This window comes from Eschscholzia californica, unplaced genomic scaffold (assembly GCF_041429995.1).
Source record: "Eschscholzia californica isolate CP2 unplaced genomic scaffold, dmEscCali1.0.p SCAF_2, whole genome shotgun sequence".
Taxonomy (NCBI): Eukaryota; Viridiplantae; Streptophyta; class Magnoliopsida; order Ranunculales; family Papaveraceae; genus Eschscholzia; species Eschscholzia californica.
The window spans coordinates 40,341,034-40,412,822 of NW_028238309.1; the positions used below are offsets into that span (position 1 = coordinate 40,341,034).

A 71,789-nucleotide genomic window follows, 5' to 3' on the forward strand; every position below is an offset into this window, starting at 1 on the left:
GGGTATCGATCCCCGTACCTCTCACATGCTAAGCGAGCGCTCTACCATCTGAGCTACATCCCCATCGTTGTCCAAAGATAATATGACATATTTTTTATAGTGTGTAAAACAAAGATATAAAAAAGAAAAGAATAAAGCGCTAGAGGAAGGGGTCGAACCTCCGACCTTGTGGTTAACAGCCACACGCTCTAACCAACTGAGCTACTCCAGCTGTCACGATCAATTCAAGGAGATATAATTATTCAAAATTAATGATACTAAAGAGTGGGTTTCATCTTCATTCTTTTATTCTTCTTGTGTGCATCACACTCAACAAATAATCACTGAATGGTCCTTCATATTTTGGCGCACTAGATGTTACTTTCTTCTTGGATATTACTCCTAGGGATATACTAGTAACATTGTCCTATTACTCACCAAACAACCACTAAAGTGGACTAATATATCTAAATCTATTAGATAACCTTCCCTTCCCTACTCTATATTATTATTTGTTATCATTATTCTACGTTTTTGAATTCCATATTAGACATATGTTGATCGAGGGATGAAGAGCAATCTCACTAGATCTTACATATGTTGATCGAGTGATGAAGATCAATCTCACTAGATCTTGCAGTTGATAGTATAGCTAAATCAACCAGACCGAGAAATTTGACAAAAACTCCCTAAAAAGTTTAGACTTTGGTTAAAAATGATCAGTCAACTTTTTTTAGTCTTCGGCTCCTTGAGTACTTTTTTTAATTTGTAACACGACAGTTTCCTATTGCTCGTGCGGCACTTATGCTCGTGCGGAGTAAAATTCGACACAACATTGTCGCTTATTACTCGTGCGGCACTTATGCGCAAGAACGGCCTAAGTCAAGCACAAGTCAGCCTTTCCTCAAGTTTGCCAAGTAACCTTGACTATCGGCAAATAATCTCTTGGTGGTGGAATCACACAAGAGATCTAAGCTAGAAGTAGTTAAGAGAAATAGGAAGAAAGCTCTGCTGGACCACAAGCACTTTGGTGGAAGGAACCCTTCTATTAACTTAAGAAATCTGAAGTACAAGATTACAAGCACGTTTCCCAAGTCACTCACACTTTGGACTCACTCTCTTGGATCACTTCATTGGATGATTTACAAATGAGGGGGTTAAACCCTATTTATACTACTAGACCCTTACAATGGACGGTTAAGATTAAAACACGTGTTTAAGATCTAAGGATTTGGAAGTGTGTAAAGATTTCTATGAAAATCTCTAGAAACCTTGTAGAGTACTCCTTAATGCTCCATATATCTCTAGATAATTCCTCCCTTGGTTCCCATAAATGTGTCAAACATAGTCCAAGTCCACTTTTTAGGCCCAATATGATGTCTTGTTGAGTTCTATAACCAATTTTAAAGGCTCCTACCAAGGAAAGGGGTGTCACATAAGCCCGTAGACCGGCCCATTACTTAGCCAAATTTTTATAGAGCGCCTTGCAACACATTGCAACGTCTTTGTAAAAAATATTGAGTTTTTAACCGACGAAATACAAATATTTGAGTTTTTAACCAAAAAAAAAAAATAGATTTTACAAGAAAAAAAGTCCAACTTGTCTACTTAACTGAAAAAAAGTTTTAACTGAATCTAAGACTCCTTATCTCATTAAGAGACAAAATACTGATAATCACCATAAAACTCAATACCAATGGAGGGAACAAAAATGAGTGGAAGAGAAGGAATCTAAAGCTGCTAACAAAATTCTCTGTAAAGCCACCACTTAACATTTTTCCTGGCTTCAGTAGTCAATCAAATATTGTCTTGGAAGCTCAAACTATGTTGTTGAATAAACAAGAATCTATAGATAGATAAATTGTTTCAACAAAAAAAAAAAGAATCTATAGATAAACAAGAAATGTAGTGGGACATGTTTATCAAATCCCTAGAACAAAAGAAAAGCTAAGAGAAAGAGGAATAAATTTTTATAAATTTTTACATAATACAGAGATATTGAATTCTTCTCCTATTTTACATTAGCTTACTAAACCTCTATACATTTATATTTTCTAATATATATATATATATATATATATATATATATATATATATATATATATATATAAATGAGCAAGGACTTGGTTCCTCCTTGCTCAAATCTTTGACATCCTCATTTTGGGTCAACTTTTTCTTCTTCCTCTTACCTAAATCTGATAAAGAAATTTGAATAACAAATTTAAATTATGGCAACGAACTGTTACCAACTGAAAATCGATGTTAATTAAGCAACCATCTGCTCCTGTTCCATGTACAACTGATCCACAAATGGTGAAAACATATCAAGACCTCTGCTCTGAAGTTGATACTGTTTTTGCTGCTGCTGCTTCTCCAGGCTAAATCGCCTTTCGGGTAATACCTGATTTGGTGCATCTTTCACCAGAGATTGAACCCAAGATACATCAGGTTCATCTGCTGGAAAAGCAACATTCCTGGACTCTGAGGGGGAGGCCGAGGAAATGTTGCTATTTCTTAATCCGAAAGATGCAGATTTTCTTAACTTGTTCAGTTCTTCTCCTTGAAGACCCCAGTCCAATTTACCAGTTGGAGATCCCCAACCAGAAAGTGTACTAGTTGCATTGGCGGATGACCCCATGCGCCCAGGATGACGGCTCACTGGACCACGATCAGTAAAGCTCTGGCTCCTGTTCGCAAATGCAGCAGACCTTGACTTCATGGCAGCAGCAGCTGTCATTGCCCTAGGGGATTCGAGACCAAAAGATGACATCCTCATAGGGGAGGAAGAGAGGTTGCTAGGATAACTAGCACGAACCTGCTGCTGGTTCATGTTTTGAGAGAGTCCTCGTAGTTGAGATAATACACTAGGATCAAGAGACCCAAAAACATCATCCAAGTTGTTAGGTGTTAGCGCATTGAGTCGACTATCTGATGAGTTACTCCAATTTGTCTGGGAAGAAAGATTAGAAATTTCATCCATAAATTGCTGCTGCTGCTTCTGGTGATGATGAAGTTGATTTAATGCAATCAAATCCATATCTAATTTCATATCTCTCACATTCATTGCAGTCTTCAACCTGCTACCTGGGAGCTGCAAGTTAGGTGGAACGAGATTGGACTGGTTCCACAGTCCACCCCCCATGGGAGAAGAAGTAGCAGCTAAAGGTGACATGGGTGGTGGTGGTGAAACAGATTGCAACGAAACAGAGGGAGACCCAAGAGTCAGGGGGCTCATACTTGCCATCTCCAATGAGGAGATGTTAGCTGATAGCGATCTAGGAGAAGGTACAGCTGATCCTGTTGATGCGTAAAGTGGGCGAAGCTCTTCTGGTTTGTGAGCAAAAAAGCAAACCCTTCGATTGCATCCAGTCTCATCCTTACAGAGCCTAGTCCGATACTGAGCAGGGTGGAGCCAAGACTCAAAAACTCCATGTGCATACTCACAAGCATCTCCCTGCCTGCAAGTTCCCTTTCGAAATTCCGGGCAAGGCACACAGCTATAATGGTATTTCCGTGGGTCACGTCTCCTAGCATTCTCACCGGGGTGAACAAATGGACACTCAGTCCAGTCATGAGAGTAAGCCCTTGAACAAGGCTTCACTTTGAAAGTGTACATCCTAAATTCATCTGTCATATAGATACCATTATTTATATCAGGTAAAGTTAGATCAATTGGGTATTCCTTCTTGTCAGTTCCATCTCTAAGAGGTGTCTGCATCAGTTCTTGAAGTTCTTCCTGCTGATTAACCGACTTCTCGATGAAACTATGACTTCCACTGCCATTTAGCATCAGCTCGATAGTCTTCTTTCTCAATGCGCAAGAGGGTTTTAAACCTAAAGCAATTAGGTCAGCGGGTCTGTTCCCATTAGCGTCAACAGAGTTAGGATCGGCAGAGGAATCAAGCAAGATCTTGACAGTCTCCGGTGAAGCCAGTGAACCACCGGCAACAGCACAGTGAAGAGCAGTTGCTCCATCTGACCCACAAGCCTGGTTAACATCAACACAACCGGTAGAGAGGATATACTTCAGAACTTTGTTGCTGGCGAACAAGGCAGCAATCATGAGAGGGGTTCTCTCCTCGAGACCCATCCTTCTCGACCCAATAGTTCTTCCATACCAAAGGCTAGCTTCATTGACATCAGAACCATCTTCTTCCACAACTTTTCTAAAAGCGATCAGATCGTCTGATGCAGATAACTCGAGCAAACTCGAACAATTTTGGCAGGAACCCTCCTTTCGACTAAATAATTCGCCTCCCATGACAAAATCAGTTGGAAACAGTTTCTTCTTCGAAACTCTACACATGGAAGAAGTATACCTATATAACAAAAGATCAATCCCTCTCTGCAGTAATTTCAAAGGAATAAATCAGCCTCAGATTATCACAAAACAAATAGAAATTATAACAAAAATAAGATAGTATTTTAGCTAAATCTAGGTTATAGAAAACCAAAAGCTTAAGTAATATGAAGTTACTGGATGAATTAGTAAAACTATGGGAATAAAAGTTTCACCTTTTAAACATTAATTCTAAATTGGATTAAATTAGCAAACTTTTACCACAAATTTTCAGAAATTCCCCCAAGAAAACTACTATTAAGTCAAGTTAGAGTGAAACCCAGAAACAAAATCAGCCTGAATAATCAGAAATTAAGGTCAATCCAGTCAAATTGATAAAGAAAGTTTAAACCTTTTTTTAACATCAACCCTAACTTCCACTGAAGCTCCTAACATTAACTAAAAACCCATAAAAAAAATCTTCATAAATATAATGAAAAAAGAAACCAGAAGTAACATACCTAAATCGTTGGGAGTTTTTGAATGAAATCAGAAGTCTTTGGTGGGAGAAAAACAAAGGAAGAATTTATGAATGAAGAAATTCAGAGGTGAGGTGAGCTCCTTTTGAACTACTATACTACTACACGAGTGGGTTAGGTTTTTGTAGAGAGAGGAAAAGAGAAAGAGAGAGGAAAGGGAGGGTTTTCTTCCTCCACTCTTTCAATGGTCAAAAGAGAGGAAAAGACCCACTTAAACGAACGAAGCTCCCTCTCTGGTTCTCTTTCTCTCTCTACTTTTTCCCTCTAAAAATGAAACTCAAATGAGACCTAAATGCGAATTAATTTAGTAGGACCCGCCACTTACAATAAGAGAGAGGGGTTATTTCCTAAATAGCCCTCAACTTTGTGACCAGCTTCCTTCCTAACCCCCTACTTTATCAAAAATACCTAGATGACTCCCTTTTTGAGTTACCGTTATAACACCGTTAACTAATCGTCACTCTCTCTCCTCCATCTCATCACCTCTCTCTGCCACCTCATCTTCTCGCCACCTCATCATCTTAGCATCACCAGATCTGGCGAAGAACCAGACCTTCGAAGGTCTGGTTCGTTGGTTCACCAGACCTTCGAAGGTCTGGTTCGCTGGTTCACTAGACCTTCGGCGAAATCGCCGGAGGTCTAGAGAGAGAGAAAAGAGAGGAAAAGAGATAAAGAAGAAGAAAAAGAGATAGGAGAGAAAGAAAGAGGGAGAGAACATGAGAGAGAAATAAGAAGAGAGAGGAAGAAGAAGAGAGAAAAATAATAGGTTTGAAGGTCGCCGACCTTCACCGGTGAAGATGATGAGGTGGCGAGAAGATGAGGTGGCAGAGAGAGGTGATGAGATGGAGGAGAGAGAGTGATGACTAGTTGACGGTGTTATACCGGTAACTCAAAAAGGGATCATCTGGATATTTTTGATGAAGTAGGAGACTAGGTAGGAAACTGGTCACAAAATTGGAGGCTATTTGAGAAATAACCCTAATTTATGACCGGTTCAACCGGTTTAAGACACGTGATTTTAAGTCTTTCACTAACCCTATTTTCATAAAGGTCGCGACTTTGGGGAATAAAGAAAATTCTCCGGGGAATAAAGACTAAAGGAACATATTTACATTTTAGACCAAAAATTTACGAAGTTGTATCTTGCCCCCCTAATCTTCATCTTCCACTAAGTTTATCTTCTTCTTCTCTCTAAAAACCCTAATCCAAGAAACCTAATAGTAGTACTACAAATCAAAATCCCGAATAAATCAAGAGAAGAAGATTGAGGAATTTAAAGACCAACGGGGTTCTTCTTCCATCAAATTCGTGTTGGAATGGATACTAAATCATTGTCAATCAACTCACCCAATTTTGATATAACATCACTTTGTAGGTTTCAAACTAATTGGATTTTTGAAGGTGTATGAATATTACTTCTAAATCTCAATTTGTAACTCTAATCCAAGAAACCTAATAGTAGTACTACAAATCAGAATCCCGAATAAATCAAGAGAAGAAGATTGAGGAATTTAGAGACAAACGGGGTTCTTCTTCCATCAAATTCGTGTTGGATTGGATACTAAATCATTGTCAATCAACTCACCCAATTTTGATATAACATCACTTTGTAGGTTTCAAACTAATTGGATTTTTGAAGGTGTATGAATATTACTTCTAAAACTCAAATTCTAACCCTAATTCCTCAATCTTATTCTCTTGATTTATTAGGAATTTTGATTTGTAGTACTATTATTGAGTTTCTTGGATTAGGGTTTTTAGAGAGAAGAAGAAGAAGATAAACTTAATGGAAGATGAAGATGAAGATTAGGGGGCAAGATACAACTTTGTAAATTTTTGGGTTAAAATTAAATATGCTCCCTTAGTCTTTATTCCCCGGAGAATTTTGTTTATTCCCCAAAGCCGTGACCTTTCATAAATTAGTGGAAATTAAAGCATAAATAAAAATATGAGTGTAGAATGAAAATAATGTAGTGATTTTTGGAGTTATTGTAACAAAAAAAAGTATTTGACAAGGACAAAGAAGAGCTGATAATATCTAAAAGATTCAAAATGTGTCTGAGTGCGTATACCGCAATATATTGACGCCAAGACCACTAAGATAATATAGGTTAAGATTGAAGATATAAGATGTGGATATTGATAGTCTAATTGGCATGCGTCTGCCAATGTTGACTTTGAACTCGATTCTTTCTTATTCTTCTTGATGATCCTTGTCCCACATTAATGATAACAACTTTTTAAGATGAGAAATAAACTTTTTAAAATGTCCTACTAAGAAATCTCACCTCCAAACAGATTGATAAAGTGACCACACTTACCTTTTGGGATATTAACAAAGGTATGAATATTAGTATCTGGCATGATTACTGGATCTCTAATCACCCGCCTCCCATTAGTAATCCCACTAATAGTACACTCACTGTTGTTTCTCAGCTGATTAGTAATAATACGTGGAACTTGACTATTTTAAACCAATGCCTTACCAATGATATTTGCAATTCTATCTTGAGCATTAATTTACAGGCACAGATGGAGGATATACCCAGATGGTCACTTACAAAATCAGGTAAATTCTCTATTAAATCCATGTACTACTATCTTCGTACTGAACACTATCCTATTGAACAAAAGGAATGGGCATTCATCTGGGATATGCATATACAGCCTAAAATCAAACTATTCTTCTGGAAATGTTGTACTAACAGCCTACGGTAAGAGAGAAAATTGGTAAATATGTGGGAAATAAATTTAACTGTGAATTTTGTCAGGAAAACGAAACGATGATTCATATCCTACTACATTGCGACTTGGCGAAGGTGATTTGGTTCCATTTTAATATAATTTCTATCCAAATAACTAACCTTCTGGACTGGATTATATCCTGGAAAGAACTTGATGAACAAATAAGTGATCTTTTTGCTCACACTCTTTGGCAGATATGGAAAGCACGATGTGATAAATGCTTCTCCAATACTCAGATAGTGCCCATGAAAATCATTGATCAGATCAAGTGTTCTACTTCTGTGTCAAATATCCACAACATAAATAGGAAGATGGACAGAACTATATTATGGTCGCCACCAATACCGCCTTATATTAAAATTAATGTGGATGCCTCTTTTTTAACTGAACATGAATTAGTAGGGATTGGCTGTATTATGCATGATGACCAAACAAATTTCCTTGCGGCTATAGCATGCAATGTTCGAGGACAAAACGCTGAAGAAAGCGAATGTTGGGCGGTCATTAAAGCTCTCCAGTGGTCCATGAAAAAGAACATTTCGTATCTACAAATTGAAAGTGACAATAGCAATTTGGTTCAACTTCTAAACAACGAGACCTCAGATATATCCTGACAAACAAGCAAAATCATAGACAAAGTACACCAGCTTGAAGCACATTTCTCCAAAGTCCTCTATACTCACATTCACAGAGAAGGTAACTACAAAGCAGATCAATTAGCCAAATGGAGTCGTATGCATGTGAGATCCTGGGTGTGGCTGTCTCTGTCTGATCTTCCAGTCTCTTTGTACCAATGTTGCTCTTAGGCTCCTGTTGTTAGTTTATATCTCAACAAAAAAAAAATCTCACCTTATAAGAATAATGATTTGCCATAGGGTTCAATATCATACATGGATGTTGCATCTCAAGATATATCTGGAATTTTTAAGATGAGGGACACTAGAAAAGTTACCTTAACCATCAATGATGAGTTCCATTGTTGTGTAGCTAAAAAAGAAGATGTACAATCATTTATTTTCAAGACAGGCTAAACCTATAGTTCTGCTCGTGATCGGCTAGTGTCTATGTTGGGCTATTAGCAACCTTAGCGTATATATCCGCCCCTGATTATAACTAGTTTCTAGTTTCATCCATGTCTATTCTTGTTCTTTCAGAAACGAGACTTGTTATAAAAAAATACTAGATATGCTTTTTCCTCCCAAAATATCAAAACTTTACAAATCTTTCGTCGAAACATATAGTCAAGAGCTTCTCTTTGTAAAAGCTATCGACGGTCTCCTTCTACTCTTTGTCAAATCTTTGATCAATCTTCACCATTTTCAAGTCAAGTCTTCATTTCTTTCTTGATCCCTAAAAATATTACTCCCTCCGTCCCATTTTGTTTGACCTATTGGGAGATCCAACTTATTAAGGATTTTCATTTATTGCTTCTTAACTAAATGTATTTTCCTAACTAAATGTATTTTCCTAAACTACATTGGAACTAGTGTAGAACCAATAGAATTTTTTTTATTAGTAATAAAAGTAAGGGTAGATGGGAGATTTTATAGGCAATGCCCAAAGTTGTCAAAGGCAAGCTTGCTAAAGGCAATTCATAAAATGGTTAAAGGCAATGTGTGTATAGGAGGCAATGCCTCAATCAATGTTTGACCTAATGGCACAATCGACGCCGTTAGGTCGTCGCCGGCTTGCATTCTCCGACCGACCACCTTCATAAATTACCATGACTTTAAATTTTTTTCTTTTTCCTTCCTCTTCTTCTATTCTCTCTCTAAATTTTCTTCATCTCACTTACAAAAACAACACTATCTTCAACAAAATATACTTTCTTCACTGAACTGAATTTTCCTTCCTAGTTGTACAGACTAATGGGTTGAAGTTTCTCTCTCTAATTAGTTTCTCTAAAGCGAAGACACCTAATTGGAATCAAACCAGTCATAAAAACAATTAGTTTCTCTAAAGCGAAGATACCTAATTGGAATGAAACCAGTCATAAAAACAAACTAGTAAATAACAGAAACAAAGAAATTTAACCCCACTTCATCCAAAACCACCAGAACTTCTTGCATCTAAATCTTCAACTTTTAAAACCTCAGGAGTCATAATCCACTCAATGATCATTGTACAATCCTATCACCCAATTTCACTTCAAAATCAACATCGAAATGGTGGAGTAATATAACCCCAATTGATCCTATGTAATCAAAATTAATAACACAAACCACCTACATCAATTGAATGCTTCCATGTTAATCCAGATCTTGGTGCTACAAAGCAAGCACAACCCATTTCACAAAATCGAAAAAAATTACAAGACAAGATCAAGAACATAAAAAGAGGGAAAAGATGAACACCATTACGAGCATAAGTTCCTTCAGGAATTGCAGTAATCAAGTCAGTTGAAATTAGGGCTTTTCTTTTAGCAGAAACTTTAGCTTCAGTAGCATTAAAAGGATTGAAAATAGATGAACTTTTTAGTACCCGTGTGCTATTAGGGCATTGTTTCGAAAAAAAAGAGGTTTTTTATTTTACCTGGAGAGGCCATAACCGGCTGAAAGTGTTGATGCTCTTGAAGGGGTGGTGGCTTGTTCGACGAAAAAAAGAGGTTTTTTATTTTACCTGGAGAGGTCATCCCTTTGTCGGTCCCACTACATCTTCATTTACATTTTCGTCGAACTATTTTCTTCTACGAATAATACCCCTTTCTCGAAATATAGCTTCAACCTCCACTGTAATTGCAATCTCTTTAGCTTCAATCATGCCTTCTTCAAATGCCACTTCTCTATAACTTTCAAGATAACGAATGAGTATTTCAATTTATCTAACGCAACAATAATATCTATATTTTCGGTTTGGAGTGATTTGCTAACAGAATTTACCATAAACAAAGTTTTCGGTATTTTATTCACTAATCTTCTCAATAGTCCCACGAAAAATTAAACCTCTCCTAGCAAGAGTTATCACAACTCCAATTATCCTTTTCAAAACTTCTTTCCAATGTTCATTCTCTTTGTTAAGCTGTTCTTGAATATGTTTGTCAATAGTTTCAACTATTCGCAATGTAATGTCCAATTCATGCCATTTAGTCGAAGTTTCGTAATGGTCTTTACTACATTCATGCTGATGTCAAAAATTGGCCTTCCGTCAGATCAACATGAAAAAGGGAGTTGATGCATGACAACCTCTGCCATGATAGTATATTTTTTTATGAGAGGAGGGATTCCTCTGGTAAGTCCTGATTCCAGCACTGCTTCTGCTCCTCGCTCCTAGCTCCTAGCTCATAGCTCCAGCTCATAGCTCCAGCTCTGGTTTCCTTGCCTTTGACTCTTGCTCCCGTTCCTCGTACAACCCTTCAAGCTCCTGTTCGTCGATTCTCAAAGGGGGGAAAACCTGCAAATGATTCGAAAATCGATTCGACGCTCAAGCCAGTCAGGGTGCTCTTTGCAGTAAAAGAATGAATACTGATTGATCCTTTTAGGGGGCGAGTTATGAGAACTCTAAGTTTCTTGTGATCTTTTTTGGGGTAAGGAGATCGTGTTCTGTGAAGGACGATATGGGGGGCCTTTTATAGGCGATGTTAGGCTGACTGTGATTAGTGGCGGTGGTGAGGCGGTTGCCGTCAAAGTGAAGGGGAAGTTTTCTCTCTTGAGTATCCAGGGTTTCTCTCAGAGTCTATCCCGGATCTTTGATAAGTGGAAGTTTCTAAGTTCAAGGATTCTCCGTAGATATCTTACCGGTGTGATAGACTCTAAAGGAGAAGTTTCCTCCTTTAGCTACCTAGAGTCCAAACTGGCTCAAACACTTCGAGATGTGTAGCCGACTGAGATCTTTCTAGAAGTTTCGAGATTATGTCGGTAGGTCGCTTGGCGCTGCTGCCTCTCGAGTTCTAGGCGTAAGACACTGGCCGAACCTGTGGGGACCCCCCTTACTCCTTTGAAGACCCCAGTCTGATCTGTCCATGCCAAGGGCGTTTTGTAGAGCTGGTTTCTTCTGGTCGACCTCCAAGTTAGGGGAATATCTGGTGGACCACCAGGGTCTCAGCTGTCCTGCTACCTTAAGCCAGGTTGACCCAGTAGACTTGAGGTCTGATCTTGACTCTTCAGACGCTAGTCAACGTCTGGATATTTATGCATCATCATGAGTCCCACCACTCCTTAGTCGAAAGTAATGAGACCGAGGAGTAGAAGTAACTCGCGTGTTTTAAACATTGAAGACCCTGAGGCCAAGGATCTTACCTGGACCAGAGCTGTTTCGTGAAGCTAGGACTTTCTTTTGGTTTTCCAGAGCTACATATTCCTGAGCTGGGTGGTACCGAGCTGGTAGAGACTGCTGATGGTAAAACCTCTTTTCTCTAAAGTTGTATTCGTCAGAACTGATTCAAGTTGTGTTTGCCTTGGGATGATGTACGCGTGGTTTGTTCTTCCAGGACACGATTCGACCTCTGCTCAAGCAATCAATTTTCTTTCCGTGCGTGATTCTGTGACGTCACGTATTTAATCTTCTGATCACGCGTTTTCAGCGCTGATCTTTTGAGTTGTTGTACACGGCAGCTATTTCAGCACGCGTAGACACGCGATGCTTTGTCAGTGGGGGGAGGGGGGGGGGGGGTCTAACGCGCCTCCTCGAAACTCGTTGATATCCCTCAAATCTGATCGGTCTCGAGCTATGCGTATCTTTCGGTCATCATTCCTTTGGGCGTTCCCGAGATGTGTTTGGTCTTTGCCTTTAATGACCCTTCATCCGTTTTCAAGAAGTCTCTTGGCTGTTTCTTTCCAGTATAAATAGCGTACTTTGGTTCTTTAACCCCTCATCACCAAAAGTTGATTAAAAGTATCTTTCCTTTCACACTATTTTCCAAATCTTTTTCCTTTTCTTCTGCTTCCACCGAAGACCGAGATGAGGCCTCTTGTTCGATTTTATACTAGTTACCTGCTTGAAGGATGTTTTTCTGACAATAAAGATAGTTAAGGTGGACTTCTCCATAATGGTCATGGTGACCCCACGCCCCATTTTGGTAGGTTCCACAAGGAAGTAGGGTTACCAGTGCTGCCACCATCTGGGGTGCTCATGGCAAGGTGATGATGACAAGAGGGTTATTCTTTCCTCGGTTGTCTTCTTGTCTTGGAAGCTCTTCTGGAAAGGGGTATCTGGTAACTTCTCAACTTTTCTCCAACCTAATGGCGTGACTGCTTTTCTAGTCGTTACGTTCTTTGGTTTTTTCTTGCCCTCGACTTCTTTTTGAGGGTTTTGTATATTATTTATTTTTTTGTAATTTCTTTTGTAATAGACATGAATGCTTGTTGTAGCTTCGGTGTCCTTTTCTGCAATTTCTTCTGTAATAGGTCCCTTTTAAGAATGAATGAAAAGTTACCTTTTGGCATTTATGAATTTGCGCTTCTTTTCTATTTTCCCACGTTTAGGTATGTCAATCCTCCACTTCTCATTCGCGACCATTTATTGCGACTCTTCGGTGGTCACGCCCGTTCGCAATGATCCACCTTTCCTATAAATAAGCTTGATGGTACTGTTGATTCCCTTATACCTGTTATGACTCTTTTAATGGTTAGCGGAACTCTTCCTGGTGGTGACGTGAGGGTCTCTTTCTACATGGTCCTGAGTGACGACGATTCCTCTATTGAAAACTTGTGTATGGAAGTGGTCGGTAAAGGTTTCATTGAGATCCTTCGTCCTCGAGACCTTTTTGATGACGTCAATCTTTCGGCGTTGGCTGTAGCCCGTCCTCTCTATCCTCTAGTTTATTCATTAATCGGTGTCACAAGCACCTCTGAACCTGCCCTTTTTTCGACGGTCGGGTTTTCGGTTCGCCATCGTGGGGGTGGTCGGTTACTTGCCGTTGATGATGCATAAAATGTCCAGACGTTGACTAACGTCTGAAGAGTCAAGATCAGACCTGAAGTCTCTTGGAACGACTCGACTTAAGGCAACTGGACAGCTAAACACCTGATGGTCCACCATACGTTCCCCTATCTGGGAGGTCGGCCGGAAGAAATCAGCTCTGCACTAAACGCCCTTGGCATGGATAGATCAGCCCTGGGGTCTTAAAAGGAATAAGGGGGGTCTCCACAGGTTCGGCCCATATCTTACGCCCAGAACTGGGGAGATATCAGTGTCGCACAACCTAATGACTTAATCCCGGACTTCCTAGAAAGATCTCAGTCGGCTTCACATCTTGAAAAGTTTAAGCCTGATTGGACTCCACGTATCGAGAGGTTGAAACTTATGCTTTAAAGTCTATCACTCCGGTAAGATATACAAAGTATCTTTGAACTTAGGAACTTTCAGTTATCAAAGATCCGGGATAGATTCGAAGAGAACCCCTAGATACGCAAAAGAGGTAACTTCCCTTACGGTTTGATGGCCACCGCCTCACCACTGCCACTAATCACAGTCGGTTTAACTTTGCCTATAAAAGACCCCCCACTTCGTCCTTCACAAGACACGATCTCTTCACTCCAGAAAAGATCACCCCATACTCAGAGTTCTCACAACTCGCCCCCTAAAAGGATCAATCAATATTCATTCTTTTACAGCACCCTGACTGTCTTGAGCGTCAGAGCGGTTTTCGAACCCTTTGCAGGTTTTCCCCCCTCGAGAACAGACGAACATGAGCAAGGAGCAAGGAGCAAGGAGCGAGGACCTGGAGCAAAGGAGCTAGAGTAAAGATCCAGAGCAGAGAAGTAGAGCTGAACAGAGGAATCTCTCCCCTCCAAACAGAATATACCATCATAACGGAGGCTGTCATGCATCAACCCCCTTTTTCATGCTGATTTAACCGGGAGCCAATTTTTGACATCAGCATTTGGCGCTAGAAGGAAGGGCATATCTCTAGCAAATCATCAGATTCGGTAACCCGAACCTCACTCAATACTTCTTTAGAACTAACTACTTTTCCTAAAGATCTTCAGGCAGACATGCTAGCAGAAAAACGAACACCCGGTGAAGACCGAGAAGGGTCTTTATATCTCATAATGGTCTCAGCAGCCCTCGAGCGGCTAAAGGTCGAAAGAAAGAAGCAAGAAGAGAAGATAACAAAACTTCGAAGTGACCAAGACATAGCAGAGACTAAGCTAAAATCCCTGCTCAGAAAAAACCCCAGAGCAGCACACAGTCTGAGGGGTCCTACATTCCCGGGAATAGGACCATTCTTAGGGACGAAAGATCTTGCCTTAGCTAGGACTGCTCCTTGAGGCTTCTGGTCGTTGCCTTAGCTACCAGAAGCAAAGTGAGCTTAATTAGGACTCCTCCTTTTAAGTGTCGCCTTTTTGCTAAAACAGAGCTACTTGTTTTGCCGAAGCAAAGTGAGTTTAATTAGGACTCCTCCTTTTAAGTGTCGCCTTTTTGCTAAAATACTTTGTTTATTAATAAAATATGTAGCTTGTAGCGCTACTTCTCCCGCCTAACGACTTTATTCGCAAAATAACTAAAAGGAAATCAGAAGTGATGGTAACCTACGTGGTTCTTGCTTTTCAGTCCTGCATGTCCACCGTGGGATCTCCGTAGAACACTTTATCTTCTCCAACGGTGGCCGGGTTGGTTGTTTCCTCTTCACAGCCTTGGGCGGAGATTAGGTAACATTCTCTGACTACTTCTTGATTTCCTCTGATCGTTCCTATGAGATTCATTCTCGAAATTGAGAATTTCATCATAAGGTGGTCATAGAGATTATCTCCCCTGACTCTCTCAGGATGTTCCTACCCAATATGATGTTGTTGGCATGCATCTTGTCGACTATGGCGAAATTTAACATTATCGTTGTCTTCGTTTCTCCTTCTCCTATCAGTACGGGTAGCGATGCTGTCCCATCGATTTAGACTTGATTATCGCCGAACCCTGTCAAGCACGACTTATATGATTTGATATGGTGAAGACTTACCCCGAGTTTCTGTAAGCATGTTCGGCTCATGACTTCAATCGAGCTTCCTGTGTCGACTAGGATGCGCCTTACCCTCCAATTGGCTACTACTGTCGTTATCACCAGTGTGTCCACGTGTGGAGTTATTACCCCCACTAGCTCATCATCGGCGAAGACGATGGGCAGCGTCTCTACACTGGGTTTGATAAACAGAACTGGTGGGTTTTTTGCCTCGTTGGCATATATGCGTTGTTCTCCTTTGGTTGTTCCGCCGAGAGTCGGTCCTCCTGAGATAGTATTGGTGTTTCCCATAACCCCGATTGGCTCCTCTAAACCTTTGGTTGCTTTCTTGATGGTCGGACTCTGTTCGTCGGAATCTAGCCCAGACCTGATTCCTGCTTTGTTTGACGACCTTTTATTCTTATATTCGTAAGGTCGTTGCTCCTTCTGGATGTATTTGTCCAGCTCACCTTTCCTCACCATTTCTTCGATGAGGTTCTTGAGATGTTGGCAATTGTCAGTTTTGTGACCGTAGCCTCGGTGGAAGGCGCACCACGCGGTCATGTTTCTGAACCTGAACTCTTCCTTGTCATCGTTGGGTCTAGGTAGTTCCGCTTTTCCTTTCGCTATGAGTATTTGTAAAATTTCCTCCCTACCTTTCACCAACGGGGTATAGGTGGCGAAGTCAGATATGGGTATTCTGCTTCGTTCTCGTTCCCGTGGGGCCTAACTTGCTCTCGTTTTTTCTTTCGGATCGGTTCGCTTTCATACGGGATGTTGGACACCTCCTTCATTCGTTGGTAGTTTTCTTCTTTCCTGTGAACTATTGCACCCTCTCTATCAGCTCTGTAAGGGTATCTGGTTCCCTGCCAGAGATGTCCCTGATGATATCGTCCTGCTTGAGGCCTCTCGACAGGGTAGCGAAAGCAAGTTTTGGCTCCAGGTCGGGGACCTGCACCATGAGTTTGCGAAATCTCTGCTAATAAATCGCCAAAGTCTCGTTTTTTTCCTTGAACCACGTTGAAAAACTCGTTGGTCTTTCTCTTAATTGTGGTGCTTCCTTAGAAGGCGTCACAGAAGACCTGGGCGAGTTGTCCAAAAGACTTGATCGGTCCCGGGGCCAGCGCTTGGTACCATGCCTGGGCTGGTCCTTTTAGGATGGTGGCGAAGACTACACACCATATATTATGATTGGTCGTGTATAGGTTCATTACTGCAGTATAGTTGCTGATGAACACTACCGGGTCCTCCAGGGCGTGATAATGATCTAGTGCTGGGCACTTGAAGTTCTTCGACTTCTCAGATTCTAATATCTCTTGGCAGAGAGAAAATGCCATGAAGTAACGTGAGAAGTATTTCAAGAGGAGCTGTGTGTGAGGTTAAGGAATCGCAGGTCAAGAAGTCAGTTGGACCGGGCCGTTGACCGGATATCGAACCTCCAACTGTTAATATTTTTGCGGGCACCGACGACGTCTTTGGGCTTAACCTGTGAAAAAAGAGAAGAACACACGTGACCGTACGTAAGTCCCTTGGGACACCGGGATGGTGTTGGCCTAAGGGGGCTCTGACGATCAAGTCAGTAAGCTTGAAAAAGAAGTAATGTATACGTGAGTATTAACCTTGGAATGTTACCGTTGATTAGATAATGGTCGGAGTTTAGGCACGGCTCATAGAGTGGTCGGAGCTCGATATCTACGGGTAGACTGACTTGTTTGGAGAGAGGTTATGAGGTCTGCCTCGTGTGTGAGACAACCCTCGAGAGGTTTGCCTTGTCCAGGGGTATGCACCGTAAATAAGTGAAAAGCTTTAAGGGTCTGACCTCATAAATAATCACGTGGGTGGTATGTTAAGGGCATGGCCTCTAGGAGAGATAAAGTAAGCCAACCCTTGTTAATAATCACGTGGATGATGTGTAAAAGGCCCGACCTTTAGGAGAGATAAAGTAGGCAAGCTCTTAAAGGTAAAGTGGTCGAACCCTTGATCCCGTGGGTGTCTGGAGAGAGAAAGTAGCCTACTTCCTCAAGGTCTTGTACTTCGATGATTGTACCTGGTGAAAAAGGCAACAAGGTCCTGAACCTTCTATAAACAGTTCCTCGTAAAGACTTGTATAAAATGAGACCGATCCTTAGGTGAGGGGACGAAGACAGGATTATGTGATAAAGCAGGATTCTACCAAAGAGCAAGACTCTATGAGAGAGAAAGTAAGGTGTTTAGATAACAGGAATCAATGATGCTCTGAGAGAGAGAGAGAGAGAATAGTGGGGTGTGTTCGGCGATAACCAGATGATGTTGAGCTAGTACTCGGTCTGTTTGCCTGGAATCAGATGATGTTTTGGACGACTGTCACCTGGCGGTGAGTTATCTCTTTAAATGCAGTAACACTTCGGTAGCGCTGATATCTCCCCAGTTCTGGGCGTAAGATATGGGCCGAACCTGTGGAGACCCCCCTTATTCCTTTTAAGACCTCAGGGTTGATCTATCCATGCCAAGAGCGTTTAGTGCAGAGCTGATTTCTTCCGGTCGACCTCCCAGTTAGGGGAACGTGTGGTGGACCATCAGGTGTTTAGCTGTCCTAAAAACACAACAAAAAATTGTTTAAGCCGGTTGACCCAAGAGACTTCGGGTCTGAACTTTGACTCTTCAGACGTTAGTCAATGCTTGGACATTTTGTGCATCATCAGAAAGTGTTTCAAAAGAATTAATTTTGATCTATTTTGGTATTGAAAAGTGTTTTCAAAACTTTGGTTTTCATTGATTTTGATTAATTTTGATTAACTAGATGACAATCAAGAAATTGGGTTTTTTTCATAGTTTCTAAAAATTGGAATTATCTCAAGAACAAAGAGATTGAATTTTAGAAGTTTTCTTAAAAGATCAATGCTGTGTTTTTAAGACTTTAAGAGTTGGAAATCAAATTTGAACTCTTTGGAAAGTTTCTAAAAGTTGGAATTTGATGTTTGAGAAACAAAAAGAATTTTTTTTTTGGAAGTTTCCAAAAATTAAGCATGCATGCATGCATGCAGAGTGCTGCTATTATGTTAACTACCATGTAAGTTTTTATCTAATGGTTTGAAATGGCATTTTTATTTCGTAGAAACTCGATGGAAATGGAGCAAGGATTGCAGATTATTTCGACTTGATAGCAGGAACAAGTACAGGAAGCTTAGTAACGGCCATGTTAACTACGCCAAATGAACGAAAACGTCCTCTCTTTGCAGCAAAAGATATTGTCCCATTTTATTTTGAAGAATGCGCCCAAATATTCCGTGAGGAGTCGAATTTGTGCAAGCAAGCTACAAAAAAAGTTTATTCAAAATCAAGTAATATTTATTAGATATGGTTGATGCTCCAGTTAGGCTGATTTTATGTATTTTTTTAGTTGAAAGATTTGGATTTTATGTAATTGTTCTTTTACTATAAGGGTATAAATGTGAAAACTTCAATTCAGACATAACATTTCAGATGAAAAAACAAACATGCTAACTAGTAAAACTATTCAGCCAATTCAGATTTAGACAAAAAAAACAAAGACAACCCAAGTTTCCTCTCTCTAGTCTCTCTCTCTCTTCAACTTCCTTCTTCTTCGTTTTCGTCGCAGTGTTGTGTAACCCTCGCCAGATCCGGCGAGGGTTACATATCTCTTTCCCTCTATTCCTCTCTCTTTTACGATTTTATGTCCGTTCGTAATGGTGGTTTTTGCCCTAGGAAAGATCTGGATGTGGTGGTGTAGTAATGGTGGCATAAACTCGGATTTGGTGGTGATTGGGGTGCGATTGAATGATGTGTATAGATCTGGTGGTCTGGTGGAGGGTTCCGTGGTGATGTTTACTGTTGGTGGTGGTGGAGTGGTGGTGGTGGTGACGGTAGACTCTGGGATTCAGGGGTGGTACGATGATGCTGTTGTACTCTGATGATGTGGTGACGGTGGGTACTGGGTTCAGTGATGGCGGTTTTCGGCGACAAAAGCGGTTTCCGGCGAATGTGACGGGGCTGTAAATTAGTATATTCTTAATTTGTATTTTCAGTTATTTTGGTGACCTTTAGGGTCTTTTCATCCGTCATATTTTCTACCTTTAGGGTCATTTTCTTGAGTCGTGTCTAGTCCAATTTCTTTCTCATTATGAGGTACTTTGCATTTAAAGGTATGCAACTCCCATGATGTTTGAAGAGAGAAATAATTATGATCTTCCATGTAACAATGTGATTCAATCACGTATGTATGAATATGTTTCGCTCGGTTTAAAAAATAAATAAATTAAGATTCAGACAAATAAAAAAACAAACAGCACCTAAGACCCATATTTAGGGTTTTCTTACATTTTTCTCGTTGGGTAAAGGAAACCCTAAAATTCTCTACAATAAAAGGAGGAGGCCCTCAAGAACCCAAGCCTTAGATCATTTCCAATTCACCACTCAACAAAAACTCAATTAATCCAATGTATCAAGTATGAGTTGAGTTTCTCTTTCCTAGGTTGCACTATTGAGATGCTCAATTCAAAATTCACCTCCAATGCAACACTAAAAAAACTCAACATTTACTTTAAATTTACTTTTGGTTCTTATTTTAATGTATAAAATGTTGATGTGGACCAATTGAGATACAACAATAAATGTTGAGATACTCAAAAGAAAACTCAATTTTGAGTACCTCAATATTTATTGTTGCCACATCATATTGAGACTGTTGCAATTGGGGAGTGTTTTTTGTCAAAAACTCAAGTAGTCCTATGTAGGGGTGGGAATCAGGCGGGCGCGGACGGGCTCGGGCAACAAAGAGCCGGACTCGGGCTCGGATAAGCCGAGCCCGCGATAGGGAGTCGGGCGGCGGAACAAACACTCACTATAGGAGCCCGTAGCCCGTCCGAGCCCGCCTGCCCGAGCAGGTTCCAACGGGCTCGGGTTTTTTGAGATCTATTTTTTTATTTTATTTTTTTTGAGAAGATTTTTTTATTAATTAACCTAACTATTTCTGAAACCCTAGATTATTATAGGATCAAACAAAACCCTAATTTACAAATTTATGAAAATCTAGATTACCAAAAGATTAAAAAATATTTATGTTACAACATCATAACATATAAATGAGCCAACTCATTCTCTCATAGCATCCAAATGATCAGAGATTTGTTTTACAAAATTACATAAACAATAAATAAAACCATCAAACTGTTCTTCATATAATTATGTTACAACAAAATAAAACATAACCTATCTCAAGTTCTCAACCCATTAAAAGAAAATCCAAGTCTAAAAAAAACAGTACGCCCTAGTTACTTACAACCAAGATCAAACAAAACAACTTTAACAAAAATAAAAACGAACACAATATCGAAACAGATCTATATATATTACACTCTCTCAAACATTGTTACAAAAAAGTTACATCACATTTAAATAAAAAAAACCTAATCTTCGAGTTAGAACATCATCATCAAATCTACAAAAAAAACTACAACCAACCATTTCCAGATAACAAGTAGGTAAAGGAGACGAGATCGTGATTCAAAGCGAGACAAGGATGCTTCAAGACTTTAGTTTCTACTAGTTTTTTTGAGAATAGTTGATTAGTTCATACGAGTTGAATAGATGAGAAGCAATAATGGTTATGGTGTAATGGTGTTTGTATTATCTGTTTGATGTTTGATGAGAAGGGGAGAGAGAGTAGAGAGAGGAGGCGGCTAAGAGAGAGAGGCAGAGAGACAAAGTGATTAGGTTAATATTAGGTTGTGTTTGATATCATGGAAACAATTCCATGGAAATACAAGAGTTCCATGGAAAGTCTTCCATGGAATTTTCTCCTTGGAAATAAGAGTTCCTTCGTTTGGTAGTCATTTATTATTCCGTGGAATTACGAACTCTAATATTTGTTTGACAACTAACTTCTACGAATATAATATCCAATTAAGAGTTTTTATTTACTCTTTATGTAGTCTAAGTGATATTTTTAGTTTTGCGAAAATTAAATTTTCATCCTTATGTTGTCTAAATTACATTTTTACTCTTATGTTTTCAAAATTATATATTTACCCCTATGTTGTAAAATTATTTAACCTTGTGTCACTTTACTAATTTAAGGATAAAAATGTCAACTTGATATTATACGAGGGTAAAAATGTCATTTTGACAACATAAGGGTAGAATGTCAATTTGATATTATAAAAGGATAAGAATGTAATTTTGACTATAAAAATCCAAAATGTCATTTTGACAACTTTGTAAACATGTCATTTGTTAAGAAGGACAAAAACGTCATTTGGCTAATGTATAAGTAAAAATTTATTTTGCTGAATTTTATGGGTAAAAATATAATTTTGAACAAATATGAAGATAAATATTAGGTTTCGAGTATCTGAATATATTAAAATATTTTTATTTTGATTTTTGACTTTCCACAGAAACTAATTCCGAGGGGGGAGCAAGGAATTAAAAGTCGACTATTTCATGGAAATAGATTCCCTAGGGAATTAAAACCATGGAATTACACTTCGTATCAAACAGTGGAAATACCTATTTTCATGGGAATTCTTTTATCTTCATGGAAATGGGAGATATCAAACACACCCTTAGGGTTTCTCTGTTGAGGAGGGTTTTTATAATAGATGAAGGCTTGGATTCAAAAAAAAGAAAAAAAAAATAGATGAAGGCTTGTCGGGCGGGTGTCGGACGGACCTAACGGGCCGGGTATGCCCGGCTCGGGTAGGACTCGAACTGCGGGTCAAAATGGTCCGGGCCGAACGGGCCGGATCCCGAGTTTCCGGACCGTTTTCCCAGCCCAGTCCTATGTGTCAAATTGAGTTTTGTAAGTTCAGTGTTGCATTGGAGATGCTCTTATAGGAGAAACCGGAGGAGAGGAAACATGGAGTATGTTCAGGTCGATAACGAAGTTGCGCGCCAGCTGCCGAAATCGATTGATGAAATACCAGAGGGAAAGAGGGGAGAATATTATGACCGCGTGATGAAGACTGTTCTGGTAACATGTAAGGAATTAAGGTATGGATTGATATCTAGGATTTTATAACCATCTGATTTCCTTTCTTTAATTCCCACGATTTGATTTTTGCTTTTCAAATTCTAAACCATTTTCTCTTTAGAACCTTTTTTTTTTTTTTTTTACTGAACCTTCCCCCAATTCTGAACCCACGAGGCAGCGATCAATCAGATATTTAATCGAAATCAGTCTTCCCCTAAATCAAATTAGGGTTTTTTGTTTTTCCCAAATCACCGAAACCCTCCCTTAATCAAATTAGGGTTTTTTGTTTTTCCCAAATCACTGAAACCCTTAGGGTGTTAGAGAACTAGTTTCTAGGGTTCCAGTTTCTTCTCCCTTTGATGCATGGTCAACTTTGGTGTATATGTTTCCTAACATGTATAAATCTGACTCTGCCTCCAGTTAGCTTCTCTATCCCTTTTAGGGTTTTGTATGACAATGTCATGGCAGTTGTGATGTATCCAACCTAATTGATGTTGGTACTTTTTCTTTTTTATTGCAAATGAATGTCTGTTGTATAGTCCTGTTTATGTTATCTTTGGCAATTGAGTCTTAAGAAGGTTTCTGGATTATGCCTATGTTTTATTGCTTCACCGCCACTAATTAGTTTTCTCGAGTTCTTGTATTACAGATTACACTGTGTAAAGACTATTTATTATCTCTATGCTTGGGTGTTGTTCTCTATAGGGAAAGTATGGTTAACGCTATCAATACCATTGATGACTTGCCTCGTGGAGAGAAGCGAGAACGTCTGTGTCGTCTTTTTGATGATCAAGCTTGTAAGTTGGTACCTTTGGTTGACAATAGGTGGCTCTTTCACCGACGTGATGATCGATGTACCGACCAATCTAAGATAGAAGAGATAAAAAAGGAAATGAAGCATTGGCAGGTAATCTATTTAATTGTACAACTAATTGGCTGATTTTATTTTTGATAGTATTTGTGATAATGTATATCATTTTGTTTCTTTAGGGGTTGATAGCTTTATGCACTCAGAAATTGGAGACCTATGAGAAGGTTGCCGACGAATTTATGCCTAACATTTATCGGCATGTTAGAAAATTAAAGAAGGTATTGTAAACCTTGACTCAGCTTTTTATTCCATCTATGTTATCATCTTTTTGTGCGGTCTGCTCTCTCTGAGTTACAGATCTATGAACAGATTGAAGATATTTGGAAGGTAGTTGACTATCTCGATGAAGATTATGATTATAAGACCTATGTCTGGGATGAGCTGGAAGCATGTAAAGCGAAAGATAAAGAGGAAATAGAAGAAACTGGAGAGAGCTTTGAGGTAACTCAAGTGAATGTTTTAATTTCAAAATAAATACTTGTTTATGTGATTAGTGTTGTTTTTCCAAGGTTCTGTTTGGTAGGCAGTTTTTCCAGGGAAAAGAGTAGCATCTTCACTAAAATAGAAATTTTCTGCTCTTTGATTGACAATAGCGAGAAAGAAAAACAACTGGTCACATGACTAACTTTTTCCAATTTTTCCTCAAAAATAGGGAATTTCATGACTCACCTACTAACAAAGAAAGACTTCCTCTCATCAAAAAAAAAACAAAGAAAGACTTCACCAAAAAAAAAACATGCATTTTTCCTCGTGAAAACCCGTCGCTGACCTCTTGGCTCTTGTGTGTGCCTCTCTCTCTTTCTCTCTACCATCTCTCTTTAGTGTAGAGCACACTTTCGCTCGAGCTCTATTTCCATCGCACCTCCCAATAAAGCCTTCATTTTATTTCTTTGATTCCCAAAAGTTGCAGAGAGAGGGAGTGGGAGCAGAAAAGAGAGAGAGAGAGAGAGAGAGAGAGAGAAATGGATAGATAGAGAGATAGAGAAAGTGGGGTTTTATGTTCTTCATAATCTTGCTTAAATTACTTTGACTCACACCACCACCGGAGAAAATGTTGAAGTAACCCTTTATCTCCTTCATTTTCTGCTTGTTTTTTCCTAGGTTTTACTTGTATGAAGAAACACAACCTCAAAATGTTCATTGAAGTAGTAGTAGTATTCATAACCCATTTCTCTCTCTAGATTCCTAAAGAGTTTATTTATGAGTTTAAACTCCATTGCCTAAAACGCTGATAGTATTTAGATCACCGTCTCCCAGTAATCTCCATGTAGGAGTTCTTAAGAATGTTGATGATCTTAGTGTCTTAGTGATACCTAATCCAGTGTGTTAGCGGCAAAGTTACATGAATTACCTCAAATTTTTCCACTTATCTCTTTGGTCATGATGCAACATTACTGACTGTGATATATACATATATAATTGTTAGTTGATCTTAGTATTTCTTTTGTGTTCTTACTTTATTGATGCTTTTTTATCCATTTTTTTCCTACCTTTGATATATATATATTTTATAGGTGAACCAAACAATAGAAACTTCAGAATAGAGAAAATTAAATTTTTTCTCTTCATGAATCAAACAATGGAAAATATTTTTTCGATTTTTGTCCGTTCGCTAAATTAATAATATCACTTCGCAATCGCAGAATGTGATGGAAAAAGTGAAGGAAGTGTTTTCGGACGACCGTGATGGTTCTTCTAGTGTGAGTTATTTGGGCAATGTGCTAACCATTGCACGAGGGACATCATATGATCTTAAATTACTGCTGACAAGGAAGCTGGGCAGAGTGAGCCAGGTTTGAGTTGGAAAAATTGTTCAAAAAAAATGGGGTTTTGGTATAGGAAGAGCATTTTTTTTAGCAAAGGCACTGCATTTGACAGGGAGAGCACTCTTTTTAGAATAGTGAGGGATAAACGTTTTTTTTTTTAAATATCCCAAATTTATACTTTGGTTCCTCCCATCAAACTATTTTGGACCAAAAGAGAGAGTATCTTCCTGTTCGACTAAAAACCTTTGAGAGAGAAAAGAGAATTCTATTCGGCCTAAAACCTTCGATCAAATCAAAGAGAAAGAAGAGAGATAAACATTTTGAAAAGGAGAAAGCCCTAAATCTGTTTGATTCTATAAAATAGTGAGATATAGAGATAGAAACCTCAACCCTAGGTGAGTAACACAACACTCATCTCCGTAGAGAATTTGTAATTCTTGTTATTGCTTAATTTCTCCATAGATTTTTAGGGTTTTAACACTAATTAAAGTAATTTTTGAAGATTCCAAGTATCAATATTGCAATGAAGAATACAAACAAGGATGTAACTCGAAATTAAGACTATAGTGATTGTAACTTTGCAAGTTTTTTAATACTAATGGTGATGTTGATAGTAGTGACGATATTAGGGTTTTGGTTGTTTATGTGAGAGAAACTACAAGTGAATAATTAGATTTATTATTAATTTTTATGTAAGTTCTATTTTGGCACTATTTATTAAATGATCCTTATAACGCTCTCCTTAAACTAATTTGGTAAAGGAAGAGCAAATACATAAATTGACATTTTTAACGCACTGCCTTTACTAAATAGTGCTCTTCCTACACCAAAAGCCAAAAAATGTTACCGAGTTATTGTTGTATGAGATGATGATTAACTTCTTGAAACATTGGGTTATTTTGTATCGTTAGTGTTATATACATCTTGGTTATATGTGAAGAGTAACGGATTGGCTAATCCGTGACTTACTGGAAACGGACCGACTGATCTAATCCGTCTAGTTTGTCTCAGGACATCATTGTTATGTCCGAAATTTTGGTTGGATTTTGTGAGAAATGGATGGAGGGGTTAGGGTTAACTCTACTTGACCGGTGCCTACATAGTTTTGCGGTGCTAATAGAGGAAGGAGCGGTTGGACCTGGTGCTAACAAAGATGGATGTTAACAACCTTTTGGTCCGGTGCCTTTAAAAGCACCCATATCGCTATTGTACCTTAGGCCCTTTAAGGGCATTCGGTTGTTAGGTGACCTCTTAAGTCATTCTGCCCCTGCTCGCAAGTAGCTACCTTTCATGATTAACCAATCACTTCAAATTTTTTCTTCTCTTGTTTTTCCGTGTGTTGTGATGATGCCAGACATCTTTACGGGTGATGGTCATCTCTCTAAGTAGAAAATGTCTCGACAAAAGCAGAGATGGTCATTTCTCTAAGTAGAAAATGTCTCGACAAAATCAGAGATTGACAACCCAAAGGGTCTCTGGTAAGGATTATCTAGCTATATGAACCAGACCTGACAGACCATGCCCCCCAAATGTATAGGATCTTAGTACAATTGTTCCCCGACATTATCTTTTGGGTGGGATGATCCGACCTCAGTCAATGGTGTGTGATTATTGACTCTCGACTATATCTCATTAAAATGTGTATTATGTACTTCCATGTTCCTGGTAGATCTGTCAGTGTAGTTCAAAAAGTACAAGAGAATACTTTTTTCTGAGGTCCAAAAGTCAAGGTTTCTTCTAGAGATGATGGAAGAGGACACAACTGTATCATCGAGCGGTGACGACGATCTAGCTTTGGGTTGTGATCTTGAATCCCCTCATCAAGCACTAGCTTTAAATCTGGGCTCTTCAGATGAAGAGTTGTCTAGCTCTCTTTATAGACCTCCTGTCAGTACTCTGAAGATTGAAGACCTATCAGGGGCATACACATTTCACTGATTCACTTTGCTCTTAGAAAATTTAATTTGAGCATGATCTCCTCCCTTCTCTACCATTAAAGAAGCCTAAAAGGTGTTAGAAATCAAAGTTTGAGTGAGAGAAAGATTTTCTTATGGGTGCTTCTAAAGGCATCGGAATACATGGCTGTAAGCGGGCGGCTCTATAAGCATGTGGCCCAACAACTACTTTCTCTATAAGCACCCAATCTAAAAACCCCTTTACGCCTAACGCTTTACGGACCTGACTCTGTTCGATTTTTTCTCTCTAACCAAACCGATTGATCATTCTAAGTTGGAACAATAAAACAAACACCAAGAAGTAGAATACAAAAAGATTCAGTTGGTAGAGACAAAAAAGGTTAAAAAGATCGAATGATGCAAATTTGATTCAAGGAAAACATCTATATATAATTTGAATTTCGAATCAAACAACTGCAAAAAAGTTTCACCTTTAGCATGCTACCTTCCTTCACCTCTGACTAGCTCTTGAAAAATTTGCTCATTGAACTTCCTTACAAATCATCCATACCAATTTACATACCAATCTGTAAGATATTCCTAATTCTTATTTCTTTAACTTTCAATAACAGAGGATTTGAAAGGTAATTGACATCTCTCTCTCTTTTAATTTCCTAATAGATTCCATTTGTAATTTTATTCATTAATCACTACAAACTCTAGTCCTGTCTTCATTTTCAGAAAGACAATTCTTGAACCAAAATGAGCTGAATCCAATTTCACTTGAAGTAAAGTCTTTCTTGACCAAATTGAAGTCTGTTTACGAAAACCTTGGAAACTCTTTGAAACATCATCTCATCTTCCCTCCCTGAGATGAGGGGTAGGGGCGTGCAAAGGGTCCGAAAACTGCTCTGACGCTCAAGACAGTTGGATTGCTCTTTGTAGTAAAAGATTGAACACTGATTGAACTAGTGGTGGCCAACGGGCCGTGCCGACACGGAAACGGACCGGCACGGCCCGTTTATTTGAGGACACGGAACGGCACGGAACGGTCCGTTCCGTGCCGTGCCGACCCGTCACGGGTCTGGCGTGCCGTGTCGGGGCTGGGATTTTAGAGCCCCAGACCCGTTAAACACGGCCCATTAGACACGCAGGAACGATACGGAACATATCGTACACGGCACGACCCGTGGGCACGAAACGACACGGAACGGAAACGGCAACAACGACACGCTAGCAACGGCCCAATTTAGTTATTTGAATTTTTAAGCATTACCTAGGGTGTACTAACATCCTCAAAACACTTTGATGAAATTGCATATTGGGGAAAAGCAAATTGTGATGAAATTGCATATCAGTTGAAGCCTCAAAAGGTCGATAGTTCGGATACAAATTGTGATGAAATTGGTGATAGTGATGATTTCTATTATTAAGTCAATTTTGTATTATTTATTTTTTTTTGCAAATGATTGATAGTTAGGTGGGTGCCAACCTAGTTGGGGTGTATCTAAACTATAGTGATGCAAATTTTTATCTTTTTCACATTAATAAAGAGTTATTTCAATTTTTATTTTGTTTATAGTTCTACTTCATTCATCTAATATTCTAATGTGTTTACAAATTGTTAGATTTTCATGACAATTACTTTATATTACAAAAAGAAAAAACATTTAAAAAAACGTAATACCTGAATTAAAAAAGAAGTAATACATAAAAAAAAAAAGTAATACTTGAATTTAACAAAAGAGGTTTTACTTTATTTTTTTTTACTTAGATTTATTTTTTGTTGAAACAAACTAAATGTTTTTTTCAAAAAAATAAACAAATAAAGTGGCAAAGATATTCCCACACCTAAACCACAAAATATAAAGTAAATGTGGAGAGTCTTAATACAACTCTTTTCCAATAAAATGAACAAAGATATGACATAGACTCTAAAGTTTTTGTACATCACAATTTTTTACTTGAAAAAAAATATAATATTTCTTTTATCACTTTTTTTTGACAAGTAAAAAAATATTTATGAATGGGTCGGAGCCACGGGAGCGACTACGGGAACGCCACGGAACGGCCACGGGAACGACTACGGGAACGCCACGAAACGGCCACGGAAACGGTCAGAAACGCAACGGAAACGCCACGGGAACGGGTGAGCCGTTCCCATGGGCCGTTTCTGTGCCCAGACCTTTGTGATCTGGGCACGGCACGGAACGGCACGGCTCAAAGCCGTGCCTGGCGTGGCCGTGGCGTTTCTGACACGCCACGGCTGCCAAACGGGCCGTGCCGGCACGGCACGGCCCGTTGGCCACCACTAGATTGAACTTTTGGGGGGGTGAGTTGTTGTAACTCAATGTTAGTGATTGTGTTTTTGGTTGTCTTATGGAAGACGATGGGGGGCATTTTATAGGTTGATTTAGACCGACTGTGATTAGACAGTGTAGATGAGTCGGTTGTGATCCACTGTTTAGGGAAATTTCCTACTGTTCGTAGTTAGGGGTTCCCTTATAATTTATCTCGTATCTAGGAGGGAGACGTGATGTCTTCTAAATGAAGGGACGAATCAGTCTTGTTGGATCTCATTAATTCTCTCCTCTGACTCGGTCAATCTTCAACCACGATTTGACACCCAACCATGAAGACTTGGTTCTTACCGAGGTGCTTTTTCCTCTTTCTTTAATGCCTTCCTCTTGTTGAGAGGGTCTCTTGATCTTCTTCTTCTTCTTCTTCTTCTTCTTCTTCTTCTTCTATAAATAGCCTCCTTTAGTGTTGAATTTTCTTCAACACTCAACTTTTTCCAATAGTTATATTAATATATTCTGTCGACTCCTTTTTGGTTCCCAATTTGAAGATCTCATTAGTTCTGATTGGTCTACTTCTTTTTGAAAGAGATGTCCTTCGACCAAGATTGCAATGCGAGCAATTTGTAGGATAGGAATTGATAAAGATCATCTAGTCCGATTAATTTAGGGGTCGTAGTGTTTAGCTAGAAACCAACTACGATCGTCGAATTACAAAGTAATTCGCGACTAACTTCGATCGGATCCTACAAAAAGTTACACATAAGAATGGTTATTTAATCGGACGATATGACTCGTGGCAGTGATATATATAATCATGGGAGTGTCCTATACAAATATATCTCATAGGCCTAAAACAAATTTAGGCAAAGATAGCAAAAATGCCCGAAAAAGGGGTTTTAGGCCTAGATCCAGAAAAAGACTTTTTAGGCTCGGATTGCGCAGATTTTTGGAGGGTCGGTTCCTCTAATAAGGAATATCAAATCTGCCAATTTTGGCTGGGTTTGGACGTCACCTCTTCAAGCAATTGAGAAAATATCAACTACTTGCTATTTTCGGCAATTTCCTTAATCTTATTCTAAAGGGTCTTTTGGGAAACCAAATTAGAGGTGGACTCTTATTAGGGTTCTATATAAAGACTCTTATGGCAGGGAATAAGGTGTGAAATTTCTCTTATAGCTTTCTTAATCTACCACATCAAGTAGAGAAGAGAAAGTGAGCTAATTCCCAAAAGCTATCAACTAGTTATGAAAAAGTATTCTTCGTATCAAACTACCATTGGAGTTCTAGCTAGCTTTCAAGATGGGAGATTAAGTAGACCATTCGGTGTCCCAAGTAGAGAAGAAACAATTGGAGTTCTTGGTCTTCTCAACGCGAGTGAAAAAGTTCGAGGGAAAACTAGCGATTAAGGTAATCTTCTAGTTTTACTTAGTTAATCATTAGTTTATGCATGATGATCCAGGGACCATACTAATCTTAGACATGAGATGTCTGAGATTCCGCTAATACGACATTAGTAGGCACCGCCATAACCCAACAGTGGCATCTGAGCCTCTTCCAAATAACTAATTTTTCCTAAGTTTCGGACTAATCCATGATTGATTAGCTTGATAGTTATGCTTAATAGTGTTTTAAACATCCAATTTGATTGTTTTGAATGTGATTCAATTTTTTCCAATTGATAATCAAAGATTGATGATTGAAAGTGCTGATGTCAAAAAATGACCTTCCGTAAAATCAGCATGAAAAAGGGAGTTGATGCATGACAACCTCCGTTATGATGGTATATTATGTTATGAGAGGTGAGATTCCCCTGATCAGCTCTGTTTCCAGTTCTGGTTTCCGCTTTTCTCCTCTCTGTTCTAGCTCCCGCTTCTGCTCCTTGCTTCTTGCTCCTGTTCGTCTGTTCCCGAGGGCTAGTTTCGTCGGCTTGAGCTCGACTAATTTTAACTAGGACTTCTCCTTAGACCCCTGGTCGTCGCTTTCGCTATCATGGCTGGTTTCGTTGGCTTGAGCACAACTAGTTTTTGCCGGACTCCTCCCGTGCCCCTAGTCATTGCTTTCGCTACCAAGGCTGTTTTGCCAGCCTAAGCATGAATAGTTTCGCAAGGACTTCTCCTTATACCCCCGGTCACCTTCGCCAGGGCTGTAGGTTAACTAGGACTTCTCCTTAGGATCCTCAGTGGGGACCATGTTTTACTCTAGTAAAGTTTTAAGTTTAACTAGGACTTCTCATTGCAAGGCCTCTGGTCGCAGCCCTGGCTATCAGAGCTACCTCATTTGCCAGCTTGAGCACGGCCAATTTGACTAGGACTTCACCTTGGGACCTTGGTAAAGGGTCAGTTTTACTCGAGTAAAGTTTCAGTTTAACTAGGACTGCTCCTTAGGGCCCTCGGTCGTCGCCTTAGCTATCGAGGCTATCCTGCCCTGGTCGTGGCTTTTGCTATCAGACCTGTTTTTTCTGCTAACGAAGAGTGAGTTTAACTACGAGTCCTCCTTAGGGCCCTCGGTCGTCGCCTTAGCTAACGAGGCTATCCTGTCCCTGGTCGTAGCTTTCGCTATCAGGGCTGTCTTTCCTGCCGAAGTAGAGTCAGTTTAACGAGGACTCTTCCTTAGGGCCCTTGGTCGTCGCCTTGGCTAACAAGGCTATCCTGTCCCTGGTCGTAGTTTTCGCATGATGCCCCGTGTCCCAAAATAGACACGACCACGCCCTGGCAATTCACAGACGAGATAGAAATCCGACATAGTCTCCTCTGTAAATCGAACCGGTCGCACCTGTAAAACCTGTCATGCAAATCATACATTCGCATACACAAAGAAATAAACTATCGAGCGGAAGCTAAACAAACCCAACTCAGTTTCGGGACGAAACCCGAACCACAAAACTACAAACGCCTCATAAAACACTGATACAACTTATAAACAACTCTAAGTGTTAACGTATATACATATTAGAGTTTGGTTTCTTTAATAAATACATAACTTAGAAATAACGAAAAACCATATAAAACGACATAACTCCACTAGCCTCGTCAGACAAGATCACCAGCTAGAATACACACTCCGCCTCGAGGCTACGACAAACACCTGCACACTGACAACTGGTAGGGGGTCAGAATACTCACTGACACAAGTTATTCTGGTAGAAGACCAATCCAAAAGCCATCACGTTTTCAAAAGTTCATTTAATAAGTTGTAAACATCATGACAAAACGAGTTATCAAACCAGTTACCATATATACTATATACAAAACCATTTTCCTTAATCTAGCAAGCAATAGCAGTGATTAGCTGCCCACCCATGGTGCGCTCCCAATAAGAGGAGAGTTCCTCAGGAGAGCCTAGAGTGCGTTAGATAGTACCAGCCCATTTAGGCACTAGCTAATGCACTACGTCTCCTCGAGAAAGAGACTTGCCCCTAGCCGGTAAGTACCTCTCCCACTAAGGGACTCCGCAATCATTGAAGAGTTTACCTCATGATACATATATACCTTAAGTATCTAAATACGTTTTTGATCACCGAGTTCGAATAAGAGAGTCGTCCCCCAATTACCATGGAAGGACCTGAACCTCGTTCTCTTCGGTACCCTGTCATGCATCTAATGCGATCTTTTAAATCAGTTTCATTCGTATATCAAAACCACATTCTCATATTCGATTCAAATCAGTTCATTCGTATATCAAAACCAATATTTTCATTCGATTCATTATCTTATCAAACACGGAAGTGGAACAACCAAGAGTCATATCGCCACAAAGCAGAGGGATCCCAATCAATGTCACCTCCCATGCGAGCGGTCAGGGTGTACGGCCCTAAGACTCGAGCTGGAGGCACGAGCACCAATGGCCAGCAAGTGAAGCACTCTACTCCCACAGGTGTCATGACTAGTGTCGCCCACCTCACCGGTCTCACACGGGTCACAACCGTGTCCACATGTCATCCTACCCTCAATGGCTACGTGCCCGTAGGTTGACATAATCCGCAGTCGGGTACATACAAGAAAATCCCCAGTAGTTCACAATCATCGTAAAATCAGTTCGAAAACATTTCTCATATCGGATCAAAACATTTCAAGCATATTCTAGTTCATCACATAAATCGAGTTTCATGCTACCTGAACTCTAGTTATACGCATATATAACTATAGAATCTAGCATATTCATTATTTGTAAAACCATGCTGGATGAAGGATTCAGAATCCCTACCTCGGTCCTTGCATCACCAAAGACCTCCCGCCTACCAGACGACCAAATTCCTCCTCATTCGCATACTCTGGGATAAAGAAGAATAACCAAAACCGAAAAGAAACCTTAGGTCGTAAATAAAAAGAATCATGAAAACAAAATCATGAAAACTTAAAAGAAAATTCGCTAACTTCGGAAGACTTTAAGGATCTATCGAATCGATCTCTAACTTCTTACCTATTTCTCTTGAATATCGGAAATGCCTACGAACCAATCAACCAACTTCCCATAAATTCTATTTTACATTTCAGAGTCTTCATAAGCTGACAAGTCATATCATAAACCCCACAGTATAATCTATATCTGCAATTGTCCATTCATATGAAATACTACAAAATTCGGGTAATTCTTTATATTTCAATTCATTCTGAAACTGGTCCAAATATGAAATTCGAGCACTAAAATAATTCGGCAACACCCCGTCTATATTTAGACACCGCAAAATGATCTACAATCTCCTAAACATGTTTCGGAACACAAATCATTCGAAGAAATTGAATAATAATCGTCTAAATAGCTCCAAATTTTGATCCCAAATGAAATTGGTACAACTATACACTTATCGATATAACCATCAATAAAATCATCAAATTTGGACGAAATAAAAATTTCTGAACGGATAGATATGTAGAACAAGTCGAATGGGACTACCTGGGACAAGTTTCGTTGAATTCCGACAACCGAACGCGAAGAAATTGACGACAAAAGTCCGACCATTAAAACCACCCATTTTCTCTCATCTCTCGGCTTCCAAATTGAAATTAGAGAACCGAAACCTTTCAATCTTATCCCAACTGTGCATCCAAAGAAAACCTTGAAATGTTAATAAAGTGGGGCCCACCAAAAATCTTAAAATAATTAAACCAAAACCCCTTCACAACACGTCCCCACTTGCATGCACGGTCAAAGTGGAGTGAATTCATTTTTAAATCAAATGGGATGCCACGTGTCGTTATATAAGGTGGCCAGGTTATTTCAGTACTCCCTCCGTCCCAAAATAAACTGTGAAGTTTGAAAAACACACAGTTTATGAAAATAGTCAAAATCAAGTGAGTTTTCTATTTTTACCCCTATTTAATGTAGTTGTACATTTTCTACTTTTCAAGAAGGCACAAAAATAATTGTACAAAGAGTTATTCCTAATGTACATGTTCATCCGTATAGTGCATCCACTATGTAATCTTCTCTTTATAGAGTCTAGACATGGTTCATATACAACCACCATTTTTAAACAACATGTGGCATAAAAAAAGAGAGACAATATTGAACAACTTTTTTTTTACTTTTTTTGCTTAAAATTTGAGACATTAGATTAAAGATAAACCATAACAACCCATTTCATTATATACTTCAAAATGTTTACATCAAAATAGTTGACATAGCATAGCTCAAAATTTACTTCACATTCTTCATGACCTTCAAAAATAGAGAACATCTTTGACAATACGATTCCTCACTTCTTCTTCTTCAAGAATAATCTACCTAACATTTAGCATAGAAAATCATACATAAAAAAGAAGGTTAGTAACAACATGAATTTAAATTAGTACTCTTAGTGAAATTAAAATTTTGAGCGTATTCTCACTTTTAAAGAAAAAACAGAGATGAAAAAGTGCTTTGAATAAGTATGTTTACAGTAATGTACAATAACAGTACCTCTACACCTTCGGGTAATTGCAATCGACACCGAACCGCAGAAACAAGCTCAAAATCACATTCTAGTTCTTTTGGGAAGAATTCCATTTCTTTCTAACGACAACTTTCCCATATGCGGTACTTTGTAACCGTTCCCACCATTATTTTTCAATATCTCAACCATACAACTTTGTAAGGTTAGAAAATTATAGTTGAGATTTTCGTTTGGTAATTCATCAAATGCTTTATCTACGGTTCTCACAAGTTCGTCGATAGTTTTTGCTCCTTGTTTTTGTTGTAAAGATTGAATCACACGAAAGAAACCAAGATCTAAAACATTTAAATCTGGACTGTTAGAAGGTTGAAAACATAATTTAATCTCAAAACCATCCTTAGAAGTGGCTTGCATAAATTCAAAATCGTCGGGTTGAATGTGAGGTCTCGCGTTGTCTTGTTGAATAAAGATGGGTCTCGACTTATCTTCGGCGGGCCATTTTGATCGAATATCCGGCAATACTTTGTTAATTAAACAATCTCTTGTTACTTCTTTCGTCACAGACAAGATTGCTTTAGTTTCTTCAGTACCGGCGTCACGATTTTTACTACGTCGCTTTGCATTTTCTTTTGTTATGAATGGAAAAATTCCTATCTTCCCAGAGAATTCATAAATTCCATCATCATTGCATCTCGACCTAGCGACAACAGCTAGAAACATAACCTTCGTAATGAATCGTTTACTTTTACACGTACGCAATGGTTCCGGTTCGTCGGGAAGAAGATAATACCTTTGAGATTCCTTGGTTATATAAAACCATTTTTCATCTATATGGATGTGATCGTACATATTCTTAAAAGTGAAACTTCCATTGTTGTTTACATTAACAGTACTTTGTAAATTTGACAAACAAAACAAAATCCTTTTTTTCATATTTACCTCAGTCAAATACGGCTTGATAGCGTTTGTGTGTCGCCTAATTTCACCATCTTGGATTCGTCTATGAAGAGTAGACTTAGACATGCTTAAAGCCTTCGCCATTTTCCGGATATTAGTTCGTTTATGAAGAGGAAGATTGCTGAATTGTTCAATATCAAGTTGAACTCTTTTACGACCAACTTTTGCGACCATATTTTTTGATACATCAACCGCTAACATCTCATCAATATTTTGTAATCCTTGATTCCATATTCGACTCACCGTATTCAAACTAGTAGAAAATTTGGCAGCAATTTTTGTTCCCGAACCGTATTTCATTTTTCCGTTCTTACTATCCTTTAATAATCCTTCAAAAATCATATGCCTTTCTTCATCTGTTAATTTTCTATGATTATTAGACTGGTTTGAATTAGTTGTTGATATGGAATTCATGTCCATAATATGAATAGACACAGAGATGAAGTGTCCACTTTAGCTATTGTAAAGGGTATAAATAGGATGGTTGAAAGTTTAAAATTTCCCACTAATAACAAAATTTAGCGCCAAATTTCATTTAGATTTTAGTTTTGGCGCAATAATCTCATACCAAAACAAGTTTTGTTTAAAAAATTTACACTTTGGCGCCATAATTTAGTTGATGTATTGAAAACTTTTGAACTACTTTGACTAGAGTACTTGATTTTTATCCCATTTTGTGTTACCAAGAAAACAAAAGCTGTAGAGTTGGTTTTGGGTAATAGGAAAGCATCTAGGAATTAGATAAAGTTAAAACCTTCACTCATTAATAGCTATGGGTATTATTGGAAGAAAATGAGAATTTTTCATACTATTTTTAAACTTCCAACTAGTTTTGGGACAAACTACAATACAAACTTCACCGATTATTTTGGGACGGAGGGAGTACTTTTTAGTCCCTAATTTATATATCTCTCTTAAGAACCCCACTAAATTGTCCTCTTTGCTGATTTAGCCCCTCTTTGACTTGACCCAAATGTCAAACAGTCCCCCATCTAACCTTACTAACATGGGATGTTACATTTCGCTATCAGGGCTGTCTTTCCTGCCGAAGTAGAGTGAGTTTGACTAGGACTCCTCCTTAGGGCCCTGGAGCCGAGTGTATTCTACTAGTTTGTGCTTCTAGGTGCGCTAAGATATAGTTAGATTTTCTGTAGCTCCCCTATTTAGCATAACATCATACAAGCGAATTTATTTCTTGCCTCCTTAGGCTAGCCCATCTCACCGTGTTTAGGGTACATCGGTGTCTTTCTTCAGAAAGGCGAATTTGAGATGTTCCGCGTTCCAGGGGTTTTTGAGGATATGCCTTGATGCATCCTCTAACCTATAATTTTCGGGGCTCCCGACTTCCACTATCTTATAAGGCCCTTCCCATGTGGGGAAGAGTTTGGATGCCGCTGGTTTTTGGGTGAACTTGGAATTTCTCCACACCATATCTCCGACGTCAAATTTTCTTATCTTCATGTGAGATCTGTGTTGTCTGGTCATAGTGTCTTTAAAGGCGAGGTTTCTTAGTTCTGCTCGATCTCGGACATCTTCTATCAGGTCTAAATGCTCTAACGCCATTTGTTCATTGGTTTCGGGGTCAAAGTGTTTTATCCTTAGACTCGGTTTGCCTATTTCTACAGGTAGTACGGCGTCCATGCCATACACCATCCGGAAGGGCGTTTCCCCTGTGGCTCTCCGCGGTGTGATGTGGTAGGTCCACAGTACGTCGGGAAGTTCGTCTACCCAACTTCTGTTTTCATGGCATTTGGTCTTAATGTATTTAACCAGAGTTTTGTTGGTTACCTCGACTTGTCCGTTTCCGGTGGGGTGCGCGGGGCTGACATAGGCTGGCTTGATCCCAAATTCTGCAAGATACTCCTTCATGGCTTCGTTGTTGAACTGAGTCCGTTATCCATGACTAGGATCCTTGGAACCCCAAACCTGGTGATTATGTTTGTCCATAACATGCTGACAATCTTTTTTGTCCGGGTCCTGGTTAGCGCTACTACTTCTGCCCATTTGGTAAAGTAGTCTACCATGACCAACAACATCTTTTTATCCCCTGTTCCTGCTGGGAATTGATGATGCACAAAATGCCTACACGTTGACTAACGTTTGAAGAGTCAAAGATCAGACCAGAAGTCTCTTAGAACAGCTCGGCTTAAGGCATCAGGACAGCTAAACCCCTGATAGTCCACCACACATTACCCTAACTGGGAGGTCGGCCAGAAGAAACCATCTCTGCACAAAACGCCCTCGACATGGACAGATCATCCTGAGATCTCTAAAGGAATAAGGGGGGTCTCTATAGGTTCAACCCATATCTTACGCCCAGAACTGGGGAGATATCAACGCTGCGCAACCTAATGACTTAATCCCGGACTTTCTAGAAAGATCTCAGTCGGCCACACATCTTGAAGTGTTTAAGCCCGATTGGACTCCACGCATCTAAAGGAGGAAACTTTTCCTTTAGAGTCTATCACTCCGGCAAGATATGACGAAGTATCCTTGAACTTAGGAACTTTCACTTATCAAAGATCCGGGATAGACTAAAAAAGAAACCCTAGATACGCAAAAGAGGTAACTTCTATTACGGTTTGACGACCACCGCCACTAATCACAGTCGGCCTAGCTTCGCCTATCAAAGGCCCCCCACATCGTCCTTCACAGGACACGCTCTCTTCTCCCAAAATATACGATCTCTTCATACCAGAAGGATCACCCCCAAAAACAGAGTTATCACAACTCGCCCCCCAAAAGGATCAATCAACATTCATTCTTTTACTGCAAAGAGCACCCTGACTGTCTTGAGCGTCGGAGGGGTTTCCGAACCCTTTGCAGGTTCCTCCCTCGGGAACAGACAACTAGGAGCAAAGAGCAAGGAAACATGAGAAAAGAACAAGGAGCGAGGAGCTGGAACAGAGGAATCTCTCCTCTCACAACAGATATACCATCATAACGGAGGTTGTCATGCATCAACTCCTTTTTCTATGCTGATTTAACCGGGAGCCAATTTCGACATCAGCATTTGGCGCTAGAAGGAGGGGATCTCTCCAGCAAATCATCACGTTCGGTAACCCGAATCCTACTTACTATTTTTTCAGAACTAACTACTTCCCTGAGCTCTTCAGGCAAACATGTCTTCAGACGAGCACACTCCACGCGAGTCATCCCACAGGCTTCGGAGTGCAGTTGAGCTCGCGATTGAACTTGAACAACTCAAAATTGATTACCTCCGAATGGACGAGGAGGCGAAACGATTGGAGGAAAGCCTCCGCAAAGCTGAAACGGCCAGGAGGGTTGCGGCACCCAATGAAAGAAAAGAAGTGCTCAGGACGTTCGCAAGGAGGCTCTTCTCGCCTGGCGACACCTGCTCACCTGAGACCCTAACTCTGCAACAAGGCGACCAGATGCGCCTGGAGAGCATCTTGAGCGAACAAGGCATGCAGAACCCAGAGGGACCTTACATCCCTAAGAAAGGTGGGATAGGCGAGGGGTGCACGAACGATGCCCACTATTTGTGATCTACTTATACACCAAGTAGCGGAGCTGACAAGAGAAAAAGAGAAAGACAAACTCTTGGGAAGAACGGTAATTCGGCAACCACCTCTCTGCCGGGAAATACTGGAATCCGAAAAACCAGCAAACTTCAAATGTCCCACGCTAGATCAATATCACGGCGTGGAGGACCCAGGAGTGTTTATCAACAACTATGCTGCGAGGATGAATTTATGTACGACCGACCGAAATATATGGTGCGTGGTGTTCCCCACCATCCTAAAAGGACCGGCTCAGGCATGGAACCAAGCGCTAGCTCCGGGGTCAATAAAGTCTTTTGACCAGCTCGCCCAAGCTTTCTGCGAAGCTTTTCGAGGAAGCACTAGTATCAAAAGAACCGACGAGCTATTTAATGTGGTACAAGGAAAGAGCGAGACTCTAGCAAGCTATTGGCAAAGATTTCGCAATCTTATGGTACAGGTCCCTGACCTGGAAACAAGCGTCGCCTTTGTCGCCCTAAAGAGTGGTCTTAGACAGGACAACATAATCAGAGATATCTCGGGAAGAAAGCCAGGTAGCCTCGCAGAACTGATAGATAGATTACAACAGTTCATCAGAACAGAGGAAAACTATCTGCGAATGAAGAATGTGGCCAAGACATCAATTGGACAACGATGACTTAAGAAGACTACCATGAGTGATTGACAAGACAACGCTGTTTCTTGGGCTATAAGAATTAGAGAATTCAAGTCAACTTCGTGGGTGTATAAGTTACACTGGAACCCACCAAGTGAGAGTACTTTAAGAAGTTGAAGATATGAACGTCATAACTCTCATTTAGCAAATCAAAGAGATTCCTCAAAACACGAGTACTCACTCATCTTATGTGAGGAATGTCAAGCCTCCCGTCAAACGCCGCACCGTAACAGGAGGTTATAAAAATGGAGGCCGGGTGAAACAGGATAGACATGAAGCTGAGTAGGAGTACAAGAATGGAATATGTCTTCCTAACAAAAGTTGGGATAAAGTATCTCTAGGCCACTTGAGGAATGACAACTAGAAATGCATGATCGTGCTCAAATGGATTAAAAGTTAATCATTTGATTTGACAATCTGTCATCCCAATCAAGAAAGTCTGATAAAGTATGACGTATCAGATGAGATATGAAAGACATGGGAATCGAGCATTGCACTTGTTCTAAGTACAAGTGAGAGACTGAAGGATATATGTACTTGGAGTCTGAAGGTATATCCTTCCAAAAGAATGTCCTTCGACCAAGATGGCAATGCGTACAATTTGACTCATAGGATAATGATGACTTTATTAGAAGATCCATCAATCCGGTCCAATTAGGAGTCATAATGCTTAGCTAGAAGCCGCTTACGATTGTCGGGTCACTTCGGTTATCCGCGGCTAACATAGACCGGATCCTACAACGGGTTACACATAAGAATTGGTAACTCGAACAGTGAAAAATAAACTGATGGGAACTAGTATATAGATGGATATGATATAGTCTAATAGATAGAAAGAATCGGGCTCGAAAGAGAAGTCCGAAAAGGCAAAAACCCACTTTAAAGGGGCAACAAGGGATTTCCTTAAGGGAAGATCCCTGGTCGGCCTTATTAAAGGGGTGGGCCGGGCAAAGTAAGCCCATTAAGGGCTACTCTGGGCGGCCACACCATGGGAAACCCTAATTAGGGTTTTCCTCATATTAAGAGTCCTAGTTAGTTTAACACTAACTTGTACTTATCTTTTCTGAGGGACTTTTAGGATTCCTTATTTGAGTAGGACTCTACTAAAGTAATGCGTGTATAAAGCCCCATTATGAGTTCAGAAAAGGTGTGGAATTTTCTCTGAAGAAAATCATTCTCTTCACACAACTATTGGAGAGAGAGAGGATTTTAAACAAAAAGTTTTCATTCTATCTATCAAGTCTGGAAGAAGCAGTTCTTCATCTCAACCTTCAAGAAGGTCCTAGCTGACTGATAGAAGGGAGTTCAAGTTACACAATTCGGTGTCTCAAGTAGAGGAGTTTCACTTGAAGCTCTTTATCTTCCGAATACTGGTCGGAATTTAGTTCGTGGGAAAGCGATTAAAGGTATTCTTCTTCCTTCTAGTTCATAGTTAGTTCATGTATAGATCCTGGATAACTTAGTGTTAAACATTAGATGTTTGAGATTCCCAGGACCGGCCCTGGGCCTAGGCGACCCAGACGGCCGCCTAGGTCCCCCAAATTTAGAGGGCCCCAGATTTATATGACATTATATATAGATAGTATTATTATATCTGTTATTTTATGCACATATACATTATATTTTGTTTCGGTAGGATAGTTGGCAGAGTAGTTGATTAGTGAACTTTAGGTCAGGGGTTCGATTCTCACTTCTTGCATTATATTTTAGATAATTTTTTCCAACTAAAAATAACCTAAGTAATAGGAAATTCAAGAGACAAAATCATAACATTTAAACTTAATCAAAGGAAAAAAAAATCAATTTAAACACATATTCTTATAATTTAGTTTCTTCCGTTGTCTAATTTCTCTTCAAACTCCAATCTACATGTCAGTTATTTGAAAGGTTGGGTAATCGGGTTCAAGGATGGACACAAAGGCTTTGGTAGGAACATTCATGGGAGGCCTTAAACCAGAAATAACTGATGGCAATACAATGTTCAAACCTAAATCTTTCAAGGAAGCCATTAACCGTCCAGATGAGGGATTTGCAACCTACACGACAGAGCAAGGTCATGCGACCTTCGAATCCATCAAATTCAGATGTATTTCCACTACTAAATCAAATGATAGTTGCACCTATGAAGCGACTCACATGGGACGAAATGCAGAAGAGAAGGGCACAAAGGCTTTGCTTTAACTGTGTTGAAAAATTTGTGCCTAGTCATAAATGTCGTGCTCCATAATTGTTGTTACAAGAAGGCAAACCTAATATTCAAGAGGAGGCAGACATTGAAGAATGCCACCCAGAAATATCCTTACATGCCATTTCAGGGTGGTCAAATTACAAAACCATGCGGGAAATGGATAAAACGAGCATTGTGAAATGGTTGTCCTAATCGATATTGGGTTTACTTACAACTTTATTAGTGATAGATTAGCTAATACGCTGCAATCACCAGTAATCCCAACTAACCCCGTTATTGTTAAGACAACAAATAAATGACTACTAAAGTGTCAAGGGAAGTTTGAGAATGTCCAGGTCATGCTGCAAGCTATTCTTTTTTCTCTTATTGTTTATGCCTTCCTTTAACTGGATTGGATTTGGTGTTAGGTGTACAGTGGTTAGAGCAGTTGGGAACAATGTTGTGTAATTGGAAGGAAATGATCATGGAATTTTACTGGAATCAACATGGGCATAAATAGTAAGGGATTGATTTAAGATTAATACAACCAGCAACCTTGCATGCTATTTCTAAGCAGGTGCGATAAGGTAACTCGATGATCACCGTATGTTTTCAAATAAATTTCGATCCTACATCCCTAGAAGTCCATCCAGAGATGAAACAAGTACTGCAAAAGTTTGAAGGGATATTTCAAGAAGCAACGCTGCTTCCGCCAACAAGAGAAGTAGATCATCACATTAACTTTAAGGAAGGGAGTGAGCCTGTAAATGTGCGACCATATACATACTCCTACTTTCAAAAAGCTAAAATTGAAAAATAGGTTCAGGACGATCAAGTACTAGTCCGTATTCGTCCTCCTGTCTTGTTGGTAAATAAGAAAGATGGTTCATGTCGTTTTTGCACCGACTGTAGAGCCCTTAATTCAGTAACAATCAAGGATCGATTTTCGATTCCCACCATTGATGACATGTTGGATGATCTCCATGGTGCAGTTTAGTTCACGAAGCTGGATTTAAGAGCGGGGTACCATCAGGTACGAGTCCACCCTACAGACATTCATAAAACCGCATTTCGCACTCATAATGGCCATTATGAGTATTTAGTTATGCCTTTTGGTCTCTCTAATGCTCCCTCTACCTTTCAAGCAATCATGAACTCTATATTTCGCCCTTATCTTCGAAAATTATACTCGTCTTCTTTGACGACATTTTAATATATATCCCCAATTGGACCATGCATATTGCCCATGTACAAAAGGTTTTTGATATATTAAAGTATCACCAATTTTATGTCAATCTTAGCAAATGTGCTTTTGGGCAGCAAGAAATTGAGTACTTAGGGCATATCATAACTCCAAATGGAGTTATGGTTGATCAGGAAAAAATCAAGGTCATGTTATCTTGTCCTAGACCTACTACTATCTCGGAGTTGCGTGGATTTTTAGGCCTCGCAGATTATTATAGGAAGTTTGTTCGTAATTATGGGCTCATAACATGTCCTCTCACCAACCTCTTGAAGAAAGGTCGGTTTAAATGGTCCAAGGCAGAAAAGGCATTTCTAGAACCTAAGAAGGCAATGACAACTACGCCTACTCTAGCCATGCCAAATTTTAATGAATCAGGAGCTTCTCAAGGTGTTATAGGAGCAGTTTTATCTCAACAAGGAAAGCCTATTGCCTTTATATGAGTCGAGCCTTGGGAATCTCAAAGCAATCTTGGTCCATATATTCCAAGGAAATGCTCGCAATTGTGAAAGCCATCCAAATGTGGAGACCTTATCTGTTGGGCCATAAATTTTACATTCAAACGGATCAGCGGAGCCTGAAGTTTTTATTCGAACAACGAATAATAACACATGAGCAAAATGGGTGTCTAAATTGCTGGGTTATGATTATGAGATAACACGATTGCCGCAAAAATAATGTCGTCGGCACACTTTCACAATTGTCGAGGAACCCTTGCCTTGATTCATTCTTTGTCTCTCAACCTCAAATATGGGATGACATTAAGTCTGAAGCTACTAATCATCCTTATATGAAGAAAATCAGCAAAATAACAATTGATAATCTAGGTAATCCGTACTCTAGGCGCAATGGCTTGATTTTCTACAAAAATCAAGTGGTGGTGCCTCCAAATTCTAAGGTTGTACAACAACTCTTACACCATTTCCATGATTCACCAATTGGTGAGCACTCAGGTGTATTATGAATATATAAGAGACTTGCTGAACAATTTTTTTGGCCATTCATGCATCTAGTAGTGAAAGATTATGTCGTTTCTTGTGATGTTTGTCAGAGATCGAAGGATGAAACACTATCACCAGCTGAACTGCTACAGCCGTTTCCAATCCCTTATCAAGTTTGGGATGATATCACTATGGATTTCATCGAAGGTCTTCCTAATTTCCACGACAAAAACACTATTCTTGTGGTTGTTAATAGATTGAGCAAGTCCGCTCATTTCTTAGCATTGTCTCATCCATATACAGCAAAAATAGTTGCTGAAAAGTTTATTGACGGAGTGGTGAAGCTTCATGGCATGCCTCAATCTATCATCGGTGATCGAGACCCGGTGTTCATCAGTCATTTTTGGCGACAATTTTTAAAATGTCAGGCACCCAATTGAAGATGAGCTCTGCTTACCATCCATAAACCGACGGCCAATCCGAAGTGGCTAACCGTTGTATTGAACAATATCTTCGTTGTTTTGTTTCGCAACAACCTCGAAAATGGCATTCCTTCATCCCTTGGGCTAAATTTTGGTATAATACAACATATCATTCTTCCACAAGAATGACACCATTTCAAGCTCTTTATGGGAGACCACCGCCCAAAATTCCTTACTACAATGAAGGGGGTTGTCCAGTGCGTGAAGTGGATCAATGTTTGGTTACTCGTGATGTCATCCTTCAACATCTTAAAGACAATGTGAATGCAACAAGTAATCGTATGAGGCAAAGGGCTGATTCCAAGCGACGAGATATTAATTATCAAGTCGATGACTTGGTGTATTTAAAACTCCATTCTTATAGGCAACAATCAGTGTTCAAGCGCGCCTATCAGAAACTTGCGAATCGATTTTATGGACCATATCTGATCATCAAAAATATTGGGAAGGTGGCTTATAAACTTCAACTCCCAGAGGGGTCATGTATTCACCCAGTATTCCATGTATCACTGCTCAAAAGGAAATTGGAGAAAATGTCTCTCCAAGTACTGAATTTCCACCTATTGCTGACGATGGTGAACTTACTCTGGAACCCGAAGCCATTTTGGACAGTCGTTGGATCAAACAAGGCTCTAAATTTATTGAGGAAAGCTTGATCCAGACGGAAAGACCTACCAATTGATGATGTAACTTGGGAACGTACAAACGACATCAAGGACAGGTTCATCAATCTGAACCTTGAGGAGAAGGTGCCAGTAATGGGGCAGGTATTGATGAACGAAGAAAGTGAACCCAAAACATTTGAATCAAAGGGCAACGGGCATAATCTCCGTATTCAAGTGGACTGAGTTAAGAAGTGGGTAGCTAACTTAAATTGGCAGCTAATAGGAAGTAGTAGGTTAGTTTTTTTTCTTTAATTGCGGGGTTAGTCTGCCTTTATTCTTGGGATATGACCTAAGAATGAGGAAGTAGTTTTTTTTTCTTTCTATTTAAACTCTCTGTGATCGACAATGGAGGAGAACAAGTTGATTTTAATCAAAAGAGTTGTGGTTAATTCTAGCCCTAAGTAGCAAGCGCGGAACCAGGGGAGGTTACCCTTGGCTGCAGTCAGGGGTAATACTTCGAATAAGTAAAAGCAATAGCCAAATATCTTATAGCAGCCAGGTAGCCGAGTTGGGTATCTACGTAATGCCAAACTCATCACGAGTTCGAAACCTGGTGACTTCAATTCCAATTTTTTCAATTTCTAATTGTCAAAGTAATTCTTTATTACCCCTTATGTTCTATTTATTTTCACTTTGCTCCCTAGTTATGTCCCTTATTTCTGGATCTAATTCTTTTTTTACCCTCTTTTTGTGCTAAATCAAGTTTTACCCCTTTTGTTAGATTTCATCGAAGTTATGTTTTAGTTATTTTATTATCCCCAAATTACTAATGATCTCATACATTATAAACTCCTTAAATTTTGTATATATGAACTATTAACGAAATTTTACTTATTCGACAAAAATTATTTTCAAGTACTACTTGTTAGTGCACGTTCATTAGAAGTGAAAATTTTCTTTCTAAGCAATTTTAGACTAGTTTGGGGTAACTTTGAACCCTGGTTCCGCCCTTGCTAAGTAGAACTTTATTTGCTTCATCAAAAAAAAAAGTAGAACTTTATTTGCAATTTATTTCATTGCTTCGATTGGGACCTATCATTTGGTGGCAAGTTTCTATTTTGTAATTGGGGGTATAATGCAAGAGTTATAACTCCGTGTCTCGAACTCTGAACTTCAAGGGTAGAAACTAACTTTGTAACCACTCCAACCCAGAGTCGTCGACAAGTTGTTGTCCACATGGGACAAAATTGTACAATCTCGGAAAATGACAAGTTCATAACCATTATAGCCAGTATTATATAACATACCAACCAAGTCGACTAGCAATTAAATGTTATTGTTTTCCAAATATATCCCTCTTCTCGCGTTGGGTTGGGTTGGGGTTTTAGTCCCTTAGAAATAGTGGTTATGACAAACCAACCCAACCACACAACACCTATATCTCTCTCTTCAAATTCTTTATTTTTAGTTATTTTAGCAACTCTTGAAGTTCTAAGATTTTATGTAGATACCAGAAGCAAGAAACAAATAGAAAATGAGTAGTTTGCAGTAAGTAGACAAACTCCATTGATGATTATAGACATGATAGAAGCATCTAACCAACCCTAACAAAAATAACCAGGAGTTAGAGATTAACCGGCATCATGATATCGTTACAAAACTACTTGTTCTCATTCATTATCCATTGCTATTAAGTTCTTCGACATGAAGAAAGCAAAGTCAAAATCATATTTGAAAGATCATAACTGCAATAGTTCAAGCTTTCTTCTTTTTTGATTTGAGCTTCACAAATCCAATAAAGATGCATAATAGTGATATAAGCGCCACACCAGCAAATACAGGTATCAAGACGGCAAACTCTTGAGGTAAGAAGTAGTTATGGATAAAGTGATCATTCTCTACAAATGGCTGAAAGAAAAACAAAAAGAAAAGTCAGTGTCCATGCTTGAGAAAGTTGAAACCGAGTATATGGATAACATACGGGACCTCTGCAAAAGATACTAACCAGGATTATGACCCAAAACGTGTAATATGTGAATATTGATAAACTGATAACAGAAAGTAGAAATCCAACTGCCTTATCTGCCAATTCCATAATGATCTCTATAGCATTATCTGCTGAAATAGAAAATATTATATAAATCAGTATCCTCCTAAAAGTTCGAAGCAGACATTCAACAAGAACACATTGCTTACACCAAAACATACCAATGTGTAAGGACAGAGACATAGATTACCATATTACATAATATGTTGAAGGTGGCTTGAATGGGTCAATACCTAACCAAAAGAGCGACCCGGGAGCAAAACTTTTGGCCCGACTCATTTATGTTATGTTTCCCCTAGTTTTATAAACGGGTGTATCATGTTTTCTCAGTTTTCGCATTGAGTTCTTGTAGGCAGACTGCCAGGTTTATTGAGTTACATACACTCAAATTCTGTGAGAAATCTTTGTAATCTTGGTTTTCATACATAGTTACAATCATCGCGCCCATTGTTCACCGTGGAATAGGTTTTACGACCAAACAACATAAATCCCTCTGTGTGATTGCTTACTTTTATCATTGCTTTTCTGGTTCTCTGGATCTTCATTATAATATAAAACATAAGTGAACTTTCAGTTTCCAAACATCTTGCAGTAAAGGTAGCACCACAGAAGTTGTTCTAGTGTTTCTAGGAAGTTGTTAATCATTTGGGTATGTTCAAATTCAATAACATGAAGATGACATCTCTTTGGGAAAAGAAATAGAATTCATTCAAGAAATAAATGGAGTAAAAAGCATATCGCATCTGAATAGTTAATTCACAAAGTTTTCAAGGTGATGAGTAAGATGGTGTTTCTTTTTTTTTCTCTTTCTGTGGCATAGAAACTCTCTAGGCTATCAAAGATGGGGGGTCTTCCTGCCAAGTCTTACTAAAAGTTTAATGGGTACAATTGACTATAATACGAAAAATCGCTGAAATGAGGACTAAATTTCAAGTCTTTTCATAGGTTATATGCTCTCCTAAATGAGCTAGAGGATGGTTTCTCGAAAGAATCATAGGCATAGTCTTTGTCAGACGATCGAAAACTATTTCTATCAACATTTTATCAGCAAAGTATGCGAAGTCATTTATACACTTCCTATGATAATTAGGATTTACAAACTGCAACATTCCCAACAAACACAAGATGAACTCAAAATCCTCAATCACAAACAAATTCATTTCCTAAAAAATAAACCTTAAAGTTTCTTAAAAAGAAGATTATGAGCTAATTACTAAACCCCCAACAAAATTCTGATAAAACTACAAATGAAATTTTGCCCTAATAAAGAAACTAACCCTTTAATTCATGAACATCATGACCAACAACATAAACAACCCATATTAGATATGTTCAATCATAATTAAGTGAAAATTGTGGAAGACAAAAAAAAATTGTGAGACAAAATTTTAGAAGCTAGATCTAAAGGGTCATTACTATTAGGTTTGAAAAAGAACCCAAAATCAAGAAGGGCAAAATTGTGGAATCAACAGAAATCAAAGAGTGTAGATTAGAGAGAGAGAGATGCAATAATATGGAAGAGAGAGAGAGAGAGAGAGAGAGAGAGAGGGGAGTACCAGATTTGTTAGGTGGAGTCGCAGGTAAACTAGTCCAGTCGTCGGCCGGATGGTCGTGGAATATGGTGGGAATACTCTCCGAATTACGAACTTTTAGAACGGTTTAACCTCCATTAGAGATGTAGGTAACGTTCACCCTCTTTAATGTATAAGTGCAAGAAATTGGAGAACAGGAGAAGTGGGTACTGGATCGATCAAGCGGCGGACACGCCAGTGTCACACGTGGACATGGTTCGACGTTGCATTACGTGGATTTGGAGAAATAATTGTGCGGCTCACTGGAAAGTGCTTTTATTTAAAGGTTATTTCCCTAATGGCCCCCTACTTTGTGACCAGCTTCCCGTTTGGCCTCACGCTTTACGAGAAATATCCATATGGCCCCCTTCCGTTATAACACCGTTACTCTCTCTCTTACATTTCTTTTCTCTCTCCTCCAACATGTTTTCTCTCTCTGCCACCTCGGCAGGGTCGTCGCCGGCCAAACTTCAAACTTTTTTTTTCTCTCTCTCTCTAAGAAAAAAAAACTTTTTAAATTCTCTCCTCTCTCTCTCTCTAAACTCCGGCGAAGGGGGTTTTCCTTCGCCGGAGCTACGTCTGTTCATCACGAGAATCATCACTTAAAGAACCATTTAACTTTTCTTCAATCGTTGCAAATTTCTTTTTGGTGGCTCGCCACAGTGTTGGAAATCTAGATTTAAAGGTTCCTCTCCCAGTCCAATCATCTAACCAATAGCTTAATTGTGGGCCCCTATTAATCTCTAGTTTTGTATGTTTAAGGATGTTTGGGATCATAGAAGAAATGTATCTCCGTGGACCCGAGAATTTAGAGGATTTCTAATCATTAGGGAACCAAAGGAGGGCGCTTCCCTTATACTTTTCATCAACGATCTTTCTCCATAGGCTCTGAGGCTCTTGCCCGTATCTACAGACCCATTAAGCGATTAAGGCTTGATTCAAAAATTCCATATTTTTTTATACCTAAGCCTCTTGACTTTTTGGTGCTATTTATTTTGGACCAAGAAACCCAATGATTTTTCTCTTGTTATCTGTTGAACCCCACAAAAAGTTTTTGATAACTCTATCAATCTTCTTCCTGATGGATACATGCATTAGAAAAAGGGAGAGAAAGTAAAGTGGTATGGTTGTGAGAGTGCTCTTAATCAAGACAATTCTTCTTCCTTTAGACATGAACCTACACTTCCATGAAGCCAATCAAGACAAGTGAAAAGCTTGATACATTATTGGGCTTGTAATCAAGATTGGAGTAGTACAACTCCGTTTAGCCTTTATATTAGGAGTCGGGATGTCTTGAACAGGCTTTAGGCCTAATGTAATTTCCCTTAGTTTGGTGTTGTGTTGGTGCCTTGGTCGGTTAACCATCTTGGTTTCCACCATGGTTGTGTTTTTGTTCTTCTCTTTATTGAATCTATTTTACCTTCTCTGGAAAAAACAAACAAAGTGTTTAATGTAAGACAACCCACACATTTTTTTCTACTGTCAATCCTTCGCCAATAATATGAAATGAGGTGAGAGAAGGTGGGATTATCTTAAAAGGTTGTAGGGGTGGGAATCGATCTGGTTCGGGTGCATACAAGTTATATTGTTCACCTGGTCGACCTTTGAAACTTCCTGCCCATTCAGACACTCGGACTTAATCGGTCGGATTATTTAAAAAATCATAGTGTTTAAAACTCGTCCAAGCCTGTCAAATGTTGTGGGTTTATTTCATAGGGTAAATCAGACTAAACCGCCTTCGAAGTCCGAGTACCCGTGAGCTCTAACGGAATAGGGTGTCCATGACAAATTTTGGGTTCTCTCATTTTTTCCCCTTGACTTAGAAGGGTGGGAAAATAGTCCTACAGAAAGGCTGTAGCGAAGGGAGTGAGGTGTGGGTAGGGGTGGGAATCGGACGGGCTTGGGCATAATAGAGCCGGGCTCGGGCGGATCAGGCACTACATTGCCTAGCCCGTTACTAGTCATCGGGCGGATCGGGTCGGACAGATTAATCAAATTTAGGGCCCGTAGCCCGTTCGAGCCCGACTACCCGAGCGGGCTCCATCGAACTCGGGCCGGACGGGCTTGGGTAATTTTGAGAAAAAAAATTAATAATAATTAACCACTCCTTTCATTTATAATTTTTTAATTCACCCATTTCATTTATAATAATGTTTTAATTAAAATACCCAATTACCTCTGATTTATGAAACCCTAAATTTTTGAAAATGATACTCCATGATTTATGAAACCCTAATTTTTCTTTCTTTTTTGAAAAAGGTACTCCATTCAATTGCCAAAGGCTAAGTAAATACAGTGAAATAAACAAGAAGGATAAGTATTAGGGTGTGAAAGTTGTTTGAACAGCAAACAACAAACCTCTTGTTTCATTATCTAATGTCCGTTATACGTTGTTTGTTGTTGAATTGGGGTTTGAAAGTTGTTTGTTGTTCAAGAGTTTTTTTTTTTTATTTGTGCAATCTCAGTTGCAATTCTATTTGTAAGTAAATAAACAAACCTCTTTTTTTTTTTACTTACGAATAGAATTACAACAAACCTATTGAACAACAAACAACAAATTCTATAAATTTCACTTATAATACTAATAACTTTTACAAAACAAAATTTACAAAAAAATAAATAGAGAAATTGCATAAATAAAAAACATAAAAACTAGAATTAATTAACAAAATATGGTCGCATTTTTCCAAATCTTAAGTCTCAAGTTTCCAAATCTTCATCCAACTTTCATCTGCAAAAAAAAAAAAATAAAAAATTATTGAGAAAAAATAACTTGAAAAATAAAAGTAACCTAGCAAAATAACAAGTTCCCAAATCTTTACACAACTTCTAGAGAGTTTACAACTTTCTACCATGAAAAATAAAAGAAAAATAAAACATATGAGAACAATTACACTAACCTAACAAAATTACAAGTAACAAAAAAAATATTTAACTAACGTCTAAGAAGTGTTCAAAGGATTAACCGTGTCATTTGATCCGTAGATCATCGGCGTATACCGATCATCATCTTATCTTCTTATCTCTTAACCCATGTGTAGCTGTAGATCAGAGAAAAAAAAATGAAAGATTCATGACGAAATTAACTTTTACTAACCATTGTCAAGTCATAGAGACCGAGAGAGGTAGCGAGCGTTGATAGAGTTGTAGTTTCTATAAAGATTTGATCACCAAGTCGTAAGGGATTTAGGGTTAGTTACTTAGTTATGGTTTCTGTTTGAGTTAGGGAGAGAGAGGCGGAGAGAGAGAGAGAGAGAGAGAGAGAGAGAGTTAGTTTTTAGGGATTCTGTTTGGAGAGGGAATTTATAAGAGATGAAGGGGTAAGTTGTTTAGATCCAAAGACTGAGACATAATTTGAAGAGACGCCCTATCTCAGCCGTTAGATCTAAACGATTTCACGCGGATCGTGAGTAGGGTAGCCGAGCGGATCTTTTAATCGGGCACTCTCTCGGGCTCGGGTAGCGGGCAGACTCTATTGGGCGGGTGGCGGACGGGTTTTCGATGCGGGACTCGAATTGGGGGACCTATCCGAGTCTCGCCCCTATAAGCCCGAGCCATCTGCCCGGGTATGCCCGCTCGGGTAGCAGCTGGTGTGCGGGTTCTCGGACCGTTTTCTACATGTACGTGGTTGCGGTACAGTAGGCTTGATGGGGAAGTAAATTAGCCGCAAGCATGATGGCATAGTGACGTAGTATGAACAAATGTGGACGGGAGAAAGAAAAAGGCAGGCAAGAAAAGGAGAAACAAAACATCCGAAAGTTTTTTACGCGTTTGTCAGAAGAGAGAGAGAAATCAAAACAAGTCCTTACCCGACACTTTCTTCCAACAACAACAAAATAAACTTCTCACTTTCTCTCTCTAAAATTCCTATCAGTCTCTGCCTCTCTCAAGATAATCTCCCTCATCAAGAAAAGGTTAGTTTCTTCAATTCTCTTGAACGCCACAAACAACAGAAAGATCATATATAGATCAAAAGAAACGTCTTTTTTCTGTATAAGATGTTCCTTCCAGACCATTCACACCAGTCAGTCTTTCACACCGATTCTTATATACTAGTTATATAAAACCCTAATTAGAATATAAATAACAGCTTCAAACCCTAGATATATATTAGTCTCCAAAACTCAAAAGAAATGCTCAATTAGTACTCTTTTTATTCTTTAATTAGTTTGACCCCCCAACCTTAATTACTTGAATATTCAAGTTTTTTGATTTCAAACTTCAAACCCTAGTCTTGTCCTTGATTCACACCTATGACTACTCCACCCCCTAATTGTCTTCATATCATCTCTCTCCTTATTTATATGTATATAGTTGTTTAACTCTTCTTCTTCTTCCTTCCACTCCTTTCCATCTGAGAAAATCAATCTCTATCTAGGTACTCTACCTATTTTTGTTTGATCTTATGTGGGTAATGTGTATTTGATCATGGAGAGGCATCATCATCAACAACAACAACATCAGAGTAGTATTGGCATGGAACCAGGAGGAGATAGAGTACCTCAATGGAGTTTCCAAGAGACAAAAGAGTTCTTAACTATCAGAGCTGAGCTAGATCAAACTTTCATGGAGACCAAACGGAACAAGCTTCTTTGGGAAGTTGTTTCTACCAAAATGAAAGAGAAAGGTTATCTTCGAAGTTCAGATCAGTGCAAGTGCAAGTGGAAGAATCTTGTCACTCGCTATAAGGTTGGCTACATCTTTACTCCCTTCACCTTCTAAAGATATACATACAACATCATTTCTATTTTTACATATATATATGAGATTGAATGTCTAGAGTCCCACATTGACAAAAAGAAAAATCTTGACAAATATGTGCCCTAGTGTATAATAACATGATAAACTCTTGGGTATTTGAGCATTTTAACATAGTATCAGAGCAGGACTACAATGCAATATATGATTAACATCGACTTATCTTAATTAGTTTGTCTTACAGGGAAGTGAAACTATAGAGGCGGATAGCACGAGACAACAATTTCCGTTTTATAATGAGCTCGAAACGATCTTCACAGCTAGGATGCAAAGGATGTTATGGCTTGAAGCTGAAGGTGGGGCAAGTACTAGTATGAGGAAAAAGAGATCATTATCAGACGATGAAGACGATAACGAAGACAGTGAAGAAGAAAAAGTTATTAAAAAGAAGAGGAAAGTGAAAAATATAACCACTACTACTAGTAATAGTAATAATTTAGAACAAATATTGCAGGAATTCATGAGACAACAAATGCAAATGGAGTTGCAATGGAGAGAGACTATTGAAATGAGAGAGAAAGAGAGAAGAATGATGGAGATGGAGTGGAGACAAAGGATGGAAGATTTAGAGAGAGAAAGATTGTTGATGGATAAAAGTTGGAGAGATAGAGAAGAGCAAAGAATGATGAGAGAAGAAGCTAGAGCAGAGAAAAGGGATGCCCTAATTACAGCTCTTCTAAACAAACTACGACGCGAAGATCATTTATAGTAAATTAAATCATCAAGAGAAATTCATTCTTAATTATCAATGATACAAATTCTTAGTTTGTTTATTAGACGTTAATTAGTATTTCTCACTATTTCCTCTGTGATTTACTTTATTTATGAACTCATTTTCTTTTTGTATACAATTACTAGTTAGTAATTAGGTTAACTATATAAAGTTTATGATATCCATAGTGATTAACTCACTATTAAAGGTCATCTTTTGCGTGGGATTTAGGCTAATTATTTGATTAATCTTTTATTTTTAGATATGCTTTTAAGCACTTTTGGTTTAAAGAAGAGGAAGAAATCATAAAAGTAAATACAATATTTCTTTCACTAAAAGAAATAGATTGTCTGGATCGATGAACAAAAGGTGTTTAGCAAAAGCAATACATAACAAAGTAGTATCTCATTATATAAAGGATCTTGTAGATGTGCATATATCTGCTGAAGGAATGGCATGTCCAGAATATTCCACCAGTGTGACTCTCTTATACACACACACACACATATATATATATATATATGGAAAATGTTAAGTTTATAAAACAAAGTCTTTTACTTGATGAGTCACTCAGCTAAAAGAATGGTTCTGATTGTAGTCATTTTGAAAAACCTTATGTTTTTAGTGAAAGTAAGTAATCAAGTCAAGAATTTTTAAAAAATCCTTTATCTATTAGCAAAACAACTATAGTTGAAAAGTTTAATTAGCTTGATTTTTTAATTAGCAATTCAGGAAATTGCGGTGAAGACCCAATTTTAAAGTTTTCTTAATTAAAAAGACAAGATAATTTTTTTTTTTCAGAACTCAGATTTTGTATTTTTTGTTAAAAACTCAATATTTCTTACAAATGTGTTCTAAGACGTTCCAAGGCATTGCAATGCCTAGCAAAGCTATTGTAACGTGTTGCAAAGCACTCCAAAGCTATTGCAAAACAGTTGCAAAGTTGTCGCAATGCGTTGCAAAGCTGTCGCATTGTGCTGTAAAGTGTGAAAAATGGATCTCTAAATGGCCTTTTTCCTATTGGAAAGCTTTCTCTAAGGCAACACTTGAGAGAAACTCTAAAAATCTCTATTTTGGTGTAAAATTAATGGATTTACTTACGTGGCACTTAGAGATCCTCTAGAGGACACTTTAAATTTAGAGTGTCCTCTTAAGGATCTCTAAAATAACTACCGCCACCTCATTTTAGAGATCCAAGTTAAGTGTTGCATTGGAGATGGATTTTGAAGAGGAACGATCTAAAAAAATCATATGTGGCCCTCTACGATTTAGAGTTTGAGTCTTGCATTGGAGATGCTCTTAGCAAGCTCAAATATATATATTGTTGTAGACTAGCTTATTGGAACCCAAATTTATTCTCTAATCTTTTTTTGATTCGGCTTGAAATGAGTTTGACGAGAGAAAACATTCATGAGAGCAAAGTTTTGGCTTAATATACTCCATAGGTAAAAGAAAATATATAATAGAAAAATGATAGAAGAGACTAGCTACTCCAAACTTAAATAGTAATCAGCTGCCTACCGAGAGTGAAAAAATTCATCAAGAGAGAGAAAAAGAGTTGACTCATGCTGACTGTTGATTTCGTGTAAATCTCGAGTAGACTTTGACTTGTAACTTATTTTGACGTTACTCAATATATTATGAAGTAAATGATCGATATTTTAGGCTTTTCCATGATAAATACTTAATTTAAGGCTCCACTTGTTCTTTAGTGCCGATAGCTCTATGATTCTCCAATAGTGGGACCCTTTGTTAATAAGTAATTTTCTAGAATGGTAGCAAAACAAAAGACATGTACTAAGAGCGATCCATAACCTCTTTGTGTCAAAACAAATAACCTCTTATGTACTGTAGACGGTAAAAAGTCTACGGGTCGGAAAGTCTGACAGTCAACGGGTTAACGATCAGAGGTCTTGATGGGTCGGGTCGGGTCGAATGTTGCGGGCACCAGCTACGTGTCGAAAGGACCTGCAAACAAAAAGAAGACAAATGATCGTGAAGCCTCCGGGACACCAGGATGGTGTCGGCCTAAGAGGGCTCTGATGGTCAAGTCAGTTACTCGGTCAACTAAAATAAAGAAAGACAAAATGAGCAATAAAACGGTAACCGTCGTCAGAGTACTCAGGTGTTTCAGCTCGTAAAGTTGTCAGAACGGATCTCTACAAAAAGGATACACTTTTTGTATGTTGGGGAGCAACAAGGATGGTGATAACAATATAGTGGCGATAACCTCCAGGTTGTAAGTTAGTCTTGCGGCAAGGTTCTGGTCGTAAAATAATGATGCGGTAAGACGATCTTCGTAAATGGGTGGTATTGGTACTTCTAGCACTTTACTGCTAGATCTCAGATCGTATAGCTCTTAACTCCCAACTTCTAAGACGATTGGTCAGAGAATTTGGGAGGATGAGAATCTTTTTTGAGATGATTATCAGAAAATAAGTGAGAAGAGGGAAGATGAGCATCTAACTATTGTCGAGTATTCGATGCCCTGTTCGAAGGCATTGCCATTTATTTATAATGTTAAAGGATTGATGACAACCAACTAGTTATGGGGGTATTTACTCCGTAACGGTAGTTAGTAGGAGGTATTTATGGGATAAGGATCATCTGGTTGGTTCGTTTATGTGACGTGTCGACAACACAGACGATCTGGTGAATTGATTAGCAGATACGAGCTAAAATATCTTTAGGGACGATCAGGATGCTACCGCGTGTGTGCGATAAGCTACTGGCTAGTAATGTATATCTTTGATTAATAAATACGAGATAAGTATCGTCAGTGTGGTGGAGGATCGCGCGATAACTCTCTAGTCGCAGGATATCTTAGTACTCGTAGGCGACTATTGTGTGACGTGTATCGCGTATGCTTTACATCGAGGCAAGTATGGATTTAACGGCTAGAGCGGTTACTTGGGTCGTTATCGAGCCTTATTATTGACACCCCGTCTAGTGTCGTGCCTCGCGAATTTTATCCTTACAAAGCGATTGTATTCTTATTTTACAAGCACCTCGTTATATGAATATTTACCCATAAATGTACAATTAATTCAAATAACCACACTTTCGAGTTCACAAAGAAAATAGTATGTTTTTTTGAGGGATTTGACAAAACACCCAAAAAGAAGAGGGAAATGAGAGGACAACCCAAGTCAGAAAATCATTTAGGGGCAGGTTCAACTGGTCAGAGGGGAGGGGGTCACTGTTTTGGGCTTCGTTTTTTGAACAATTACAAAAGATGTCCCGCCCGTAAAACCTGTGCAAATCCACGTGCATTCTTTTGGTCTTTTATAAAGGGACATGGTTAAATAGTCTTTTACAAAAGATGTCCCTCCCGTATGATGTTTCATGGATGAAAGATAATGAACAATGATGTCTCATTAATACAAGATGGTTTTTCTCAGTCTAACAAATTAATACAATCAATAACTGAAAATATTGGTGAACACTTGTCGCAAGAGGTAAGAAAAATACTTATTTGATATTTAATTGAAGAAAATTGAGTTCTTAGGTTATTTCTTCGTTGACATAATTTCAAGCACCTTTTCAATTGGTGAAGATGATAAATTTCGGCCATAATGGTCGAAATTACTGACAAATTTCGGCCATAATGGTCGAAATTAATGACAAATTTCGTTACCAGAAAAGTGTCAAAATTACGGTACCTATATATGTAATAAATTTCGACCACTGTGGTCGAAATTCTGTTAGTTGGTCGATTTTTTTTCTTTTGCAAAGATTGTTTGTAATTATTCGTTGTTTTGTTTTATATAGCCAAATATCTGTAATGACGGTGAAAGTTTCGAAAATGTGAAAGAAGAATAGGAGAAATTCGTTTTGAGAAACTCGGTTTCTCACCTGATTTGGAGGAAGAGAGAGAGGGAACTCGGTTTTCACAAAAGATGAAGAAAGGGATTTAGGGTTTCAGATATTGTTAGTTCTAAAACTTTTAATTGAAGAATTATTTTTATTTAAAAAAGTTTTTTAATAAATATGAAATATTTGATAGACTTATTTGTAAGTTAATGTCTACTTACTAAAAGTGTCAAAGTCCCTTTACAATTCATATCCCAATATACCTAAGCAAGATTCCTATACCAAAGACCATTCTTTTCTAGCGCGACACGTGTATTATCTCTTCCAGATTTTATTTTTTTTTCACGTCTTTTAGTTGAGTTTCTCTCTCTCCTGTAAGTTCTCTCTCTTTAACTACTTTATCTCTCACTATTATTTTGTTCTCCCTCTCAAATTACTTTTATGGTTTTTTTCTCTCCCATCTTAATTACTTTCCTTCTCTCAAACTTTCTCTCCTTATATGTCGGCAGATATTTTTCAAAGATTTTTTAATGAAAATTTGTAGGATATTTTGTTATGTACACTATATAATAAGACTTCCCATACATTCCTTCCAAAAGGTAAACTATTTTAAAGAAAATTTATAAGACATTTTGTTATTTACTGTACACAATTTAATGTACAGTAAGTACGATTATGTCTTATACACTTTTCAAAATTCTTACCCTTTTCAAAATTCTTACACTTTTTAGGGGAATGTAGAGGACATTTTTTTTGTATAGTAAATAAGCAAATGTCTTGTACTGTAAATATAATTATGTCCTGGCCCACTTCTCTATGTACAGTACATAATAAACTGTCATATACATTCCATGCAAAATGTAAATTATTTTAATGAAAATTTGTAAGACATTTTGTTATGTACATGACATAATAGAATTCCCTATACATTCCTTCCAAAAGGTAAATTATTTCACTCAAAATTTATAGAACATTTTGTTTATGTACAATACATAATAAAATTTTGTATACACTCTTTCCAAAAGGTAAATTATTTCACTGAAAATTTATATGACATTTTGTTACGTACCAGACATTTTGAGTATTACCTATTCACATTTCATATTTCTTACACTTTTTAATAGAAAGTATATGAAATTTTGTTATGTAAAATACATATTCCTAATTAAAAGAGATCTTCGTTCTGGTTTAAAATATCAAATTTGTTGTTATTCGACATTTTTTAAAAAAACCCTAGATCTTGATTTTAGAATTTTAAGATCCATGAATCCAGAAAAATCAAAGATTTCATTCAGAATTCTCTTAGTAAGAACCTAACCATCAAATCTGATCATAAATCATCAACGATCCTTGATCTTCTGAACTCAAATCGAAAATTTCTCCGAAACCTGTGAATCTCTGTTTAAGAAAAAAAACCGCAACTAAATTTTAACCGAATTCACTATATTAGAAAACTCGAGATATATTTTTTTATTCTTCTAAGATTCATCTATTGTTAAAAAATTCTTAGAGGGAAAAAGTAAAAGAAGATACAAAAGAGAAGTAAACAGAAAGGAAGATTAATGATTTTCACGTTAGTTGAGAGAAATATGTTCCTTTCTAGGGCAATAGAGGAAGAAAAAAGGGAAACATAGTACTTTGTCCAACATTCTGATTTGGGTTAATTCCGTTTTAGCCCCCGATTTGTGACCAAATGGCCGTTTTGGCCCCTAATTGTGTCCGGCAGTTCGTTTTGGCCACAAAAAATTCCTAAATGGCCCCAAATTTTTTCAACCTCCCAATTCTACCCCCATGGCATTTCTGTAATTATTTTTTTTTCTTTTTCTTTGTCCACCTCATCTAACAATTGACACATCACTCTGTCCACCTCACCCTTCTTCTCCGGCGAAAGGTTGCCGGCCGGAATAAAAAATTCCGGCCGGCCACCTTTACCAAAATATTTTTTTTTTTTCATTTCTCTCTCTTCTTCATCTCCTTCTTTCTCTCTCTTCTTTTCTCTCTTTTTTTCATTTCTCTCTCTTCTTCATTTCTCTCTCTTCTTCATCTTCTTTCTTTACCTCTCTCTCTCTACGCCCCTTCGCCGGAAACCAGACCAAGATCTGGTTTCAAACCAGACCGAGATCTGGTTTCAAACCAGACCGAGATCTGGTTTCAAACCAGACCGAGATCTGGTTTCAAACCAGACCGAGATCTGGTTTCTACAACCAGATCTCGGTCTGGTTTCCGACCAGACCGAGTCTGGTTTGAAACCAGACCTTGAAGGTCTGGTCGGAAAAACCAGACCTTGAAGGTCTGGTCGGAAAAACCAGACCTTGAAGGTCTGGTCGGAAAAACCAGACCTTGAAGGTCTGGTCGGAAAAACCAGACCTTGAAGGTCTGGTTTCAAACCAGACTCGGTCTGGTCGGAAACCAGACCGAGATCTGGTTATAGAAACCAGATCTCGGTCTGGTTTGAAACCAGACCGAGTCTGGTTTCCGACCAGACCGAGTCTGGTTTCCGACCAGACCTTGAAGGTCTGGTTTTCGACCAGACCTTCAAGGTCTGGTTTCCGGCGAAGGGGCTCCGCCCCTTCGCCGGATTATAGAGAGAGAGAGGGGTGAGAGAGAAGGGTAAGAGAGAGAGAGGTAAAGAAAGAAGATGAAGAAGAGAGAGAAATGAAGAAGAGAGAGAAATGAAGAAGAGAGAGAAAGAAGGAGATGAAGAAGAGAGAGAAATGAAAAAAAAAAAAATATTTTGGTAAAGGTGGCCGGCCGGAATTTTTTATTCCGTCCGGCAACCTTTCGCCGGAGAAGAAGGGTGAGGTGGACAGAGTGATGTGTCAATTGTTAGATGAGGTGGACAAAGAAAAAGAAAAAAAAAATAATTACAGAAATGCCATGGGGGTAGAATTGGGAGGTTGAAAAAATTTGGGGCCATTTAGGAATTTTTTGGGGCCAAAACGAACTGCCGGACACAATTAGGGGCCAAAACGGCCAGTTGGTCACAAATCGGGGGCTAAAACGGAATTAACCCATTTTTCCATTTTTTCTCTCATTTGCTTTTGGACTAAATGAGATCATACGGTGGACTCCTAGACGTACTCGTTGGTTCGGTATATAGTATTTTGAAATCATCCACCAATCGATTTAGGGTGGTTTTGTTTGTTAGTGGGTTCGACAAACTGCCCATGGTTTGGTCGCCATCCAAACCATCAATGAGTGGTTTGTACATCACTCGATATCGAACTAGCTGTAAACTTAGTTAGTTCTCCTGAAAACAATGCATCGAGTTATTTTCTTGATATACCAATCAACCTCGTTATCTTTGAAAATCTAAACCACAATCAAACTAATGTAAACTGAAAGTGGATGTCGTAGGAGAGGGAGATGAACGATGAAGAAGATCATGAGAGTGGTGCAATTGTGCGATCGACCGACTATGGACATTGAAAATGGCGTTTTGGTGTTCGTGACCTTAGGTAATAGAGACTTGAGATTTAATTCTTCGATGACACACCATTAGATATGTAATGTAATGTAACATAACGTACATAATATAATATAATATAATATAATATAATATAATATAATATAATATAATATAATATAATATAATATAATATAATATAATATAATATGATATAGGGTTAATTCTGTTTTGACCCCAAGGGCTAAAAACATTTCATTTTTTTTCTGAACTACTCTTGGGGGCCAAAATAGAATTAGTTTTAAAAAAAATTGGAAATATTAACGCCACCTCATCTATCCCACTTTCTTCCATTTCATCTCTCTAGCAACCTCACCATCTTCTTCAACGAAGGTTGCCGACTGACCATTTTTTCTAGTGACCTTCATATTAAAAAAACAAAAATTATTCCTCTCCTTTGTCGGAGAACGAAGTAGAGAGAGAAAGAGAAATAAGATAAAGGGAAAAGAAGAGAGAGAGGAAGAAATAAAAAATACGAAGGTCGCCGAAAAATGATCGGCCAACGACCTTCGTCAGAGTATATGATGAGGTGGTGAGGGAGATGAAGTGGTGGAGAGGTGATGAAATGGAAGAGAGATGGAGAGATGAGGTGTCGTGGCGTTAATGTTTTTAAATGTTTTTGAAATTAATTCCATTTTGGCCCCTTATGGGTAGTTTCGAAGCCAAATCGAACTGCCATACACTTATGTGGGCCAAAATGGTGAGTTGGTCACGGATTAAGGGCCAAAATGAAATCTACTATGCAATATACTAGGCATGATCCGTACCTCCGGCACGAATGATTTCATATAGGAATGTATATTAATCACAAACCCAAAAGTAGAAAACAAGAATCAAGATCGGGCCAAATGACAATTACAAAATGTAGGTACAAATATCTTAAAATGGATTTTAAAACAAACAGAAAAATAATCATGTTTATACGATACTTCTTCTTAGATTATCAAGTATTGTAAGAAGTTATCCGAGTGTTTATACAATATCTTCTTCTCTAATTATTTGTGAGACAAAGTTATTGGAATACCATTCTCTCACCCCATTTGCCCACCCCGTATTAACCATTAAAATGATATTCAAGTATATGTTAAAAAGAATCAGCAGAAGAAGAGGTGATCCATTTAACTAATAAACATTTGCATGGAAGATATTAAGGTTCATGTTACGATCCAATAATTTTTTTAAATAAGGTTGGAAGAAATAAATTATCTTTGTAGGTTGTTTTACCAAAAATGATCTGAATGATTTTGAATCAAATAAATAACAAGATTTTAGAGACGGTGTGGATTAGATTGAAGAAGAGATTAGAATGTGTTTTCGTCTTAATAATGTTTTGTATCAAATGATCTGAATGATTTTGTATCAGCATTACCGATTCCAATTATTGAATTATATAGTAAAGCAGAGACAATAATATTGTTTCTCGTTCCCTTTTATAAGAGTATATGAGACAACATGGTTTGGGTGGAAAGTTAACGGCAAACATCTTTGTTGAAAATTGAAGCAAGTAACATGAGTTTTTTCATATTCACTGATTAAAAAGGGAAGAATAATTTTCATTGATTAAAAAGGAACACTGACCTGCAACTCAATGTACAAAATTTGAGAGACTTGCCAATGAGAGTAGTTCAAAGGAATATCGTTGTTAAACTTGTTGTGTCTATATGCAATCTTAGTTGTGGATGTGATGTTTAAATAGATTTAGAAGAAGAGGAAGATGACATTAATTTTCATTTGAGGATTAAAAGTGAGAGTTTTTATAGGAGACGAGAGGTTTGATTTTGAGGTACAAATGAAGATAAATGGTTTCAATGGATCATGGATGGTTAACGTAGTTAATAGTTTTCATATTCCAAATAGCTCTCCTCTTTTCATATTCCAAATAGTTGTCCTAGTAAGTATGAAGTATTAGTTTTGTCATAGTCACCTAGCATTCATTTTGTCCGAGTAAGCAAAATAAGTTCTGTTTTGTTATATATATATATATATATATATATATATATATATATATATAATAAATGTTAGAGAGAGAAAACAAACACGCCGGTATTAGTGGTGAGTGATGTTTAGAGAATACAAAAGGTTACAAATTATATTTATTTCCACCCAAAAATTCGTACCCCGAAAATATCTTCCTAGATATAAAGGTTTATGGAATTAGGTACGCAGCGCTTAAATGACTAATGCCGGTTCACTCATTAATGTATGCTTATTTAAAGGTCGGTATTTTGGGAAAATAAAGATATTTTTTGGGCTACGAATTTTTGGGTGGAAACAAATATAATTTGTAACCTTTTGTATTCTCTAAACATCACTCACCACTAATACCGCCGGTGTGTTTGTTTTCTCTCTCTAGTATATCTCTCTCTCTAGTGTGGATATCTGTTTTGTCCTAGTAACCAATAATAGCTTCCTACATATTTGAAAAAGATAAGCCATCGCTATAGCCCGTGTTGCCCATCCCATGGGTCTGCCTTGCCTCCGGCAATGATGGCAGTGACGATTTTGGTGATGGTGGTGGTGGTTGTTGGTACTGTTGTTGTTGTCCAAACAGTTGCGGTGGTGGCAGGTACTGCTGTTGCGGTTCTAGTTGTCGAAACGATTGCACTCGTTGTGGTGGAAGGTACTGCTGTTGTGGTGCCAGTTGTCCGAACGATTGGAATGGTGTTGGTTGCAGGTACTGCTGTTGCACTGTTGGCGGCAGGTACTGCTGTTGCGGTGTTGGTGGTAGGTACTGCTGTTGTAGTGTTGGTAACAGGTACTGTTGTTGCTGTGCTGGTTGTTCAAACATTTCCAATGGTGATGTGGCATGTAGTAGTGACTCGTCTACCATCGTTGATGATGAACTTAATGCCATTAGAGGAGCAGGATCATGACTACTATAAAGAACCAAAGGACGAATAGCAATCGGAGCAGCAACACTCTTATTTATCTTTTTCCTTATCTTACAAAGTACATATTCTGCCTGCATCCTCATCAAACAAAAATAGAAATCAATAAGTTGACTATCCGAAGATGACTTTTTTAATTTATTCTATACAAAATTATCGTGACGAAAACAAGCATGTAACACTAGATTTTCTAATAAAATAACCGACTTAATGAAAGAACAAAAGTGTTTAAATTACGTCCAAATTACCAACGTATATATATCGGTACGTACCTTGTTTGGGTCAGTCTGGTAGGTTTCCGGAGGTAACGAATATTCATGCATAATCCAGCTCACAGCCTGAGGCGCAGACGAAAATTTTCTCTTGCCGCTTGATTTTTGCTCCAAGCTAAATTTGAAAGTTTTCTTTATTCCAATCAAATTTTCTCTATACTCAATATTCTTCGAACTTTGACCATCCCAAGTCCCTTCTCCCGCTGTTCTAGCATTCCTAGTCCCACGACTCCCGTTCTTCTTACAAATAGGAGAGAAAAAAATTTCCGATCTCATCGCCATCTTCTTCCGTGAAGTCTTCTTCATTGACATTAGGATTCTTAAGATATATACATGTCTTCGAATATTTTTCATGGTTCATCTTCATTATAAAGATTATATTCGAAAATAACACTATTGAAATCACTAGGCAGAGGTTCTTGTTTGACTCTTCTGGGCAACAGATATGTTAATATCTGTTTATTCGTCGGGGAAAAACGAAAACCAATGGGTATATCTTGATAATCGGCCATTTAATTTGTATAGACTTAAAAGAAAACTATTTGTCAAGCGTGGTCTAATTAAGAATATTATATATATAGAGAGAGGTGAGAGAAAGAGAGTTAGACAAGGAAACGGGGAGAGGAGACACTAACAAATCCGGATTAGTTTGATGATTTAAGACATAATCCTATTTCTAGTCAAACTTCCAAGTCATTATCAATGGGGAGTTTTATAGGCCCCCATATGAGGGCTATAGACGCCCATAGATTGTTATAGGCACCGCATCTCCATCAATATCAATATATCATTCACCGATTTTGCTTCCACAATGGACGCCCGAGTAGATTCTTTTTTTTGGGATTTTGACAACATAATGGCCTGAAATCAAACACTCTAAATTTCCAAAATTTTCTAATATTAATATAGGATTTTAAGGCAAAATAATAATTATAATGGATATTTAGTCCAAATTGACCCATCTCTCTAGAAAAAAACAAATCTCTATCTTTTCTATTTAATCACAATACCCATTATAACCTTTTATATAAGAAAACCTCCACTTTTAAAACAAATCCCTAAAATTCTCTTTCGTTTTTTTTTCTCAGTTTTTTTCGATTGATTTCAAACTTACTGTCTGTTTCGCAATATACACGTTAGTTAGTATCAATTACGTATATTTCTACAACAAAACACATTTAATATAGTTAAGGTATGTCTAGATGTCAAAGTTATAGTATTTTTCTGTTTATTGATTTTTGTTTTGTTTCATAAATAACGTGTTATTTATTGTTAAAGTTTCATACTTTATTTCATTTTTTTTCTATCTGTCATACGTAACACATTATGTATCAACAATGTTTCGTCCAAAAGAGAAAATGACTAAAATCCTATTTTCTGAGAAGATTGGAGCTTAATCCCTTTTTGATTTTTATTTTGGGCCTAAATTCCGTGGAGAAAGGTCAAAAACATAAGATACAAAGAAATAAGAGAAAAAATAAAATAATTGCTGGTGCAGATACTCGAACACTAGTACTGTTGGTGCCCATAAAGTACTTAGCCAGAAACTAATACCATTACTTCTATTGTCGGCATACCACTAGCTTCCTACGTATTTAAAAAAGATAAGCCATCGCTATAACCCGTGTTACCCATCCCATGGGTCTGCCCTGCCTCCGACAATGATGGCAGTGACGGTTGTGGTGATGGTGGTGGTGGTTGTTGGCACTGTTGTTGTTGTCGAAACAGTTGCGGTGGTGGCAGGTACTGTTGGTGCGGTGCTAGTTGTCGAAACGATTGCACTCGTTGTGGTGGTAGGTACTGCTGTTGCGGTGTCAGTTGTCCGAACGACTGGAACGGTGTTGGTTACAGGTACTACTGTTGCAGTGTTGGCGGCAGGTACTGCTGTTGCGGTGTTGGTGGTAGGTACTACTATTGTAGTGTTGGTGACAGGTACTTTTGTTACGGTGCTGGTTGTTCAAATGTTTCCAGTGGTGATGTGGCATGTAGTAGTGACTCGTCTACCATCGATGATGATGAACTTGATGCCATTAGAAGAGCAGGATAATGACTACTATAAAGAGCCAAAGGAGGAGTAGCAATCGGAGCAACAACACTCTTATTCATCTTTTTCCTTATCTTATAAAGTACATATTCTGCCTGCATCATCGTTATAAACAAAAATAGAAATCAATAAGTTGACTATCCGAAGATGACTTTTTTTATTTATTCTATACAAAATTATGGTGACGAAAACAAGCATGTAACCCTAGATTTTATAATAAAATAACCGACTTAATGAAAGAACAAAAATGTTTAAATTACGTCAAATTACCAACGTATATATCGATACGTACCTTGTTTGGGTCAGTCTGGTAGGTTTTTGGAGGTAAGGAGTATTCATGCATAATCCAGCTCACATCCTGAGGCGCAGACGAAAATTTTCTCTTGCCGCTTGATTTTTTCTCCTAGCTAAATTTGAAAGTTTTCTTTATTCCAATCAAATTTTCTCTATACTCAATATTCTTTGAACTTTGACCATCCCAAGTCCCTTCTCCTGCTGTTCTAGCATTTCTAGTCCCACGACTCCCGTTCTTCTTACAAATAGGAGAGAAAAAAATATCTGATCTCATCGCCATCTTCTTTCGTGTAGTCTTCTTCATTGACATTAGGATTCTTAAGATTTATGTCTTCCGAATGTTTTCCGTGGTTCATCTTCATAATTTGTATACACATAAAAGAAAACTATTTGTCAAGCGTGGTCAAATTAAGAATATTATATATATAGAGAGAGGCGAGAGAGAGAGAGAGTTAGACAAGGAAACGGGGAGAGGAGACAGTAACAAATCCGGATTAGTTTGATGAGTTAAGACATAATCCTATTTCTAGTCAAACTCCCACTTAATTAACAATGGGAAGTTCTATAGGCCCCCCCCATATGAGTGCTATAGACCCATAGATTGCTATAGGCACCGCATCTCCATCAATATCAATATATCATTCACCGATTTTGCTTCCACAAGGGCCGCCCGAGTAGATTCTTTGTTTTTGGAGTTTTGACAACATAATGGCTTGAAATTAAACACTCTAAATTAACAAAATTTTCTAATATTAATATAGGATTTTAAGCCAAAATAATAATTATAATAGATATTTAGTCCAAATTGACCCATCTCTATAGAAAAAACAGATCTCAATCATTTCTATTTAATCACAATACCCATTATAACCTTTTATATAAGAAATCCTCCACTTTTGAAAACATATCCCTAAAATTCTATTTCATTTTTTTCTCAGTTTTTTTCGATTGATTTCAAACTTACTGCTGTTTCGCAATATACACGTTATTTAGTATCAATTACGTATATTTCTACAACAAAACACATTTAATATAGTTAAGGTATGTCTAGATGCTAAAGGTAAAAAACCCGTGGAGAAAGGTAAAAAACTGAAGATTCAAAGAAATAGGAGAAAAAATAAAATAATTGCTGGTACAGATACTCGAACACTAGTACTGTTGGTGCCCATAAAGTACTTAGCCAGAAACTAAGACCATTACTTCTGCTGTCGGCATACCACTTGCTTCCTACATATTTGAAAAAGATAAGCCATCGCTATAGCCCGTGTTGCACATCCATGGGTCTGCCTTGCCTCCGGTAATGATGGCCGTTATGGTTGTGGTGATGGTGGTGGTGGTTGTTGGTACTGTTGTTGTTGTCGAAACGATTGCACTCGTTGTGGTGGTAGGTACTGCTGGTGCGGTGCTAGTTGTCGAAACGATTGCACTCGTTGTGGTGGTAGGTACTGCTGTTGTGGTGCCAGTTATCCGAACAATTGGAACGGTGTTGGTTGCAGGTACTGCTGTTGCAGTGGTTGCGGCAGGTACTACTGTTGCGCTGTTGGTGGTAGGTACTTGTAGTATCCCGACCAAACTTTCTGAGGTGCCTATATCACACCACCTTAATACCCATTTAAAACCATACTTACCCACCAATCTATTCCTTTCCTTTTCCTCACAGCCGTGGGTTTTTAGAGAGGGGAAGGTATGAGGTTCTAGTGAGAGAAAGTTTGAATAAGGGGGTGAAAGCCAAGAAGGGAAGGAGGAATCAAGGTGTTGGTGATCTTTTGGTTGGTTGGTTCTTAGTGTGGGGGTTCTCTTCATTGTTTGGTTTTGGACTACGGTAGGTTTCTACTTCTCTAGGGCTTAAATAGCCATTTTTATAGAAAAACCTAGACAAATTAGATGAAACTACAAACCTTAGATTTTAGTATTACTTGAACATAGTTTAGGGTTCTTGACACAAATGTATATATTAGAAGTAGTAGATCCTTCATTTCTACAAACTCATTTTTAGGTCACTTTGAAATCTCATCTATGTGTGTTAGGTTTTGTAAGATATTTTGCCCTAATGACATACTTGACGAACTATACAATCTCTATTAACATTTTCATACTACATTCATGAATTACAATGATATTTAGGGCTAGACCTCTTTATTTGCCATGATTTTAGTATATAACTCTTATAATTAAATGCCTCTCACTATTGGACAATATCCTTTATGTAGATACATGAACATGTGCTAGTACTCAACATGATATGAGAATTTTAGGCTATTGTTATACATCATTTCATTACTTGCAAAACGTTATAGATATGAAACTCGTATGTCGTAATATACTAACGAATATGACTTTGATTTAGGTATGTTGTGGTGTGATGCTATTATATGTGTGTGATGTGAAGGAGTTGGTGGAAGGTTGTAGGAGTTATGTGGTTGGTTCGACCCTCTCTACCGGATATGGCCTAGGTATGGAGCGTATGGGGGCGACGCTAACACAAGAGTAACCTTGTGGACCACACTCTTATACAACTTGGACACCAACTTGTCATATTGTTTTTGGTTGTTTACTACAAATGGCGTGATGCTATTATGGATGTGTGACGTGACGGAGTTGGTGGAGGGTTGTAGGAGTTTTAGGGTTGGATCAACCCTCTCTACCGGATGTGCCTAGGTATGGAGCGTATGGGGTCGGCGCTAACACAAGGGTAGCCTTGTGGACCACACTCTTACATAAGGTGGACACCAACTCGTCATGTCGCTTTTGGTTGTTTGTTACATATGTGGTTAAGTAAATTTTAACGGTCACAACTCTGATTTTCTATTTTCGGACACCTTTGTATTGTTTTGGAGTAATCTATTTGTTTTGGTAGTTCTTGAAACTGTCTATTAAGTCTTTAGAGTTTCGAAATCTACTTGTTGGGGTCTGACCCAGTGGTTTTCTTTCTTTCTTCAAGTAGTTATTTGGAGTTGTATCTCCTAAATACTTGGTGTTGTTTTTGTTTCATCATGTCCGACATATGTGTCGATGATTTATTGTTACATTTGAGCTTCATGTTCGATGTTATTTGTCTCTTTGATGAGTATATCGTATATGTTCACTGTTCTGCGGAGAAATGCTTTAAGTTCAGGTTTTCATGGCGGTCGACGTGAAAATCTGGATTTGGGGTGTTACAGTACTGTTGCTGTAGTGTTGGTGACAGGTAATGTTGTTGCGGTGCTGGTTGTTTAAACATTCCAATGGTGATGTGGCATGTAGTAATGACTCGTCTACCATCGATGGTGATGAACTTGATGCCATTAGAAGAGCAGGATCATGACTACTATAAAGAGCCAAAGGAGGAGTAGCAATCGGAGCAGCAACACTATTGTAATCACTAGGCAGAGGTTCTTGTTTGACTCTCCTAGGCAAAAGATATGTTAATATCTGTTTATCCGTCAGGGCAAAACGAAAACCAATGGGCATATCTTGATAATCGGCTATTTAATTTGTATAGACGTAAAAGAAAACTATTTGTCAAGTATGGTCTAATTAAGAATATTATATATAGAGAGATAGAGAAAGTGAGTTAACCAAGGAAACGGGGAGAGAAGACAGTAACAAATCCGGATTAGTTTGATGAGTTAAGACATAATCCTATTTCTAGTCAAACTCCCACTTAATAAACAATGGGGAGTTCTATAGGCGCCCCATATGAGGGCTATAGACGCCCATAGATTGCTATAGGCACCACATCTCCATTAATATCAATATATCATTCACCGATTTTGCTTCCACAAGGGCCGCCCGAGTAGATTCTGTTTTTTTTTTAGAATTTTGACAACATAATGGCCTGAGATTAAACACTCTGAATTACCAAAATTTCTAATATTAATATAGTATTTTAAGCCAAAATAATAATTATAGTGGATATTTAGTCCAAATGGACCCATCTCCATAGAAAAAATAGATCTCTATCATTTCTATTTAATCATAATACCCATTATAACCTTTTATATAAGAAAATCCCCACTTTTGAAAACAAATCCCTAAAATTCTATTTCTTTTTTCTCTCAGTTTTTTTCGATTGATTTCAAACTTACTATCTGTTTCGCAGTATACACGTTATTTAGTATCAATTACGTATATTTCTACAACAAATCACATTTAATGTAGCTAAGGTATGTCTAGATGTCAAAGTTATAGTGTTTTTCTGTTTATTGATTTTTGTTTCGTTTCATAAATAACGTGTTATTTATTGTTAAAGTTTCATAATTTATTTCATTTTTTTCTATGT

The 71,789-nt window shown here is 38.3% G+C and overlaps 3 protein-coding genes, 1 non-coding gene and 2 pseudogenes across 10 annotated transcripts in view; 2 read left to right on the plus strand and 4 right to left on the minus strand.

Annotated features, from left to right (window-relative positions):
* TRNAA-AGC (transfer RNA alanine (anticodon AGC)) overlaps nt 1–63 on the minus strand; it is a 73-nt gene extending 10 nt beyond the window's left edge. Inside the window, exon 1 of the tRNA in view lies at nt 1–63. This exon is cut by the window's left edge and continues 10 nt beyond it. This is a non-coding gene — a tRNA (tRNA-Ala).
* A 1,864-nt stretch (nt 64–1,927) lies between these two features.
* Nucleotides 1,928–5,069, minus strand: LOC147557901 (zinc finger CCCH domain-containing protein 66 pseudogene; annotated as a pseudogene). Its single transcript, XR_015234213.1, has 2 exons — nt 4,780–5,069; nt 1,928–4,324 (listed from the first exon to the last, which is right to left on the minus strand). The product of XR_015234213.1 is annotated as a zinc finger CCCH domain-containing protein 66 pseudogene (transcript).
* A 17,127-nt stretch (nt 5,070–22,196) lies between these two features.
* Nucleotides 22,197–25,735, plus strand: LOC147557902 (uncharacterized). Of its 2 annotated transcripts, none has more exons than XM_086659468.1 (5): nt 22,197–22,405; nt 23,091–23,292; nt 23,376–23,474; nt 23,566–23,697; nt 24,900–25,735. In XM_086659468.1, exons 1-5 carry the CDS (start codon nt 22,272–22,274, stop codon nt 25,053–25,055), a joined length of 723 nt encoding a protein of 240 aa, XP_086515594.1. In that variant the 5' UTR covers nt 22,197–22,271; the 3' UTR covers nt 25,056–25,735. The 2 variants fall into 2 exon arrangements, with proteins under 2 accessions (XP_086515594.1, XP_086515595.1); XM_086659469.1 differs by having other exon boundaries at nt 22,248–22,614; nt 22,663–23,292.
* A 6,040-nt stretch (nt 25,736–31,775) lies between these two features.
* LOC147557903 (uncharacterized) lies at nt 31,776–36,460 on the minus strand (annotated as a pseudogene).
* Nucleotides 36,461–47,205: 10,745 nt separating this feature from the next.
* Nucleotides 47,206–49,369, minus strand: LOC147557904 (dolichol-phosphate mannose synthase subunit 2-like). 2 transcript variants are annotated; one of them, XM_086659471.1, is made up of 3 exons: nt 49,267–49,369; nt 47,669–47,781; nt 47,206–47,571 (listed from the first exon to the last, which is right to left on the minus strand). In XM_086659471.1, exons 2-3 carry the CDS (start codon nt 47,756–47,758, stop codon nt 47,419–47,421), a joined length of 243 nt encoding a protein of 80 aa, XP_086515597.1. In that variant the 5' UTR covers nt 47,759–47,781; nt 49,267–49,369; the 3' UTR covers nt 47,206–47,418. The 2 variants fall into 2 exon arrangements, with proteins under 2 accessions (XP_086515597.1, XP_086515596.1); XM_086659470.1 differs by having other exon boundaries at nt 47,669–47,778; nt 49,267–49,341.
* A 3,638-nt stretch (nt 49,370–53,007) lies between these two features.
* Nucleotides 53,008–54,963, plus strand: LOC147557905 (trihelix transcription factor GT-3b-like). Of its 4 annotated transcripts, none has more exons than XM_086659475.1 (3): nt 53,008–53,195; nt 53,660–53,970; nt 54,224–54,963. In XM_086659475.1, the coding sequence occupies exons 2-3, from the start codon at nt 53,710–53,712 to the stop codon at nt 54,746–54,748; spliced, it is 786 nt and encodes a 261-aa protein (XP_086515601.1). In that variant the 5' UTR covers nt 53,008–53,195; nt 53,660–53,709; the 3' UTR covers nt 54,749–54,963. The 4 variants fall into 4 exon arrangements, with proteins under 4 accessions (XP_086515601.1, XP_086515600.1, XP_086515599.1 ...); XM_086659473.1 differs by having other exon boundaries at nt 53,027–53,195; nt 54,212–54,963; XM_086659474.1 differs by having other exon boundaries at nt 53,008–53,970.
* Nucleotides 54,964–71,789: the final 16,826 nt, after the last annotated feature.

Excerpts from the sequence above, each read along its gene's own strand:
- LOC147557905 (XM_086659473.1), top strand. The coding sequence starts at position 53,710 with ATGGAGAGGCATCATCATCAACAACAACAACATCAGAGTAGTATTGGC. Across the intron at positions 53,971-54,211 it reads ATCTTGTCACTCGCTATAAG|TTTGTCTTACAGGGAAGTGA; the intron begins GTTGGCTACATC and ends TATCTTAATTAG.
- LOC147557902 (XM_086659468.1), top strand. The coding sequence starts at position 22,272 with ATGGAGTATGTTCAGGTCGATAACGAAGTTGCGCGCCAGCTGCCGAAA. Across the intron at positions 23,293-23,375 it reads AGGAAATGAAGCATTGGCAG|GGGTTGATAGCTTTATGCAC; the intron begins GTAATCTATTTA and ends TTGTTTCTTTAG. Across the intron at positions 23,698-24,899 it reads AAACTGGAGAGAGCTTTGAG|AATGTGATGGAAAAAGTGAA; the intron begins GTAACTCAAGTG and ends TCGCAATCGCAG.
- LOC147557904 (XM_086659471.1), bottom strand. The coding sequence starts at position 47,758 with ATGGAATTGGCAGATAAGGCAGTTGGATTTCTACTTTCTGTTATCAGT. Across the intron at positions 47,572-47,668 it reads CGTTTTGGGTCATAATCCTG|CCATTTGTAGAGAATGATCA; the intron begins GTTAGTATCTTT and ends TTTTTCTTTCAG.